General features: G+C 36.7%; 3 protein-coding genes across 3 annotated transcripts; 2 read left to right on the forward strand and 1 right to left on the reverse strand.

Annotated features, from left to right (window-relative positions):
* Positions 1 to 23,664: 23,664 nt before the first annotated feature.
* Positions 23,665 to 25,479, forward strand: LOC133316503 (V-type proton ATPase subunit G-like). Its single transcript, XM_061518261.1, has 4 exons — positions 23,665 to 23,794; positions 24,552 to 24,640; positions 24,952 to 25,052; positions 25,162 to 25,479. Exons 2-4 carry the CDS (start codon positions 24,553 to 24,555, stop codon positions 25,303 to 25,305), a joined length of 333 nt encoding a protein of 110 aa, XP_061374245.1. The 5' UTR covers positions 23,665 to 23,794; position 24,552; the 3' UTR covers positions 25,306 to 25,479.
* An 18,268-nt stretch (positions 25,480 to 43,747) lies between these two features.
* Positions 43,748 to 46,072, forward strand: LOC133316486 (serine/threonine-protein kinase-like protein CCR1). Its single transcript, XM_061518243.1, has one exon. It carries the CDS (start codon positions 43,748 to 43,750, stop codon positions 46,070 to 46,072), a length of 2,325 nt encoding a protein of 774 aa, XP_061374227.1.
* A 2,602-nt stretch (positions 46,073 to 48,674) lies between these two features.
* On the reverse strand, positions 48,675 to 49,076 carry LOC133316487 (cation/H(+) antiporter 4-like). The gene has a single exon (XM_061518244.1). The coding sequence runs from the start codon at positions 49,074 to 49,076 to the stop codon at positions 48,675 to 48,677; it is 402 nt and encodes a 133-aa protein (XP_061374228.1).
* Positions 49,077 to 72,089: the final 23,013 nt, after the last annotated feature.

Genomic DNA, 72,089 nt, shown 5'->3' on the forward strand with positions numbered 1-72,089 from the left:
TGCAACTAGAGCAAATGTTTCTTCATAATCAATGCCATAGGTTTGAGAGTAACCTTTGGCAACTAATCGAGCTTTGTATCTCTCAAGAGTTCCATCAAAATTATATTTCAGGGCATAAACCCATCTGCACCCTACTGTTTTCTTTCCAGTAGGTCTATCAATAACCTCCCATGTTTTATTTTTCTCCAATGCATTCATCTCCTCTTGCATGGCTTGAGCCCAATTCCCATCTTTCAAGGCTTCATGTACTGATTTTGGGATTGCAATAGAGTCTAGTGCTGAAACAAAGCTTTTGTGCTGCACAGACAGATTAGCAGAGGAAACAAAATGGGAGATAGGGTATTGAGTACAAGAGGAAAAAGATTTCTTGGGACATGATCTTTTTCCTTTTCTAAAAGCAATGGGTAAATCATCAGAATCAAGAGTAATGGGTAAGTCATCAGAAGTATCATGATCAGAAATATGAGATTCAGGACTTACCAGTGGTTTAGACGATTGAGATTGTTGCTGAGGCAATGTGGGCTGTGTATCTGTATCAGTCATAGGAGGATCAGTCACAGGAGGATCAGACATAGACACATTGGGAACAGGAACAAGAGGAAGAGACACTGACTCGGGTGAAGGAGTAGACACTGAAGATTCAAATTCAAAGAAGGAAGGTGATGAGTCTTCTAGTGAATTATTCTCCCCCTGAAGATGAGGACCTTGGAAAAAGGACTCAGATTCCTGAAATGTAACATCCATAGAAACAAAAAATTTCCGACTACCAGGGTGATAACACTTGTAGCCCTTCTTATCAGGAGCATATCCAAGGAAGACACATTTAAGAGCCCTAAGATCCAACTTACTGCGATGTTGTTTATGAATATGAACAAAGACAACACACCCAAACACTCGAGGAGGAAGACTTTGCAAAGTTGGAACAGAAGGAAAAAAAGAAGTCATGGAGTGAATAGGACTTACATGATCGAGAACCCGAGTGGGTAGACGGTTGATCAAGAACGCTGCACTAAGAATGACATCTCCCCAATAGCATTTGGGTACATGTGTTTGAAACAGTAAGGCACAAGCAACTTCAAGAAGGTGACAATTTTTTCTTTCAGCAACCCCATTTTGTTGAAGGGTGTCTACACAAGTAAGTTCATGAATCATACCTTGATTTCGTATAAATTGGGAAAAATTGTGATTAACATATTCAGTACCATTATCTGTTCTTAGTCTCTTGATTTTTCTACCAAATTGGGTCTCAACCATTTTATAAAATTGAAAGAACAGATGTGGTACCTCAGACTTTTCATGCATTAAGTAAACCCAAGTTACACGAGTGCAATCATCAATAAAAGAAATAAACCATCTATTTCCAGAAGCATGAGGGACTTTAGAAGGACCCCAAACATCAGAATGAATAAGATCAAAATGTTCGACACTCTTAGTACTACTAGAAGGAAAAGACACACGATGATGCTTAGCAAACTCATAAACATCACAATGAAAAGACTCAACAGGCTTAGATAAAAACAATGACGGGAATAAAGACTTGAGTAAACCAAATGGAGGATGTCCCAAGCGCTTATGATGAAGCCAAATCAAAGAATCAGCAGTTGATTGACCATGAGACATCAAGATGTGATCTGTTACTTTATTTGCGGGAGATTGTGACACCAGATAGTACAACCCACCTTGCTCTTTAGCACTACCAATCGTCTTCCCCGTGGCGAGATCCTGAAAAACACAATGGGTAGGGAAGAAGGTTACAGTACAATTCAGATCTTTTGTAATTTTATGAATAGAAAGAAGATTCGTGGAGAGTTTAGGAACATAAAGAGCATCTTTAAGATGTAAGGACTGCTGTAAGTTTATGTCACCAGAACCCGCAACTGATGTATGTGAGCCATCAGCTATGGCTATAGTATGAGTTCCAATGGTAGGATGATAAGAAGCAAATGAGTCAGCACAACAAACCGTATGATCAGTAGCACCAGAATCAACAACCCAGGAATGTTTAAAATCATTACATGAAGAAAGGAAAGAATGAGTTTTGGGGCTCATACCAGTCAAAGCCAAAGCACTTGTATCAGATGGCTTACTCAGATAATCAAGGATGGTTCGGAGCCGTTCTAACTCATCTAGACGAAATACAGGTTGGGTCTCATTAGGTGCAGGAGTTATTCCAAAGGAAGTAAAATGCGCTTGACCACGCATCCTTGCCATCTTTTCTAAGACAGTTTGCTTTCCATGGAGGCGAAAGCATAAATCCTTGATATGACCTGTTCTTTTACAATAAGAACACCATCGATCATCTCTCTTAGGTTTAGAAGATGCACCATCATAAAACTTTGTAAAGGAACTCATTTGAGAAGAGGCCATACTGCACAAAAAACAGTCAACGAAAAAGGTTCTAAGAAGCCAAAAAATTCGGAAAAAATACCAAACGATGTCCGATCTGAGAAAACAACACAGATCCAGAAAGAGAACAAGGAGACGAGAAGAATGGTGGTGGTCCGGTCCTGAAACACCGCCGGACGCGCCTCCACGCGCCGGAGAAAGCAGCTGCGCGTGGGCTTCACTCTCGGACAAAGAGGCGGCGCGTGAGAGCGCGTGGCAAGGCTTCTCCGGCTGAAATTTTTCCGGTGTGGTCGTCCGGTGAGCACGCACCTGTCTGTGGGTGGTTGCAGTTGAAAAGTCACCGGAAAGGGTTCTAAATGGTGAAGACAGAATTGGTTTTAGGCGGTCGGAGGTGTTTGGGTCGTTTGTGGCGGAGGAACGTTGCATAGAATGATAGAACGAAAAAAAAGAAGGTCAACAGTGGTCCCCTTGGTCCAAAAGGTCTCCGGAAAAAAATTTCCGGTGGCGGCTGATGGCGGCAAGAGGCAAAGAAATTAGGGTTTTGTAAAAAAAGACATTGGGCGCGGAAGCAGAGCCCTCAGGATCGAGAGCTCTGATACCAACTTGAAAAAGGGTTATGAAATATTATTGATTTGTATTTGAATCTGTACATAGGAGTCTCTATTTATAGAGACTTCTTGACCTAATTTTGACCTAATGGGCTTGACCCAATATACAAGTAACGGACTAAATAAGTACAAATAAATGACTACATAATTACTAATAAATGACTACATAATTACTATTTACAACATAATCACAAGTACTTTCGCAACAAACATTGTACAGTGAATTTTGTAAAAATATGTAGTTATATTTTGCTTCTTTCAGGATGATTTTCATCTGTGTATTGCTGCCTTTAGGCAGTAGTTGAATTAAGAAATGGTAACCTGCAGTTTCTCCTATGTGTGGCTCTATATATGTGTGGCTCTAAGGAATTTCAACACAAACATGTTAGCTTTGGTTAATAGTTGCAAGAGATAATTAATTAAAGGGTAATGATTTTCTCCGTCCACACGTTATAATAACTCCTTCCTACATTTACATGGAATTGTGTGTCAAATTTGTTTTTATTTTTCATTTTTTTTCATAAAACAATGGTCCCACCATTTTATTTCAATAGGAGATAAGTTTTTTATTCCTGTATAATAAGAAAAGTTTTCCCCTTAAAAGGTTAAGCTGGTAAGGTAGATTATTAGGATCCACTCCGAGAACCACACGTTGTCTGTGCGAGTAAATCCTTGTCTGTGCGAGTAAATCCTCTGTTCGGGGAAACATAAAACCTCATGGTTTCTTATGTGAAGTACAAAAATAGGATCTGTATAAAAAAAAGTACAAAAATCAGAGATAATTAGAAAGAATAAAAAAAAGAGAGAGTAAAAAACCGGTAAGTTGCGGGGGAATTGTCAAATTGAGAGCTGATTCATTAAAAATAGAGGAATATATAGGTGTTCATCAAGATTCAGTAGTGCACCACAATTACCATATGGAGTCCATAAACTAAGTGTTATATTTATAAATTTTTATAATTAAATCTTAAGTTCTTAAACTTTGATTCCATTAATTTAATGATTATATTTTATTAAAAATTAATAATTAATTAATAAGTATGATCCAATAAATTATAACCCTTAGATTGACAGAAATTAATGATTAAGATTTGGTTATAAGAGTTCATAAATAATTTAGCTTATAAATATAACCCTTCTTATTATTTTAATATTTTAAGTTGAGATCGAATGTGAGATTCACTTGTTATAATTGGGTTGAGCTAGCTGAATCCAAATTTCTCGGTCTTTTCTTGACCCGCTAACAATAGGAAAAAACACTGTACTATGAACATTGTGCAAAATTTTCTCTTGTTCAAAACACATTTGGAAAGTTTTGCCATACTAGAGCAGTCAAACGCGTCACATGACTTGACGCATTTAGTCCATTCAACAATACTGATGCCACTGCTGTCCACATCAGCAAAGTGCAGGAGTTTTATGCCACGTGGCGTGATATAGTTAAGTCCCGTCACATAAGCTGACGGCACCACTCGCGTCAAATTAGTTGACGCCACGTTTCTAATAGTGTCACAAAAAGTGACGGCATTAGTATCATCAACTAAATCGTGTTAGTCACGCCATACACATTGATGGTTCTCTTCTATTATACTTCCCTACAGCAGGTTCCTCCCTATGCATTGGTTTCAATTTTACATTTTGCACTCTTTCTCTCTAAAAACTTCTCTCACTCTCTCTCTGAAATTTTTCTTTTCCGTCTCTCTAAATCCCTCTCCCTTTCCCTCTCTCTAGCCAAGGCTGCTGCTGCCTCTCTTCTCTATGCTTCTACCTCTCGCGTTTGGCTGCCCAGGTATGTAGTGTTTTTTTCTATAAACATGTAGTGTTTTATTTATTTGTTATTTATTTTAGTTATCTTTTTAAATTTTGTTATTTAATTTAGTTAGTTATTACGAATAAAAACCATAGGATAGAAAATCCTTTTATAGAATATAATAAAAACCCTTGGTTATAAAAATATTTAATAAAATCCTAGTGTAAAATGTATTTTAATTAAATAGTAATTATACCCCAAGATAGAAATCATATTATTAAGTAGTAATTAAATTATGAAATAGTAATAATTATAATTAGTATATAATTAATTTTTTAATTAAATATTAAATATAAATTAGGGTACCATAGGATAGAAACCTATTCAGTAAGGTAATTAATTAGTAATGCAATAATTAAATAATAATTATAATTAAAGAAACCCTAGGATACAAAACATATTTAAGAAAATAACGAAGTAGTAATAAAATAATAAAAATAATTATAATTAGTATATAATTAGTATTTTAATTAAATATCAAATATAATTTAGGGTACCCTAGGATAGAAAATTATTTACTAAAATAATTAATTAGTAATGCAATAATTACTTAGTAATTATAATTAGTGTTTTAACTAAATAATAAATATGATTTATGAAAGTTTTTTTTTTGGTAAACTGAATTATGAAACTTTGAATTAGTATAGAAATGATTAAATATTAATTATAATTTAGGGTACACTATGATAGAAATCTATTTAGTAAAATAAATAATTAGTAATGTAATAATTAAATAGTAATTATATTTCGTGTTTTAAGTAAAGAATAATTATAATTAAAGAAAGGCTAGGATAGAAACATGTTTAAAAAAAATTAGTTTTTTCACTACTGTTTTAATATTATTTACTTATTCATTTATTTGTAAATTTGTATTAGTTAAATGGCTGATCAACAACCGCGCATTGACCCTAGTCCAAAGAGTGTACTTGATCACGTTGTGCAGCGGTTACACAGATCGCAAGTCATGTGGAACGAGGGACATTTGAAGTCCTTGAGGGTGAGGCGAGCCTCAGAGGGTCGGGCCAACAGAGATGCGCACAACCTAGATGACATCCCTTTGGATTTGCAGCACCACTTGATGCGTGCAGGTTTTTGGCACGCGACTCGCATGAGACGATTAACGTTGTTTTTTTTACATTCCCTTTAATTGTAGTAATATATTTTGTAATAATACCGATAAAATAGGACCCATATATTTAGCTTAATAATTTATTTGTTTGCTGATTGACCATCGGCTTATTACTGCATTGGTAGAGAGGTGGAGACCGAAGACTCACACCTTCCACATGCCTGTTGGAGAGATGACTATTATTTTACAGGATGTAGAGGTCATTCTGGGTTTGGCCACTGAGGGGGGAGTAGTTACCGACTATACACATGGCAATTGGCGGTATGTAATCCAGCACTACATGGGATTGATGCCACAGGAAGATGATTTGGAGGGCGAGAATCTTAAGATGAGCTGGTTGACCGGTCATTGGGTTGAGCACTCAGCTACTCTAGAGGGGCAGATTATTTACACTCGTGCTTATCTTATGTGTCTATTCGGAGGATTTTTGATGTGTGACAAGTCCAGTTCAGTAGTCCCATATCGATTTATACAATTATTGGGCGGAGACTTTGAGGATTGTCGTACATACAACTGGGGGCCTGCTGTACTCGCCATATTATTTCGCAAGTTATGTTATGCGACGTCATCTTTGGCCAAACATATTGGCGATTGTACTTTGTTGTTACAGAGATGGGTATTAAAATTACACCTAACATGACGAAGGCAAAACATATGGTATGCATTAGGAGGTTGCCAACTGATGACCTCATTGGCGACCGCTGATATAATTCCTTTATGTCGATCCGAAATAAGATATATACCAATCTTATTGGTAACGTACAGTTGGATGGATGCCAAAAAATACTCCCACGCTTCCGTGTTTTCACTTTCAACAATCGCAAAAGCAATTGCTATTGTTGAGTCACGACATCACGATAAAAGAAAAAGAAACAAGGGTTTTCTTCTGCTCCCCCAGAGCAAACTGACTCATCTTCTTGGGGAGGGACTATATCGTAATTATCCAATTTCCCAATGGGAAGGCCGACAACATTATCCGAGCTCATCTCGGAAGTGGTGTTCAAAACCTCGAAGGTCACCCAGGGAAACCAGGATACTAGAGAGGCAGGAGGAGACTCAAAACACGACTCAGCCGAACCCGACTCATCTACAGCTTCTTGGGGGGAAGATGCCATAAATACCTAAAACAAGAAAAAAGCTGAATCAGACGAGAATACCTGAATCAAAAATGCTATCAGATGAATCACTAGAAGATGACGAAGTCGGCATGTCAGAGATCATAATGGGATCATTTGCTTCACCAGATGCCAAAGTAGATTACATAATATCTCCATGTCGGAAACTAGCCAATGTGGACTCGGCCAACGAGTCACATCCTTGCTCGACAAGCTTAGAACTCAGGTAGACACAGGAGTAACAGGGGACACTCCTGGGGATAGGGGACGAATGCGGGAGAGCTCGGATATTGGACAGCGAACTTGGAGGAATCATGGGCTGGCGAGAAAGCTCAGCCTCGGGTTGAGGAAACGGACGCGACGCACATCTGTTTCTAGTGAGACGACCCCTAGCCCGGTTAGATGAAGCTCTACCTCGGGGATGCCCTAACTCCCTATTGGATATCCCGGCCCTTCTCCGAGATCTACCAACACGGCAACCACGAAGCATGGCTTCCCGTTCCTCTTCCTCGGTCCTTGCCATCCCCCAGAGCCAGCAACGGGCACTAAGTGGAATCTTTTTGAAAAACTTAGAATCCTCCTCCTTCTCCCCCTTACAATACAAAGCTGAAGAAGGAGGGTTTTCCCCCCTCATTTGGTCAAAAACTAAAAAATGCGAGGATAGCACAGGGGGGACGAAAAAGACAAAGTGATGAATGTGATAAACACAAGAAAGACAAGAAGTAATGCACAAGCTCTGGCAAGTGCAAACTATGGAGAAACTAACAGAAGTTAAACATATGCGGGACAAACAACTCAAAATTGCAAAGCATGCTACCGAACAAAGGCCAAATGCAGGCACCTCAAAACAGAGGAAATAGAAGGTAGAAGATAAGTGAAATACCTGACAAAAGAGGTGAAGTAGCAGGAGATGGAGAAATGCGGTTGACGCTGACACTCTAAGAAACGCACAGGCACAATGCTCAGAAGGGAAACAAAAGCACGTAATGTGCGATGAAGATTTATATAAGCATGGCTGGTGATCCTGAGGGTTGCGAATGGCAAAGGTCAGGGTCACTAAGGTCTTTGCACGAATAAGTAATAACTGCAACAATCGTGGGATGTAACCGCACGGAAACCACAACACGCAGAAAGCCAAGGGGCAGGGTCAATACTGCCAATTCACTCCAAAAGCAATGATTAGACAATTGAAACGACGCTGCAATAAATGCGCATGAAATGCGAAAACAGCATAGAACGACTGCGACACGGTAAAGCACGCGGGCTGTAGCACGTGGTAAAACGAAATGAGTACAACTCATAAACCAACAAATAAAACAGGATATATACATATGCAACCATTAACCGGGTTCGACACCTGACGCTTGGGGGCAACTCGCCAGCTGAACCATGACTACTAAAGCGCATCTGTTACCCGGTCACTACGCAAACTATCTCGTCGGGTTCATGCAAAACCCGTCGACCAAGTAACCAAAGGCATACAGTCATACTCCATTTAAGGTATGATGCTTGGGGGCAACTGATAAACCTTTGATTTACCATGTTTTTAGACTAAATTATACAAGAGTTATGTAGTAGAATGCATGAAATTCAAGGTTTTACGACATATAAAGCATAAGATAGGAAATTGGGTGGACGTTTTGATAATATTTGCGTTTTGAAGGTAAAACCACAAGAAATGGTGCTAAAAGTGCTAAAGAAATCATGACGAAGAAGTAGCGACTCAATATGGACCAAGGGAAGCCAAAATCTTACAAGTTAAGGATCAGGAAAGCACGCTCAAACGCACAAGAGGATGCTCGAGCGTTTGGAAGCAGGAAAAACAGCCAAACTAGGCACATCAGGACGCTCAAGCGCACACATGCACGCTCAAGCGCCCAAGAATACACAAATCCAGACTCGAGGAGCACGCTCGAGCGCCCAGTAGCACGCTCGAGTGCTCCAAGGCAGACAACAACAGCAATTTCAGCAATTTGACACGCTCAGGCGCACAACAGCACGCTTGAGCGCCCAAACACGTCCCATACAGCAAAGATTCACCAAGATTTGCTGAGATTTAAGAAGATTTGTCCAATTATGATATGGAACTAAAAAGGGAACATATCAAAGCTGATTCCTTAGAAGATTGAAGCAGGATTATAACAAGATTCAAAGTCTTAAATCTGTCACCAATCTACAAGATCTTAAATGCAAAAGGAAACAATTATAAAATCAATTACAAATCTGATACGGGTACGGTGGGAGATGCAATGAAGGATGTGACTTTGAAGATTATAAATAGGGAGCTGGGGGTCAGACCAATACACCAATTCAGAAATTCATTCATCCCCATTCATACTCCAAGGAGGAATCCTGTGCGGAGCGCAGGAACACTGAGGAACCAAGTCAACATCGCACCAATGAAGGCTTAAGGTTCTCTTTTCTTTATTATTTCTTTTCAATTCAGTATGCTAGAGTAGTCTTTTATGTAGTTAAGGGTATATGGAACCCAAATGAATCTTTATGTTTATGAATTAAATTGTCTCTGAATCCTGTTCTTTTTATAATTGAACAAATTATCTGTCTTTAATTCTTTCTATGAGTTTGTTCCTTATAGAATGATTTTGGGGAATTGTATGACAATAGGGATGTTGGTGCATGAACCTTGACTTGATAATTTATCATAATCCTTGTGATCTAGGGATAGACATAAGATAATTGTGCAATCTTGTAATTCTTGATCTTAATGCATGATTTCTTGGGGAATAATCGGGGAACTAGAGTTCTTTCAAGATCACATAGATTTAGGGTAACAAGGAATTGAGCCCTAATTAACTTAGAAAGAATTGATTGGCAGTATATTAAGAAAAGGTTCTTGACTCTTTAATTCATACATAACGAGGATATTGGAGGAAGTCGAAACCTTAACTACGCTTGTTTTAAATTCTTAATCAAACATCATCTTCATTCATTCTTTTAATTCTGAATTTTCATAGTTGCATGATCTTATTTGTTTTTAATTTTAAGTTTTTTTTGAACCACAACTCTCTTCATCTAAATTCTTGATTGTCCAACCAAGACGCAATTAGCGAATTAATGCTTGAAATTCTGATCCTCGTGGGAACGATCTCATACTCCGGTACACTTTATTACTTTCACGATCCGTGCACTTGCCAAGTCGCAACAGCAACCCTCCAGTTGGATTCCAACAACTTAAGCACATCCCTAACCCGGAGTACGAACACGGTTGATGCTCAACCTGCCAATATAAGGAACGAGGAAAAATCGTCCTTGGCATAAGTCACAACTCGGAATACGCATAAATGCTGACATGGAGGGACAACTCGCCAGTTGAATCCCAACTGCTCGAGACTACCCCCAATTCAGAAAAAAGGGATACGGGCAATATATCGCCGGGTTGATGATCAGCCCGTCGAGATAAGGGGCAAGAGTTACCTCACGGAAAAAACTCGAAAAAACGAGAAATATTGCAAAAGTTTGAAAGTAGGAAAAAACATGAACACGTTCAGGAACACGAACCCGAAGAAACATGCACATAAGTTCACCCGGCAACCCGAATATCCAGGTAGTCTGGCTGAGGGGCAACTGTTATGGACCCATATAAGGGGTCCATCAAGTGGTAAGCCCAACAAGGAGCAATCCAAGATATGAATCAATAATAATCATGGATAGATATCCATCAAGGATACTAATCCTAATACGACAGCATAGCAAGCATGCTTGAGCCCTTACCAGAGGCACCAAAGGCCCATCCATACTATCCACAGGCAACCTCTTTAAATACAAGGTAAACCCTAAAGGTACGGTACGCTCTCTCTCTTACTGTTATGCTGTCACTGTGCGTACACACACACCTCATTGGCTAACGCCGTTATAGTATTCTGTGCACAGTGATCTGCTTGACTCAAGGGTATCTTCCCTATAGATACCTTGGAGAGGGCACTAGATCCAAGAGAAACATACCAGCCTATTGGGCTGGACATCTCTGTCCCAAGGACAGAACATAAGGGTCAAGATCATTTTACACCAGTGTAAGTTACACTCTCAATCTTGACCATTGATCTCTCTTATATCTAAGGGCTCCAATTTTTTAGTAATGTGAGCCATTGGATACAAGTGGATCAATACTCAAGATTAAGTGTAAGACTTCTAACTCTTACATTGGTGTAAGAATATCTTACCCTATTATATAATTAGGGTAAAGGATTTCTCCCGTCAATGGAGATAAGTTATCTCTAGTGAACCCAAAACGACGTCGTTTTGGGACGAAAATTAAGGTATTTTTATAATTATAATATATTGCAGGGTTGTATTAATCTTTATCATTATAAATTTTTAAGGGTTCACTTTTTCTACGGTCAATGTAGATAACTTAACTACAGTGAGCTCAAAACGACGTCGTTTTGAGGCGGAAATCAAGATATTTTTGTAATTATAATTTATTTCAGGGTTATAATAGTCTTTTTTATTATAATTTTTTAATTTTTCAACTCAAAACGACGTCGTTTTTAGAGCGAATGTAGATAACTTATCTACATTCACTTTAGAAATATTAAAGCCAATTTTTAATCTTATAACCCCAAAACAACATCGTTTTGAACTTACTGAAGATAACTTTATCTCCGATGACTGAAAAAATATTTTTTTTTATATAATTATATATAATAAATATAATTTATTAAAATTTAACCCGAATCGAAACGGTAGCCAAATTATGTGACTCCGCCACTGCGCTTACCAATCATATATGTCACCTCTCGGAATTTAGGTAGTCTCTTTTAATATATCCATCGGTTCATCTATTAGTCAAATAATATGATTCTCGTTTCCATAACTAAACTTGAGGCCTGTAAGAAAAAAAAAATCCGTTAGCACTTTAACCCGCAGTTATTGGTTAGGTAGAGTTATGCTTGCTTAATTAGATTAATGCCGAAAAAGAAACTCCACTTACTTGGACTGCAATGCTCAAATCTTTAAGCAACCCTTAATAGGTGCACTTGCACTCTTCTTTCCATTTCCACCGTAGATTTCGTCCTCTTCCTCCACTTGCCACGAGAAACATGTTTGGTATTAATATTACTTGACAAAGACTTTATATTAAAAATTGTGATTCATCTTTCTTTACGCGTCGGTGGGGGGTGATGTAATTGACTTGAGTGGTCATCGTTTCCAAGAAGCTGTGCCACATACAAAATAATATCTGAACTAACATTTATTTGCAAGTTTTTAATAATAAATTAAAGATATTATATTTTCTTATGCACATGAGATAAGATATCTCATGTTACACTCACAAACTTAGGTGGATCCCATTGCATAGAAAAAGAGAAAAGAATTTGAAGTGGGTTCCACGTCTTTTTGAGTGTGTAGAAGAGACTTGTTGTCTACTATCACATGAGACTAATATTTTCCTAAATTAAATTATTATTTTTTGAATATCCTTTCTTTATTTTTCTTCGCACTCTTTCTCCAGTATATAGACACGACTTTAGTAGGAGAATCTCCCTAAATCATACGGTCTAATAAAAAAACAATATTTTTCACGTGTGTTTAATTTGCACTTCGCACTTGAGTTTATTATTAGTGGAAACAAGTAATAAAACTGTCTCTTTAAGCCTTATAAAAGGGCAACCCCACTAGCACCCCTCTCATAGCACCTCTAGTGTAGAAAGGGTAACTCAAGTTTCAGTCACACACTTAACTCCAATCATCACCAGACACTTTTCTTAAACTTCATCATTGAAATAAAGGAACTCTACACTCTTGCAGTAGTATTGTTTCAGGATATATACTTGAGTGTTACAGCTAACTTAAGAAGGAGAATAATCTCTATACGTACGTTGGTGCTATGGCAAAGGAAATCAAGTTCTTTGTATCATGTGTTGAGTTTGCACCCCCACCAGTGATTCCCCTCATAAAGGTTTCACAAGCTCCTGTATTAGAAACTATTGCCGAAGAAGAGGGTGAAGAAAACGACGAAGAGTTTGGTCCCCGCTAGCTATTGCTTTCGATATTATATTGTTGTGTTCACTTTCATTTGTTGGGCACAACATGCAATTCGACAATCGACTGAAAGTTTTTGTTGTCAATTTGTGGTATTAAAGTTTTTATTTGTTGATTTGCCTATTTACACGACTATTATTAATTGTGTGATCTAATTTTGGTTACATCTCATCCTCTTCCATGTCAAAACTCTTATAATTCAAACGCGTCAACTGCAGAAATTGATTAATGAATTAAACAAGTTGAAAAAAAGTAGAGTCCCGATTACCGTCTCTTATCTAAATTTAATCTTACGAAATGTTAGTTAAAGGCGGTAAATATAATCTTATAATAAGTATAACCTGCCTCAAAAAGTATATTCAATTTTTTATTTTTCTAAATGAAGGAGGCTAAAATCCCAAGGAAAAAAACAACCAAACAACTCCCCAAAATCAAGGGTCCGGCAAATTCAGAATTACAGATCCATGGTGTAAACTCACTCAATTTGGGCAATTAGTTGATATTTGGATATATTCATACCTATTTATCAATTATCCGATTAGTCCGATTCAAATACTACTTATCAAAACCCAGGGAGAGAGAACTCATAATGGAAAAATATTTTTTGATTAATAGAAACTTAATCAATGAATACAAAAGAGTTAACTGTGAACTTATATACACGTTCACATATAACAAACTCTATAACTGACTAACAAACTAACTAGCTGTGGTTAACTAACTAACTAGTTGTGGTTGATTAACTGACTAACTAAAGATTAGCTAAAGGTTAAGTTAACTGTCAGTGATAACATCCCCCCTCAAGTGGGATGGTGTACATTCACCAGTCCTAACTTGCCAATTAAAGCCTTGAACGGTCCTGGTGACAAATTCTTGGTGAACGGATCTGCCAATTGAGCTGCAGAACTGATTGGAAGCAGATGAATTAATTCCAAGTTGATCTTTCCACAAATTAAATAGCAATCGATCTCTATGTGTTTTATTCTTTCGTGAAAGCTGGGATTATGAGCTAGATGGATTGCTGATCGGTTGTCACAATAGACTGAGATGGGTTTAGTTACTGTAACATGCAAGTCCTGCAAGATGTAACTTAACCATTGTAACTCACAAGTCAGTGTAGCAAGTGCTCTATACTCCGCTCAGAGGAACTCCTTGATACTGTAGTCTGTTTCTTAGACTTCCAGCATACAAGTGAGTCACCTAAGAACACACAATATCCAGTAATTGACCTTCTCGTATCTGAACAAGTTGCCCAATCCGAGTCTGAAAAACCACTTGGTATCAATGTGTTCTTTGATGAATAAAACAAGCCACTGCCAGGAGCATTCTTGAGATATCTAAGGACATGCATAGCTGCCCTCATATGGAGATCAGTGGGGCTCGAAACATACTGGCTGAGCTGCTGAACTGTATGGAAAATGTCAGGCCTAGTGGTTGTCAAATAAAGCACTCTACCTACCAATCTTCTATATTCACCTGGGTCTGCACATGTTTGTTCCAGATTCACGATCCAGTTTTGTTCTAGGCTCCATTGGAGTTGAGCATGGCTTTGGTCCAAGCATGCCTCCATCTGCAATCAAATCGAGTGTGTACTTTCGTTGATTAACAACTAAGCCCTCCGCTGTCCGCAGTATTTCAAGGCCAAGAAAATAGTGTAGTTTGCCCAAGTCCTTGATTCTGAACTCAGCATCAAGGAACTGTTTGACATGAATGATTTCCTCCATACTGTTCCCTGCCAATACTATGTCATCTACATAGATGAGGAGAGCAATGAAAGAAGTGGAAGTAGCCTTGATGAGCAAGGAATGGTCAGCCTCTGATGGCTGATATCCAATCGAAACTAGAGCAGAACTGAGGCAAGAATTCCATTGTCTACTTGCTTGTCTCAGTCCATATAGAGATTTCTGTAACCGGCACACTTGATTCGGCTTAGTAGATTCGAATCCGGGTGGTAAAGACATATAGACTTCTTCATTTAGTTCTCCATGCAAAAATGCGTTGTTAACATCAAGTTGTTCCAAATGCCATCCTCTTGCTGTGGCAACACTGAGTAGGATTCTGATGGTAGCAATTTTTGCAACCGGAGAGAAAGTTTCCAAGAAATTGACACCCTCAAGCTGAGTGTATCCCTTAGCTACAAGGCGAGCTTTGTGACGTTCAATTGATCCATCAACTTTGAGTTTTGTTTTAAAAACCCATTTGCACCCAATTGGGTGTTTCCCTGGAGGTAAGTCAGTGAGGCACCAAGTATTATTTTGCTGTAAAGCATGGAGTTCAGTAGCCATAGCATCAGTCCAACAACTGTGCTTGGATGCTTCAGCATAAGAAGAAGGATCATGAATGGAATTAAGGTTGAGACAAAAAGAGGTATGCTCAGAGGAGCATGAATCATAGGACATAAAAGAGGAAAAGGGGTAAGGGGTGCTGGAAGTAAAGTTGCAGCTGAAATCATGCAGATAAGAAGGCTTTTGGCGTGTCCTTGATGAACGCCTAAGGTTAGGATCAGGTTCAGACTGCTGGTGTGTTCAGTAGTAGAGTTGGTTCAGTAGTCAAAGGTGGTTCAGTAGACACTGTATGGTTAGGTAAATAGGGTAAAGATTGAGAGGTAAACTGAGGTGGACCAACAGGTACAACATGATTCTGATGGAGAGAAATAGGAATTAATGGGGAAAAAATGAGATCATCAAAGTGAGGATCAATGGTAGTTTGTGTAGGTTCAGGGATTTCTTTAATGGTTTCAGATGTAGGATTAGTTGGAAAAGGGAAAATATGTTCATAAAAAACCACATTGCGAGATACAAAAATTTCATGAGATTCAAGGTCCAACAAGACATAACCTTTGGTGCCTAGTTTATAGCCCAGAAATATACATTTTCTTGCTCGAGAGGAAAACTTTGTACGACCAGTAATGAGAGTGCTTGCATAGGAGAGACAACCAAAAACCTTCAAATGAGTGAGCAAAGGAGGTTGACTATAGAGAGCTTCATAAGGATTCTTCCCCAATATACTTGGACTGCTAACCCGATTTATCAGATGAACAACATGTAATATACAATAGGACCATAGTTTCAAAGGGAGCTTTGCTTGAAAAAATAAAGCCCTTGCTACATTCAGAATATGTTGGTGTTTCCTTTCTACTACACCATTTTATTGAGGACTATGGACACGAGGTTTGACGAAGAACACCTTTACTCGAATAGAAATCATGCATCATAAACTCAGCACCATTGTCACTACGAATCACCTTGACAGTAGTCTTAAATTGATTCTCAATCATTAAGAAAAAATTACGCAAATGTGCCCCTGTTTCTCCTTTGTTCTGCATCAAAATTACCCATGTGAACTTGGAAAAATCATCTACAATGGTTAGAAAATATCTATCACCATTAATCGAAGGAATGAAGAATGGTCCCCAGATGTCAGTGTGAATTAGATCAAAGGGTTGCAGTGAGATGCTATTACTGATGGAGTAAGAGAGTTTTCTTTGTTTAGCCAAATGGCAAACATCACAAGGTGTACTTGCTTTATTACATTTCATAAAGGGAAAACGTATACACATATCTATCATTACAGAATCTGAGATATGTCCTAATCAGTAGTGCCAAAGGAGACTTTCTCCTAAGGAACTAGTGTGAGGTTTACAGAAATTAACAACTGTTTCAATGGAAGACGAGCTATTAAAAGCTGCAGTAATCTTCGTGTGTTTGTGACCAATTGCTTCACCACCTTCTAAGACAAACAAGCCATTAATCATCTTAGCAGTGCCAATCACTTGCCTTGAAGGGATCTGCTTTATGTGACAGAAACAATCACGAAAAGTGAGCTCATAATGTGATGACTTTAGCAATTTGGCAACTGATATCAAATTGACATGAAACTCTGGAACAAACAATACATCAAGAAGGTGCAGAGATTCAGATAAAACAAACGTGCCTGAGAAATGTGCAGAAACTTTGTTGCCATTTGGAAGCATAATCATAATAGGAGTAATTTTCTTGATAAAAGAAAATTGAGAAATCATTGATCCTATGTGATCAGTAGCTCCAGTGTCTACTATCCAATGAGTAGAAAACGTACCACTATTGTGAGTGTTGAATGCCATGTCTTGTGTGGTTTGAATCATATGTGCACTATGATTCTCAATATTGTTACTGCAATTTCCAGTATCAACAACCTTTGATTGATGAAATTGATCAATCAGATTTTGATATTCTCCTTGACTAATGGTCACTGTATCAGTCATATTACCAGATTCAGAGTTGGAATCTACTGCATTAGCGGAAGCCATGTTATTCTTTCCTCGAAAGCCTGGTGGATAACCATGTTTGCTGTAGCATGCTTCTACTGTGTGGTTACTTCGCCCACAGTAAGTGCAAATTCTCATACCTCTTCCTCTTCCAGCTTTGAACTTATTTGGAGCAAAAGATCGACTTCGTTGCTGATCAACGACATATGCTTTTGTCTCCATAACAACTTCAGTAACATTTTCAATATTCTTTTGACGTTCTTGCTGAATGACCAGAGAGAAAGCTTTATTTAAGCTTGGTAGTGGCTTGATCAACATGATCTGAGAACGCACATGTGAAAACTGATCATTCAAACCTTTCAAGAACTGTATCACTTGATCTTGCTCACGACACTTCTTCAGTTTATCAGCTGCTCCACAGGTACAACTTGGCAATGGTTGAAGATTCTCCAACTCATCCCAAAGATTTTTTAAATGAGTAAAGAAATCACTCACAGTTTGTTCACCTTGATGAAGACGATGAATATCTTCTAGCAAATCTGCAATTCTAAAGACATCAGTCTGTGAGAACCTTTCATTCAGATCTTTCCATACTTCGTGAGATTTCTCCATCCAGATGATCGATCTCACAATAGAAGCTTCGATTGAATGATGAATCCACCATAACACCATCGTATTGCACCGATCCCATGCATCAAAGGTAGAATCATCCTTTTCTGGAATAACAAAGGTTCCATCAACAATACTCAACTTGTTTTTGGATTTCAGTGACATTTTCATCGATCTCAACCAAGAATGAAAGTTCTTGCCATTGAGGAGAGGAGTAACAAGAATCAGATTCGAATTTTCACCAGGATGTAAATACAGAAGATTAGCTGGGTTGATAAGATGATCGGGGAGGGAGCTTTGGTTTCGATTTTGATCGGCCATAATGGATCAGGATTGAGAGAGGAGAAGAAAAATTCAAAGAAACAAGATACCAGAGCTCCCTCAAAGCTCTGATACCATATCAAAACCCAGGGAGAGAGAACTCATAATGGAAAAATGCTTTCTGATTAATAGAAACTTAATCAATGAATACAAAAGAGTTAACTGTGAACTTATATACACGTTCACAAATAACAAACTCTATAACTGACTAACAAACTAACTAGCTGTGGTTAACTAACTAACTAGCTGTGGTTAATTAACTGACTAACTAAAGATTAGCTAAAGGTTAAGTTAACTGTCAGTGATAACACTACTGGAGCCATTATAGGGGGTTACTATCCAAAAACCATTTATTTTCATTTGAGCTCTAATTAAGGAGAATAAACTCCTTATCACTTGAACCAATGATTGTTAGTAATTAGTTCATATTTGATAAGCGTCGTCAATTCAATCCAAAAGCTTAAATCATATATTGATTTTATATTTCTTTAACATGTCCTCTCACATGAGAGTCCATTAAGCTTGAAGAGTGGATAATGCATCAGGTCTAGTCTAACTATAATAACTCATACTTGTATAATGAAAAAAATGAGCAATTGGGAATTTTGCATGAATTTATGTGATTAATTAATTAAAGTCACTTTTTAGTGAAAAAATACAATTACAATGAATTTTACGGTAAAAATACAATTTTCTAAAATTACCAAAAACTTTGAAATAAATTAGTGAGAGACTAATTTTTGAGATATATGGGTTAAATCACACGTTGATATGTTAATTAAGTGATGGCTAGTTAGTTTATAAGCTAAAAACAAAGAAAAGGAAGCAAATGATAGATTGGTAAGGTGCCAATATTGCTTTATTGACTTTTGGTCAAAATGATTAAGTGAGTGAGATTAAGACCAAAACATCATCTCCTTCGGTCTTTATTTTCCCAACCCGAATAGTGAGCCAACTTGCATGGCTAATTAGCTTCAAAACTTTACTTTCTTAATACTCCATGAAATTAATTGTGGTTGGAAGCAAAAACACTAAGAATTTCTTTGTGAGCAAAACTAACCATTATACTTGAAAATCTTTGGTGAGACATTTGGCGGAAATCATCGGTTAAGGTTTGGTGTTAAATTTTTTTGTTTGACATCGGTGTTAAAGAATTTTGTTTATATGGTGTCAAATTTAAAATTTGAAACCTCATTTGAGAGCCATTAAATCAAAAAAGATCAACGACTCTGCTTTGTAAACATGTGACACCATTGATCTTTTTTGATCTAATGGCTCTCAAATGAGAAGGTGTCAAACTTTAAATTTGACACAATCCTACCTCATATATATATATATATATATATATATATATATATATATATATAAGCAATCTTGATAATTTGGTGCTTGTAATGCTTAATCTAAAGGGTTGGGATACTAAAAAATTGAATTTTAATTAATTGTGTTGAATTTATTGAAAATATTAAAAGGAGAATCGATTGAGAATTGAATTAAGCTATACAAATAAAAATTGAGCGAAATCGAAACTCTAACTATTTTGATCAGTACAACTTCTTTGTGTTCATTGTTATTTTCTTATTTTGTTTGTTATATTGGGTTTTGTCTTGGTTTTATTATTTATTTATTTTTTTGGCATCTTGATTCCTTATCGTGCTCCCAACAAGATCAAGATCAAGCACCTTAAAGAAATTTGACAATTATACTCTATCTTCTACACTATTCTTTTACGGGGAAGGATATTGTGACAATCAAGTTGTGTTACTACCAAGTGACTACCAATCAATCTTATCGTTAGATCGATTATATTGATCCAACGGTTATATTTATTTCCATCTTTGAATAGTCATGATTCTCCAAATTTAATACTTTATATTTATTTTCACCTTTGTCTGGTTATGATTTCCCATATTTAATGCTTTCACTTTAAATATGGGGAATCATGACCATACAAAGATGAAAATAAATATAACCGTTGGATCAACATAATCGATCTAACGGTGAGATTGATTGGTAGTCACTTGGTAGTAATACAACTTGGTTGTCACAATATCCTTCCCCTTCTTTTATTAGTTATATCTTTTGAATTTCATGTGTGCTTTAATGTTTATATGAGTCTAAATCTGTTTCTCTTAGAATTTGGTGTAACTCTTCTACTCCTTTACGATGAATGCTTGATTTTTTTTTACTAATATGAATTATTATTTCTTAATTCATTTTTTATGTTCTTAATGCTTAGGAAATGTTGCTAATCATATTTTCAAAGTCTTAGGTATTCATAAATCGAGAAATCTAGAGATAAATTGAATCTTTTAGGTAATAAAAATACCAAAAAACTTAATGACTTTCAATACGAGAGTTGAAATTATTTTAACTCCAACTCGCTTTTTAACTGAGCTATAATAGCATAGACCCATCTTCAAGAATATAATAGAACATTGATAAAAAAAAAAAAAATAGTTTATGGTTATGATTAGTGAACCGGTCATGCATCTGATATGTTTATGATTCATATCAGATGCATCAAGTACCAGTGAAAAAACCGGTATATTATTAAACGGACAAAAAAGGTCGTTTATGATTCAAACTGATTTTCTTCCTTTTTTGTTTTTTGTTTTTAAATGAACTGTTGAGCTAACTAAAGATCTAATGCAAGTTACAAAGGTTTATGTATAAACATGTTAATATGCAAGATGGGGTGGGTCAGCAACAGGCTCAACAGATTGAACATGAGGCCCAAAAAGAGGAATAGGACATAGTTCAAGACCAAATGGAGCAACTAGTGGGTTTACATAACAGTCCAAAGACAAGATGGTCCAAAAGGAACAAAACTCAAGCCAAGTGGATGAGTGATTTTCTGATATGAGCAGTAAGCGTGAGTTGTGAGTACAAGGTGGTTTGTTGGGAGGTTATGCCTCTTGGTTATTAGATTCTGTTAGTAGTTTTGGTGTGTGTCGCTTGGATACATTTTCTTTTTTTGTTATTGTGTTTCTTTCTTTATGTTATTGCTAGAATTAGTGTATAAAAACTCTGATATGAATGTTAATGAAAAAAAGAATATTTTGGCTAACTTAGAGTTAGAGGAGGGCCCTCTTAAAGAGAAGAACTGTAAACCCAAAATCTATCAAAGCAAGATATAGACGACTTATTCCCCTCTTACCTTTTATTTATGTTATATGCTTACATATTTTACGTACGTGAAATTTTTAATTATGATTTTTTTTCATGTTTGATTAAAGGATTTTGATTAATGTAAGATTTTTGGATTAACGGTCTTTATGAAGAGACAACTACATGTGGTGCTAGATAATATATGCATGAAGTAAAAAATGTAATGTGTGCACAAGGACAACAAAAAAGATTATTAGGCAAGGTACATTTTATGATTAATTACCTATGATGCTTAACCTTTTATGACAATGGATAAGGCAATGTTTTAAAACTCTGTCCTGCCTCAGGGTCGATCCCATCGGGACACTGACCCCCTTTTTCTGAGGGTTGGATTTAGCAGTTAGATCTTGCATGCACGTTGACTCCTCTGACTCTTAAAACTCCTCAGTTGAACTCGTAACTCCCAGATTAGAAGGGTCAGAGGAGGTCACTGTAATTTTTTTTTTTTTTTTTTTAAATTTCACACGAAAAGATGTTGTTTGGTGTGTAAACAAAAAACTCGTTGCTGCCTAGATCTGAAATCTGACTCGTTCATCTTCTTCTTCTCTTCCAATTTTCTCTCCCAGACCCAGATCCAGTATCCCTTATCCGTTGATCTCTTCCGCCGTGGTGGTTCCTCCTATCCTCTTCGGTATTCTCTCTCTCCTCTGTCGTGCAGTTCTTCTCTTCCCACTGTTGATTCGCCACGCTGCCGCCTCTCCTCAGTCGTTCTCTCAAAGATAAGGGATCTCCTTTCACATGCTATTGTAGGTACGTGAGAAAGACAATGAGGGTCGTTTGGTTCAGGAGAAATTTTTTGAATACTAGAAAAATGTAATTGATAAGGAAATGATTGGAAAGTGAGTTTGGAAGGAAAATGTAAAAAAAGTTGTTTGGTTGACCAAAGTTTTACTAGGAAAATTGAGTTAAATTTTCTGAGTCTTTGTTTGGTTGAAGATAAAATAAAGATAGAGAAGTGGGTTGAAATGACAAAATTAACTCTTACACTTTATGGAATTTTTTGGTCTAGTGTACGAAATTTTTTCTTTCACACTTTAGATTAGGGGTATTTTAGTTCAATGCATGTTGTCCTTTTTTTCATTTACCCATCTAATTACAAATACCACCGTCCAAGTGGTCTTTCTAAATAGTGATTTATTCCCTATTTTACACACATGCTTGAAATGCTAGGGAAATGTGTTAGATGAGGAAGTATTTCAAAAACTTTTGCCAAACATGGACATCCAAATTTACCAAAATGAGATGCATGGGGAAATAAAAATATAACTTGAACCAAACACCCCCTGAGGGGTTTGAGTTTGATAATATAACTTTTCATTAATTCCATCGGAATATGTGTTATATTCATTGATACTTTGATTAGCTTGTGTCATATTGACTTGTGGATGTAATTAGATGAATTATTTTAAGTATATTTTGAATCTTTGATGATTGATGATTTGATTTTTTTGAATTTCTAAGCATATATATTTATATTTTTTTAATGTATAAAACTAAGTCAGCGAAGCGACCCGTAACCCCCTGATTGAACTCGTGACTCCTGATCTCAGCCGAGTCAATCATCGAATCGAATTTTTAAATAATGGGATAGGGTACATTTCTCTAAAAGTTTGTTGGGCTATTATGTGGATTTATAACACTTTTTATCTATATTAAATGCTTGATTATTTCACTCATAAAATATAATTTTTTCCTTTACTTTACATTACATTTATTAGATAATTATCATTTATCCTTTTATTTTCATTATTATTATCTTGAAAGACATATAACATGGTCTTTCACTGTTAATCAAAATTTTGTTTAACATATGATTTTCTGTTAATTTATTATTTAACATGTTACATAATATTAAAAAAAAAACGTATATCTCATTATCACAATTCAACCACGGTTAAACTAGTAAATCGTAAAAAAAGATCTTCATTTATTTAATGATTGTTTGTGTTCAAATTAACTTTTTTCAAAAAAAAAAATTCTTCCAAACAGCCACTCTAGTTTTAAAAAGATCGATTACTAATTAATTAATAAATGTGACTCAATAAATATTGTTAATTTTTTAATAAATTATAACCGTTAGATTGACGAAAATCAATAATGATTAAGTTGATTGTAAGAATGATAAATTTTTTTGGTAATAAGTGAATCTATTACCTTTTTTAAAAATGTAATCCATATTGTTTAACAAAAAAAAATAAAATAAAAATTGTAATCCATAAGCGGTGAATAAAAACAAAATATAAAATGAAATTACTCCCGTGTCCTCCGTCCTGCGAAAAATACCTGGCCAGTCCCCATTGGGCTAAACACTCTAACAGAAAGACCCAAAACGAATGAGAAAAATCGCTGCTACAGTTTATGCTTGAAAGGAGCGAACTAGTTCCGTTGATCTTTCTGTCTCTCCTTTTTCCTCTGAATCTAATTACCTTCCGATAGGTACGTTCCTTCCGATCTCTCCGTTACGCTTTTCTCTTTCCCCCCCTGCACCCGATTCAGATCTACGAATCTGCGTCCCCTTTGACTTCTTTCTCTGTTTATTCCCATCAATTTTTTCATTAATTTAGCCAATTATTTTTTTCTCACTCACTACCATTTTTTTCTTTCTGTTTGGTTTTCCGCAAATAAAAAAAATGATGAACTGGACCGTAGTTAGATTTAGATCTCTCGACCGTCGATTTTTGTTTCTCAATTTTCATAGAAAGGGTTATCTTATCGCGATTTTTGAGAAATTATTGTATACTCATGGTATGGTGGATTGTTCCTATAAGTTTTTGTTTTTATTTTATTTTAATAATATTATAAATTGATGATCCTTCTTTTCCATTAATTTCAATTTTAATAGTGTATTGTTTTCATCATTGCAAGTCGAAGATTAATATTCTATATTTTCTATATCATGTTGTTCTGCGTAATTTGTGTAATGAATTTTCTCACACTTTGTTTGGAGGGAGAAGAGTACCAAGTTGGTTATATAGTTTGTTTAGTTCAAAATTTTGGTTTTAAATTGTAAAATTGTTTTCTTGTTACTACTGTTGCATTTTTTTTGTTCTATTTCGTAGTAATAATCAAGGTGGGATTTGTTTGCGCAGTTGCTGAAGGATTTGCCTTGATTTATGATTATTATCTTGTAGTTTCATTTAGCCAATTAAATTAACCAATATTTTAATAGTTACGTATTTTGTGTTCATCACAGAATGGCATCCAGTAGGAGTCAAGGTGGAATTCAGCAGTTGTTGGCTGCTGAACAAGAAGCCCAACGGATTGTCAATGCTGCGAAAAATGGTATTTTTTTTGCCATATTTTCATCCAATTTTTGGTCTAATTATGTGTCTTCATTAAATTTTTCTGTCTTACTAAGTCATTTTTACCTGGAAGAATGAGTTCTTGGTTTTATGGTGGGCATGGGTTTGTTGGTCTCTTCATATACATGATAGAGCAATTTCTCAGATGGGAAATTATTACTATGATATACTAGTGCTACCCTTCACCTATTCCCTCTGCTTCCTTTTTTTTTATTGATTTTTTTGTATATTTAACACAACTCTTTTGTTTGTACACTAATCAATGCCATCCTCTTCGTATCTACTGTTTAGAAAAATTGGCTAGGTTGAAACAAGCCAAAGAAGAGGCCGAAAAGGAGATTGCTGAATACCGTGCTCAGCTAGAGTATGAGTTTCAAAAGAAGGTGTCAGATGTAAGTCTCTGATTATATTTGATAAATGCCACTGTTAGACTATCCTTTTATCTTATTCTAGGTTATGATGTATTCTCCAACTTGTGTGCATACTTTCCTATGAATACAGACTAGTGGAGATTCTGGAGCTAATGTCAAGCGGCTTGAGCAAGAGACTGAAGCAAAAATCCATCACCTGAAAAAGGATTCTGCAAGAATATCAGATGATGTTGTAACCATGCTCCTCAAGTATGTAACTAGTGTGAAAAATTAGGACCCTTTGATGATCTATTTGGTGCTGCGGACTCCTAAATTATGTTGATTATCATCCCGATTTTAATTGACTCTAGATATGTATAAGATTATTGTTTTGGTTACAGTACTTAGCACCTTGCTACGATATATTCAAAGAAATAATTTTATGTTTGCTAAAGTAAGCAGTTCAGAATTCAAAGACATGTCTATTTGTGTTACCGTTTTAACAGGTGTATGAGGACTAGTTCCGTCCTTGTATATCAAAGTGAAGCCTAAATGCATGGTTTATTCTTTCATAAACACCCCGCTCTCTGCTTATTTCTGAATTTGCTTCAGAGCACACTGAGTATCAACTTCAGTAATCACCTTTCTTAACCCTATATTCTAGTTCAAATCCAAAACCTCTGCTTGAACAGAAGCGTCAATGTCCATATTATGAAGAAAACCTCTTAATTCAAACACCAAAAACATTATACATCATTCATCCCTTTGGACGCTCCATTGACATTCATTTTGATCCAATCCTTTGGCAAGAACACCCAATCCACAGGCTGCTTCTATCGAGGTCTGCTAGAATTCTACAAAACTGTACATATCATGGCTGAATCAATGATTTCGCTAACCCTTGACCAAATAATAATCTTGACTTCTATGTCTTATATCCAACCCACATCTCAGCCTATTGAATATTTTGCATTGCTGGGAATGTGGTCTTTACATGGGAACAATTGCAACTTTTCGAGAATGGCTCATTTCTGACAGCCACGTGTTTGTAATAAGGGTAAGGAGAAGAGGGAAATTTTGAATTTTCACTATTATAAATTGATGATATGATGTTCATAAAAGAGACGTAAATAGGGAGTCCTGTATGTGAAGTAACTTAATGCCATATATGATGTTAAAACGTCCCCATCATGCAAATGTTTGGTGTCATTTTGTTTCACCCATTCTTCAACATCTATGCTACTTTTAGCAACTTTATTCAACTGATAATTAGGAATTACAACCGTGACTTCAATGTCTGAAATAGAATAGGCACTCACGGTCCAAGAATCTGCATCGCAAAGTTGGTTCTTTTCGCCTTCAACATATCAACCACAATGTTAGGATCCAAAGGGTGGGATGCTAGTGAACCCCAAATGACACCAAGACCTGGTATAGACTCAGCCCCTTGGGCACCTTGTATTTGGCAACGAGCTACGACCAATACCAACATAAACCCCCCACATGCATATCTCAGCTCGAGCCATGGTTTGAGCCGTTTGTGAAAGCTAAGCATGGTACCAAAGGTAAGAATGAAATGCAAGATGTTTGTAAACACAATATATATTTTTTAGACGGGTTGATTTTAAATGGATAAACCCGCCTCAAAACAGGGTATATTGGTGTTTCCAACTCAATTATAAATGATAGATCAATCCACTCCGTCTCATTTTTGGTGGATCAGGACGAATAGACCCATTCATCTCTAAGTAAGAATATTATCAAGTTTTTAACACAGCTACATTTCCAAGACTTGAATTTAAGACAATTGATTAAATTTATTAATCCCATATTAATTAATCCATGTATTTTGTGGTGAATATTAGTAGCTTTTGCATTACTTTCTTATACTTTTCTTCATTGGCCATTTGTAACCCAAAAAATCTTCTCTAATTGTTAGACCAAGGCGGTGAATATCCTCAAATCAAAGAAGTCGAACACAAAAAAATATGGGAATGAATTATCTTATGTCTTGTTTTAATATAATCATGTGAAAGATTTTAATCATTTGTTCATAGATTAAGGATTGCAATTTTAATAATGAAGTTTGTTAAATGAAAAATTGAAAATTATCACTTTAACTGGTAACCGTTGATTTATAAATAAATTATCAAGATCTATTTTATGACATCATCATATTAATTAAAATAAGACATGAAAATATTCATTCACCATAAAGTACAAATACATCTGCGGATATATGATAGCACTGGCGAGTCAAGGGTTCCAATATTATATTGGGTAGTATATTTCGTAAAATAGGCCGGACTTGCACCTTGAAAAAGCTTGTTTAATAAATAGGCCTTAGGTCGACTTTCACAATGCCTAGCCTATAAGCCTATAAGTCTACAGGCCGGCCTAATAAATAAAATAAAATAAGTATACCTTGAAAAAAAATAAAAGATATAAATTTAATCAATTGCAATTATTTATAACTCAATTATATTGATTATATTTTAATAGAAATATGACTTTATTTCTGATGTAGAAGGAACCAATATCTCAACATGTTAGATTGTGTATATAAATATAGGGAAAACATTTTCTCCTTTAAAAGGAGAAATTTTTTCTCATGTTAGTGACTCATAATATATGTGGGGCCCACAAAATAGTGGAGAGAGAGAAAAAATTTCAAGGTGGGACCCACTTATGTTATAAGTCACTAACATGGGAAAAATTTTCTCCTTTAAAAGGAGAAAATATTTTCCCATAAATATATTAAAAGCTTCTTGGGAGAGGTTATACTTACTACAAGCATCATGATGTGTTTGTTGAATTCATATAATTATTTTAATTTAATAATATGGATTTGTTTGTTGGAGCTGATGAAATATATGTTATTTAGTTTAAGCATTTTGCTTTTGAAAGTAACTTAAATGTAGAAGATTGTGATGAGTTTTGTTGTGATTCATGATTCTGTTTGGACGTTAAAATTGTGATTTATGGTTTAGTAACAAAATTTAAGTATTTTGTGAAATTGATTCTGGTTCTGTTGAAAGATAAAAATTAACAGGCTAATGGGCTAGGTCAGGCTCTTTATTTTTTTTTATAAACGGGTCAAGTCAGGCAAACAGTTAGACTCGTATGAGGCTTGAGCCAGGCTAAATTGAAATTTTTTGGCATAGGCTTGGGCTTTTCAGGGCAAAGCTTGGCCCAACCCAGCCCACTTTCACCCCTTGTAATTTGTAAGAGTTTGTGAATAAAAGTTTATAAATATAACTCTACTCAAATTTTAAAAATATGAAAAAAAATCATTGACCATAAATTATAACGAAGAAATTGAATATCTATTTTTTTCATTTATAATTATTTTTGGGTATGACCATCATTTTTTTCTGTGATAGTGGGCTTGTTTAAAATAATATAAAAACTGAAACGTGTGAAAAGGTTATTTAACATTTATTTTTGGTTCATTTTTTCTAAAATTATTTTAAATAACTTTGTCTAATGTTCATTGAAATGATGCCGTTTTCTGATGAAAAAATATGGTATATTTATAATTTTAATTTATTTCAGAATTATAATAGCTTTTATCATTCTAATTTTTTAATTTTTCAACCAAAATAACATCAGTTCAGTAAACATTAAATAAAATAGTCTAAAGTAACATTAAATACTTTTTCCCTTTTATTTTTACTCATTGTTACCTTGCAAATGGTGGACTTTCAACTCATTTTTGGTATCATAAAAACAAAGTTAAATGCTGTGACAGAATTTGTAGACTTGTTTTCTACTGTCCTACATTTTTTGTGTGTGGTAATACTGTCCTTCATTTTTATTATAAACAGACGAGTGCTAAATACTTTTTATTCTAATTTTGTCCCCAGTTCTCTACTTTTTAAAACATGAACATTGATTCTTTATTTCAACGTGTGTGTCTATATATATATATATATATATATATATATATATATATATATATATAGGTAGGATCATTTGACACCGATGTCAAATTTCAAATTTGATACCTCATCTAAGAGCCGTTAGATAAAAAAAGATCAACGACTCTGATTTGTAAGCATATGACATCATTGATCTTTTTTTATCTAACAGCTCTCAGGATGAGGTGTCAAATTTTGACACCGGTGTCAAAGGATCCTACCTCATATATATATATATATATATATATATATATATATATATATATATATATATATATATATATATATATGAGGTAGGATCCTTTGTCATCGGTGTCAAATTCAAAATTTGATACCTTATCTGAGAGCCATTAGATCAAAAAAGATCAACAACTCTGATTTGTAAGCATGCGACACCATTGATCTTTTTTGATCTAAGGGCTCTCAGATGAGGTGTCAAATTTCAAATTTGACATTGGTGTCAAATTTCAAATTTGACATTGGTGTCAAATTTCAAATTTGACATTGGTGTCAAATTTCAAATTTGACATTGGTGTCAAATGATCCTACCTATATATATATATATATATATATATATATATATATATATATATATGAGAAATCATTTTCATCAGTTGCAGGGGAGAAGCTATGTTTCCTGCCGAGACATTAACAAGTGGGAGCCATCATTTAAAATAAAAAAAATTCAAAAGAAAAGCTGGTACAAAATTCTATGTATGTGTAGGAAGGAAGAATAGTGTTACTGCCTATGCAGCACCGATACGACACGAGACACGTAACACGATACGACACGACACTCCGACACGTTAATTCTAAAAAATGTTAGATTTCGACATGTTAGGACACATTTTGATATTAAATATTATTTTTAATTTATATAGTGTATATTATATTTAATATTCAATAATTTAACAAAAAATAAATCTAAACTTATAATATTCATAAATTTTTCAAAGAAACATAAGATATCCCAAATATTTATATTAAACTCAATAAAATAGTAATCGTAATTCAATGAATCAAATAGTTGGAACTAAAAATTCAATGCAACGCAACCTTTAAACTTTTTTTTGAATTTCTATAATGCATGTTGGAGTGTCGGGGAGTGTCGGAGTGTCCGAGAGTGTCGGACACGACACGTCAGGGTTTTTGAAGTGTCGGTGCTTCATAGGTTATTGCAACATAAGAAAACAAAATCCACACACTCACACACACACACATATATATATGAGGTAGGATTCTTTGACACCAGTGTTAAATTTGAAATTTGACACCTCATCTGAGAATCGTTAGATCAATGGTGTCACATGCTTGCAAATCAGAGTCGTTGATCTTTTTTGATCTAACGACTCTCAGATGAGGTGTCAAATTTCAAATATTTGACACTGGTGTCAAAGGATCCTACCTATATATATATATATATAAAACATGCACATTCTTAACTTCAAGTTGTGTGCAACTCGTTCATTTTCATTACACTTACTTTTGTTTCTTTTATATTAAAAGAAAAAAATAAAAGCGTATATTATTATATTTTAATAAAAGTTTTAGTCTGGAATAATATATAAGACCCACATTAAAGCCTTCACCGTGAATAAAGCATATGGCTTTCACTCAATAAAAGCTGCCTGGTGTTTCATGTTATTTATGCAACTTCTCTACAAACTGATCTCAAGCCACTTACACAACGACCAATATTGAAATACTTTGCTGCCTCAACACTTAGGCAATTTGCAATGACATCCCCCAATCCTCTTTATTATAAATACAAGTGTGTTAAACATAAAGTATCTTTTTCTATATGAATTAATAAATCTGTCTGCACAAAATCTGACTTGAGAATTAATGTATCTTTCAGGTACACCTAACTTATTCAAGTGAAAATCTATGGGTTAAAGATACATCAAATCACTTGTAGAGGAAGATTATTATGGTCAGCACAGGTAAAATTGGTTCTTATCAGGTTTAAATTAATTATTAGTAATGATATGTAATTATGAATTCATTTAGATTTGACCTAGGCAAAATGAGATGAAAGGTCCCCGGTCCATTTTAAGGAAAGATTTAATTCGTAAAGAAGTATGTCTGTAATGTGTAATTAAAGTAGTACACGTAATCCCGTCAAGAAACAACTAAGTTCCTAGCAGCACAGAACTGGTGAACCCGCAACGTAGCCAATGACCGAATGACAGACACAAGATTCCAATTAAGCCTAAGGCATAATAGCCCACAAAGAGGTATCCCGCAGGAAAGGTAGGCTGACAAATCTCCAAGAATTAGCCAATCTATCAGAGACATATTAATCGTGCCATTATACTAAGTCGGCATAATAAATCAAGCAGGTCATGCTGCTACTATAAAAGAAAGCTTAGGAATGATCATCTTCTTCGAATATATTCAAGCTCATAAATTAAATATCGATTTAAGCGACGGAGTGCTTTTTAGGTACCCACCCGCTCCCATTTCAACCAAATCACACCTCAACGCTATTGTAAATCTCATCCCACACAATAAAGGAGGTTCTGTCACTTCAACTCATCAAATCATCTATTTAGATCAAACTCAACCGTGTGTGATTAGAATCAATTCCTTACGATGATATCAAGTGTTCAAATACTCTCCTGAAGGTTTTGGTTCGCATTTCACTACTGAAATACATTCGTAAAAAATTTAATTTAAGACTGTGTGCATAAATATTTTTCACCAATTGAAGTATATTTTTCAGTCGTCAAGACTCTCCACCAACCATGGCTAAAAGAGGAAAGCCAAAATTCTAGTACCAAGACACCATCACATGCACGCTAGCTAGCTCTCTATCTTACTCTAGTGCCTTGGCAATTAAAGCATGGCAATAAACAACCAAGAGAAGGTGTTGAGCGAGTTAATTAGCCTTGGCACTTTTTGCATATCACATGTGGACCGTAAAATCACCTTGCCGTTCCTTTTCATTTCTCAGCCCTTTCATTCTGTGATAAAGAATACAGTGTTGCTATTATTATCTTATTTTTCTCTTTACAAGAATGTCATGTAATGAGTGGCAGAGCTTATAAAAACATTTGAGTGCCAGTGACTTAACTTCCACAATTATCGTAGAGCTAAATGTGGATAGATTGATAGAAAAAAGTTCCTAATAATAAGAGAAGAAATTAAACTTGGTTATAATTATTTTTATTATTTGCATAACACAGGGAGGGCAATTCATTTAAATAAAAGTAGTGTATATGTGCCCTTTTTTCAACGAGGATGAGCAATTATTATGTATTAATAAAATTGTAGCTACACTTACAAATTGAACAAGAAATTTTATGGGCAAAATTAGGTGCAAAAACATTATAAAAGCTGGAGTTAGAAGAGAAAGACAAAAATCAGAGAAATCTCAGGAGAAAACGAAGATTATAAAAAGATGAAAAAGAAAAGAAAGATAGAAATAAGCCAGGTTTTATTTTTACGGTCCTTTTTTTTTTTGGGCGAAAGAAAAATATGTCCTTTTGAAAACGACAGAAATTGCATGTAAGAAAAAGAAAAGAAGAACTGAAATTCCAAAACATACTATAGTACTACGACCAATGGATAATGTTGAATGAATCACGAAGGCGCAATTTCCTTACGTGGTGTTTGGTTGGAGGTATTTTTGAGGATGTCTATGTAAGTGAAAGTGGGAAAGCAAAATAGTCATGTTTGGTTCACGGTTTCCTTCAATTTCTCCATCTAAGTGATTTGCATAGATTTCAGCATTTTGTGGTAGATAGCTAGGAAAATCTACTGTTAGGAAAGCCAATTTGTATGTGGTTTTTCAAAGATAGCTAGGAAAATGAAGCAAAACACCCAGTAAAGTTTTTCCCCACCAAACAATTTTTTTTAACATTTTCCTATCTATCTCACTTTATCTAACTTTCTTACTATTTCCCTATCAATTTTATTTTCCTAGTATTTAAAAAATTTATCCTCAACCAAACGCCCGTACGGTTTCAATATGGGAAATGAAATTCTCTTTCTGAGATACTCATTTGCCCTTCACTTCCTACCCTACATGTCCCCAACAACTGCTAGCTTAATGCCACAACCCCCAATTATTGTCTTTGGTTAAAAAACCAATTGAATAACAGATAATATGAAAGAGAAGAACGGAGAAGGAAATCTAAGGCATAAGTTCAATTCATCACGGAAACAAGACATGTGCAAGATGAGTTACTAACCCTACATCAATTCCCATGAATTAACATATCGCAAAAAAAATATGGGCACTGCTTTCTCATGTTTGGCAGGGAAGGGAAGCTCGTGGATATGAGAATTATTATCAATGAATTAAATAATTTATCATAATCAATGAACGCGATATTACATCTCGATTCAAAATTTTAAGGTGCTAATTTAATTTATGGATATTTTTACTTATATAATCCTTATCTAATTCACTTTTAATCACACTTAAATCTCCTACAAATTAGACAATGTGCATGATTAAATATATACAAAAGTGGTCGAGTAGTGATGCATGACATGAGTATCGGATATTGATCAGATTCAAGGTCGGTGGCAGTGCATGCATGATGATTTCATTTTACATTGGCAATCAGGTAGAGACAAAGCAAATGAAGCAATGAGATGTGTCCCATTTATCCCCATTCCCTAATACTCTCCCACAACTTAAATACATTACATCACAAAAATATAATATATATTTTTTGACAATTTGAGTTAAATAAAAAAAAGAATTTAACATTGGACTTCAATTCAAAAAAATAAAACAATTTTACCATATAATAAGAATAACCACTAAATGTAAACCAAAAGATTTTAGGGGTGTTTGATAGAGGAATTTTATTTTATTTTATCAGGGAATTATAATTATTGGGAATATGATGGGAAAGTAAGTTTTCTAGGAAAGTTAAAAAAAATTGTTTGGTACGCCGAAATATTATTGAGAAAATTGGTTTAAGCTTCCTGAGTCTATGTTTGGTTGAAGGTAAAATATTGTTGAAAAAATTGGATGAAATTATGAAAGCAACCCTTGACTAAATAATATTGCATAGTACACGAATAAGGTTAGAAGATGGTCATTTTTGTCATCTACTTCACGCTCATTTTTCTATTTTACCTGTAACATCCCGGGCGCTGACGAGGGCGGGGAGTGATCACCGGTGCGAAAGGGCATGGACAAGGAGCAGCTCCTGACAGGCTTCCAGCGACGGAGGTGCATGAATGAATCGAATCAACACTCGAAAGAGAGGGATTCCAGAGACTATGCTGGCATAGGACGGTACAATTGAGAATAACTTATAAGAATTAATTGGTACTACCTATTCTAACAAGATGTATCTACTTTTTGGTAGTCCAGAACGGAAGAACTCCATAGTTAAACGTGCTTGACTTGGGGCAATTCTGGGATGAGTAACCTCCTAGAAAGTTTTTCCGGGAAATGTGCGAGTGAGGAAAAAGCAAGCTGAAAGTCTTGTGTTAGTGTGTGGGGACAGTCGTTGATCGTTGCAAGTTGCCAGGCGTTACAAGTGGTATCAGAGCATAGCCTCTCTTCCAGTACGGTGTGGTTCGAGGACGAACCAGGCGGAAACTGGTGGGCATGTAACATTCCGGGCGCTGACGAGGGCGGGGAGTGATCGCCGGTGCAAAATGACATGGACAAGGAGAGACTCCTGGCAGCTTCCAGCGACGGGGGTGCATGAATGAATCGAATCAACACCCGAAAGAGAGAAATTTCAGAGACTCATACAATAGAGAACGAAGAGAAGAAGTGCTAAGCGGAATTTCATACTTGAGATATTCGAAAATAGAATGAATACTGAAAAATACTCAAGTGTTCTATTGAGAAGAAACATATCAGTATATATACAAACACTGGTATGTAAAACAGAAAATGAAGAGTCTAACTAACTTCATGACACGTAAGAAATGTAACTAACTGAACCTCACTAATTACATGACACATTGTACTAATATTGACACGTCATAAATAGCAAACTAACTAAGTCTCAACACCCCCCCTCAAGTTGGGAGGTGAATGTCATGAAGCCCCAGCTTGACCAGAAAATCATGAAAAGGAGCAGGGTGTAATGCTTTGGTGAAGACATCGGCTAACTGTTGTGTGGTCGAGACAGGGAGGAGATGAATCAAGCCAGCTGCAATCTTCTCCCTTGTAACATGACAATCCAATTCGATATGCTTGCTGCGCTCATGGAAAGAAGGATTGTGTGCTAAGTGGATGGCTGCCTGGTTGTCACAATAAACCATGGAAGGTTGTGCAACTGAAATGTGTAAGTCACGAGGTAAATACATGACCCATTGGATTTCACATGTAACAGCAGCAAGAGCTCGATATTCGAATTCAGCAGATGAACGACTCACAGTTGTTTGTTTCTTGGATTTCCAGGACACAAGGGAAGATCCAATAAACACACAGAAACCGGTGATGGACCTTCTAGTATCAGGGCAGGTTGCCCAATCTGCATCAGAGAATGCAGACACAACCAATGAATTATCAGAAGAGAAGAACAATCTTTTACCGGGTGCTCCTTTCAAGTATTTGAGTACTCGATAGGCTGCATCAAGGTGTGTTTGCATGGGATTTGCCACAAACTGGCTTAATTGCTGAACAGCAAAAGCAATATCGGGTCGTGTATTAGTTAGGTAGAGAAGTCTCCCCACAAGCCTCCTATATCTTGCTGGCTCAGAACTAACTGGACCTTGATTTTGACATAATCGAAAACCAGGTTGCATGGGAGTGGAAACTGGCTTTGTGCCAAGAAGTCCACTGTCTTGCAATAATCCGAGGACATATTTGCGTTGATTCAGAACTATACCTTTACTGGAACGAGCTATTTCAAGGCCAAGAAAAAACTTTAATGGGCCAAGATCTTTGATCTGGAACAGATGATGCAAATGACTCTTAACCATCTTTATTTCATCTAAGTCATTACCTCCCAGAACCATATCGTCAACATAGACCAGAATAGTAGTGAATGACTCACCATTGGCTTTAGTAAAAAGAGAGTGATCAGATGAAGACTGTGAGTACCCAAGAGAGCAGAGTTCCATTGTTAGGCGAGCATTCCATTGCCTACTGGCTTGTTTAAGCCCATATAGGGACTTTCTCAGCCTGCAAACTTTTTGTTGGCCATCTACTGTGACACCTTGTGGAATAGACATATACACTTCCTCAGTTAGATCCCCATGCAAGAAGGCATTGTTTATGTCAAGTTGTTCTAAATGCCACTGTTTGGCTACAGCTATGGAGAGGAGCAACCGAATTGTAGTAAGCTTTGCAACGGGTGAGAAAGTCTCGAAGTAGTCCACTCCTTCCATTTGGTTGTATCCTTTAGCAACTAGGCGTGCTTTATATCTGGCAATGGTTCCATCTTGGTTATGTTTTATTTTGTAAACCCATTTGGATCCAATCGGATGCTTCCCTCTTGGTAAATCAACTATCTCCCAAGTTTGGTTGCGATTTAGTGCCTCTAACTCATCATTCATGGCAGTGATCCACTCAGGGAATTGAGCTGCCTGTTTATATGTTGTTGGTTCAACAAATGAGCTAATGTTGTGACAGAAGGAAGAGTACTCCATTGAACATTTTGCATAGGAAACAATAGAGGAGAGAGGATGATTAGTAGAGGAGAGACTAGGTAGCACACTAGCAGATGAATAGTTGCAATGAAAATCAGAAAAACGTTTGGGTAGACATCTTACCCGTGTGGAACGTCTAAGATTGGAATCATCTGCTACATGAGTATTTGTAACACCCTCAGCATTTCTAATATTGGAATTATTTGTAATTGCAGCATCCTCAGCATGTGGGCAAACTAACTGAGTCTCATCATTGGAATCTGCTGAATGATCATCAATTGAAGCTGTAGTCGTGGTCGTGTCTAATCCTTGTTCAGTAATAGAAGGCTGCATAAGAGGAAACTCAGAAAAGGGAGATGCACATTGGTCAGTAGGCCATGGAGCAGTAGTCTCTGATGTTGTGTTATCCATGAAAGGAAAGTGCTCTTCATAAAAAATTACATTTCGAGATACAAAAAGCTGTTTAGAAAAGAGATCATACAAAATGTATCCCTTGGTTCCATCCTTGTGACCAATATAAACACACTTGCGTGACCTGGGATCAAACTTTAAACGTCCTGCTAGTAGTGTGGATGCAAAAGCAAGACAGCCAAAAGCCTTAAGATGGATTAAGACTGGTGGAGTATTGTGCAACAGCTCATATGGGGACTTATTGTTCAGCTTTGGGGTACTAATTCGATTGATCAAGTGTATAGCATGACTAATACAGTAACACCATAAGCTGATAGGGAGATTTCCTTGAAAAAGAAGAGCCCTAGCAGTGTTAAGCAAGTGTTGATGTTTTCTCTCAACAATTCCATTTTGTTGTGGTGTCTCTATGCAAGAAGTTTAATGAACAATACCCTTTTGTCTAAAAAATTCTGTCATCAGAAATTCCTTCCCATTGTCACTACGAAAAGCTTTAACCCTTTTATGAAATTGATTTTCAATTAGACTAACAAAAGAGGAAATATGATGTCTCACTTCAGACTTAGACTTCATGAGGATGCCCCATGTGTATCTTGTGCAATCATCAACAATGGTTAGAATAAAACGATGACCATGAATAGAGGGTACAGAATAAGGCCCCCAAATATCTATGTGTACAAGATCAAAAGCATTTTGGGAAACAGTATTGCTTAAAGGGAAAGGAAGTTTCCTTTGTTTAGCTATGTGGCAAACATCACAAGGGGTATCTGTATGTTTACAAGTAATGAATGGATATTGTAACATCATGGCCTTTATTACAGTTTTGGAGCAATGGCCCAAACGTAAGTGCCAAACATCATTGACATGAGATTGAAAATTAAAGCTACTACTATCAGAAAAATTCAAATGTCTTGTTGTGTCAGCATTCTCCACAGCATGTCTTGATTTGTCTTGGTGTATCACATACAATCCTCTCACCAGATTAGCTGAACCAATCATCTCCATGGATTGCTGATGTTGGATGAGGCAATTTTGAGGCTGAAATGTCACATGACAACCGGTTACAAGAATCAGCTTATGCACTGATATCAAGTTTACCCCAAATTCTCTTACATACAGAACATCTGTCAATGTAAGTGTCTTAGAAATATTTACTGTACCAGATATATGAGAATAGACTCTTGTCCCATTAGGCAAGGATATGGCAATTGGCTCAATATGCTTGATAGAGGATAAAGTTGCAAAGTTAAAAGTAATATGATCAGTGGCTCCTGTATCCAGGATCCACTGATTTGCTAACTTACTTGCTTCAGAGGTATAGCCATCAGCACTTAATGCATTGGTATGAACCATATTTCTGACATGAGAAGTGGGAGGCAAGGTATGTTGCACTTGCATTGTCTGCTGTATCATCTCCATAATGGTCTGATATTGATTCTTAGTAAAACTTTCCTTTGTGTCAACTGCATTGGCACCCTCATGCATAGCTGCATTGACACCCTCATGCACAGCTGCATTGATGCTATGTGCAGGGTTTCTTTGCTTAAAACCAGGAGGGTATCCATGCTTCTCGAAACATGTCTCCACCGTATGACTAGTCTTTCCACAATAGGTGCAGAGTCTAGAGCCTCTTCCACGTCCTGTATTGAATCCTCTTCCTCTTCCACGAAACTGTCCACGTCCTCTATCTTGAATTTGTTCAGCAGAATTAAAGAAAATTCTCGAAGAATCTTGAGTAATTGGACCAGAACTTTCAATCTGCAATTGCCTTTCCTGTTGTGCAACTAATGAAAAAATTCGGTTAACAGTGGGAAGTGGATCCATTAGCATAATTTGGGACCGTACATGAGAAAACTGATCACTGAGTCCCTTGAGAAAACGAATGGAATAATCTCTTTCCTTACTGTTCTTAACCTCCACTGCAATAGAACAACATGGATGAATACACTTGCAGGTGGGAGTTGGCTGCAGTGCTACCAATTCATCCCAAAATTTTTTGAGTTTAGTAAAATAATCGGAGATGGAACTATCTCCTTGATGTAGACGATAGATATGATCCTGTAAATCTGAAATTCTGAAAATATCAGATTGAGAAAACCTCTCCTTGAGGTCTATCCACACATCATATGCTTTATCCATCCACAAAATGGATTGAGATATAGAACTTGTAATCGAACGATGCAGCCACGAAAGGACCATAGTATTGCATCTTTCCCAAACTGGAAAACGTGGATCTGTAGTGTCCGGTGGTAAAATTGTACCATTTACAAATGATACCTTGTTCTTTGAAATCAAAGCCATAGTCATTGCCCTGGCCCAGCCATGGTAGTTCTTCCCGTTCATCAGATTAGACACAAGAACAAGCGATGGATTTTCACTTGGATGGAGGAAATAAGGACTACCTGGATCTAGCAAATCAAGAAGACTAGTGTTCACAGGATTACCTTCCCTATGTGAAGGAGTCCTTTCTGCTTCTTTCTCCATTGTAGATGCAGAACTCTGATTCACCTTCTTGTTTTCAAAAGAAAAATTAACAGATCTATCAGCATCAGAATTAAAACGATTTGCATGTGCAGAAAAATGCAAAAATCAAATAGATCTAACAGCAACAAGATCAAATCGATATGCATGCAGGAGTAGATGTATTAGGAATCGAAGGTGCATATCAGAGCTCTGCGTAGTGCTCTGATACCATCATACAATAGAGAACGAAGAGAAGAAGTGCTAAGCGGAATTTCATACTTGAGATATTCGAAAATAGAATGAATACTGAAAAATACTCAAGTGTTCTATTGAGAAGAAACATATCAGTATATATACAAACACTGGTATGTAAAACAGAAAATGAAGAGTCTAACTAACTTCATGACACGTAAGAAATGTAACTAACTGAACCTCACTAATTACATGACACATTGTATTAATATTGACACGTCATAAATAGCAAACTAACTAAGTCTCAACAGAGACTGTGCTGGTATGAGACGATACAGTTGGGAATAACTTATAAGAATTAATTGGTACTTCCTATACTAACAAGATGCATCTACTTTTTGGTAGCCCAGAACGGAAGAACTCTATAGTTAAGCGTACTTGACTTGGGGCAATTCTGGAATGAGTGACTTTCTGAGAAATTTTTCCGGGAAGTGTGCGAATGAGGACAAAGCACACTGAAAAGTCTCGTATTAATGTGTGGGGACAGTCGTTGATCCTTGCAAGTTGCCAGACATTATATTACTGGTAATCTCAAAATACCACATTCGAAATGGTATTCTTAAATAGTCTTTTTAATCAAAATTTTCAAACAAATGACAAATCTTGAACAAATCATTTTACTGGATGAATTTTTTTGAAACATGTACCAAATATGGACAACTTAAAATATCATTCTCACTTATTTGGGTATCTCCACAAAAAAAGCTTTTACCAAAAGCCCCGATGCATATTTTTTAGAATCTTTTAAATCTCTCAAATCACAAAAAAATGTAAAATAAGTAAAATAAATCTTAATCAGTGTAAATCACTAAATCAGCCAGTTTTCCTTCGTACACCAGATTATTGTTTATCGTCCTGGCTAGTTACAGTTCAAGATCTTTGTACGGGGTCCACAAAAATTTGTACAATTAGGACCAATTGGACTCGTTGTTTTGGTGCACAGGGGACAGGGACCCCTCTTATCAGGGTTTGACCAAGATGGAGCTTATAGTGGATGGGGGTGCACATGCTGTAACAGCAGAAGCAGGAATAGTAACCCAATTGCGTAAGGGTGGCTGTACGCCTGTACCCCCACAGACACCAAGGGACCAACCAAGTTTCAAGTTCAAACATGTCTATTTTTTATTTTTTTTTGAAAGATACAATCAAACATGTCTATTTGACCTCATTCTACTACTATTATTATTATTTTTTATTGTTTAACGAACAATAGAAGGAGAGGCCAGATAGCTCTGTCTGGGGTATCCACGTGATCCAATCAGCGGTTTAGAACTTCTAGGTCATCTAACAACTGTACCAGCTCCCACATCTCACCAAGAGAAATTCCTAGGGCGAAGTTATATTTCTTACTCTAGATCTATGAATGCAAGAAATGCAAGATACGTGATGATAGATTTGATTTGATATCATTTCTAAGATTATTTTGCATTGATATTATTTAAGAAGAAAAAACTATAAATATAGTAAGAGTTATTGTGTTGTGGATATAAATTTTTTTTATTGTAACATATCTCTCTCTTTCTCTCACATACATACACATATATACATATAAGGAATAACATCTATCATTTTAAAGGATATAAACTTATATTCTTTTAGATCCTAACCGTTGATTTCCGTCCATCAACAGTTATAATTTATTGGATTAAAATTATTAATTAATTAATAATAAATTTGGCCCATTAAGTTTGGCCCAATAGATTATAACCGTTGATGGACGGAAATCAACGGTTAGAATCTAAAAGGATATAAACTTATATCATTTAAAAAGATAGATGTTTTTCCCATATATATATATATATTATTTATATTATACATCTCTAACAAAATATATATAGTGTTGAAAGATAAATATAATGATATAATTACAGTAATATAACTTTTTAGATATAAGATGTTATATGTATATTATTGCTCTTACTTTTACATGTTTGTTTTGTATTTAATGTTTGAGATTAATATTTTCTATATTATAAGAAATAATTTTATCTCTTATATATATATATGTGTGTGTGAAACCCTGTAGGATCATATAAAGAGGGAAAAAAAGAGAAATATGAGCTATATATATTTTTATATATGTGTAAAAAATAAAATTATTCCTTATAATATAAAAGAAAAAAGTGTTAATCTTTTTAATTGACACAACTTATATCATTTCACTCTCACAAAGAGGTGAGACCCACACATTTATTTTTTTTTATCAACTTTCTCTCTTTCTTTATCTATCTCTTTCTCTTTCTTAAAATGACACAACTCTATATCTTTTAAAATGACACACATTTTTTCCAATATAAAAACAATAATCATTTATGTTTCAGCATAAAAAGTTTCATTTTCGCTTAAAGTAAACAAGGTTTTGTACAGTTAACTTCGCACGGGACAAAGTACTTTACAAATTCATGAGAAACCAAAACAAGATTCAAAGAAAGAAGCCAAATTGAGAGACTGAGGATATGCATGGTGCTTTTCATCTTATCACCAATTGGCTAAAACCAAATGAAATGAATCTGCACGATGCCATTGGTTTAACTTTTAACTTTACACGCAAGCTCGAAGTGGAGTGGTGAACAATAAGAATCTCCCTTTAGATTTTAAATACTATAATCGACCCTTTTATTTATTAATATTATAGAAAAAATATTTGTTTATGTTATTGAAGAAAATATTCTCCCTCCTATATAAATAAAAAAATGGATTCCTTTAACATTTTTTTACAAACAGTAGACCCCATATATTGTGTCTCTATGACAGATAAATTATTCCCTTTAACATGATATTAATAACCAACAATATTATATCACAAAAACTTGTTAAGCTTTCAGATGTTATTACTTAGTTTGAATAATGATAAATTTTTACCAATATTTAATAATTCCCCTAAAAAATTATATAATGTTGTTAAACTTTACTATTTGTCAAACTTAATATCAAATAAAGTAAGTAGTCACTTTATTTATACTAAAAAGATACCGCACTTAGAGTGTTTGAATGTAATAATAAGAAAACCATAAAAAGATATTGATATATGACTATATCTTAATTCAAGTTGTTGCAATTTCTGCTACGTTGATTGCCCAAAACGCATTGAAGTGGAGAATTACATGTAAAAGTGGCACATAATTCACTTACATAAGAAGTCACAAAGAAGGGATCCCTTTGTCCTTTTAGAAAGTTTACAGAACCCACACACACTCACCGATCACCAATCTATTGCAATGGATTTGGAAGTTGGCTGTCCTGTTCATTCCGTAGTCGACATTCACACTCAGCCACACTACTTTTCATCACTTGTTACTGGACACAACAGGACCCATCTCCTGCATACTGATAAAATCTCTTTGAGATACTTGACCCACCACCCAAACCTCTTCATTCTGACAAAAACAATATTTTAACTTTCAGCTTTTTAGTTGGCCAATGATTAAATAAACTAGTAGCAAACCAATTAAAGAACAATCAATAAGTTGCATATTGGTACTTTTCTAACAGTGTAATGTGTAAACACAATCCAGGGTTAAAACTGAATAAATTACAAAAGGGTATATTAAGGTGCATAAGGATTCTCGAATTGTAAGAATAAGAGTGATGGTCAATTGAAAACAACTTTAAGTAATTATATATAACTTTATCCTTATATTCTTGTAAAGATGCTATTATTTCGTTTTAATTAATTGTTTTAAGTTTGAGTCATTCCTGTGTTAAAAACATGATAAAAGAGAGTTTTGTTGCCTGACTCGAATCAAATTAGTGGGATAATTCATAAATGGATGAAGAAATCCAAGAAAAAAAAATTTATTCATGGTTAAAGTTTTTCTTCTTCGAACAGAGATATTAATATCAGATTACGGACAAAAAAGAGTGGCACGGGTAAGACTTAAAAGGACAATTACAGTAAAAAGAAAGATGACAGTAACTAAAGTAGTTAGTTCGGTACATTCAGGTTGTTACGGTTAGAATGTGAAGTGTAAAACATGCGACACCCACGTTGTTTCATCGTCATAAGCATCATCACACTCGCTTCTTACTTCATCGGCAAACAGTATCAGAAGCAACTTGTGATTGTTGCGTCCATGACACTACAGGAACAGTTCTGTCTCAAACCTCAACTGAATCATGCGAAGTTTGTGTAGACTTTCTCACTCTTCCATTTTTCTTCTTCTGTTTTTCTTCTGTTATCATGGCACACATGGGTTTGGCACCATGGGACCAATCTCTGCTTCGTTCGGAGAAGACGAGTTGTTCTGTGCAATCGACGCGAGTGGGAAGCAAGATGTGATTTGTTGGGGAAAGAACACAACCTCGCCACCACTTTCATCACAATATTCTTCTTCTTCTTCCTACTTCAGCAACATCCCTGCCATGTCAGCAATTTCCGGCGGCGAAGGGTTTCTCTGTGGCATTTTAGCGAACACCTCCCAAGCATACTGTTGGGGCGCAACCGCGAGGCCCACCGTAGATCTCGTTCTCGTTCCTCCGGCGTACCGGAACATCGCTTACTCCCACATCGCCGCCGGCAAGAACCACGTCTGCGCCGTCAGAGGATCCTACTTCGCCGATCGCGATTCCGGAACCGTGGATTGCTGGGAAATCTCGAGAACCGCGAATGACACGTTGTTGGCCAAGCTGAACGACTCGTTCAACGACCAATCCGCCGGAAATCTAGAGCTGAACCAGATCGTCGCCGGCGAGGGGTTCACCTGCGGCGAGGTCAGAGACGGAGGAGGGCTAGTTTGTTGGGGACCCACTTCGGCGAGCTTGGGCGTTTGGAACGTGTCGGAGAGTTTCACGGTTTTTGCGTCGGGGAGAGGCTCCGTTTGCGGCGTTTCCAACGTTTCCGGCGATTTGAAGTGTTGGGGCGATTCGGGTTCGTATTCGGATCCACCACCCGTTGAGGTTCGGTTGGTGTCTCTCTCTGCTGGGGCTAACCATTTCTGTGGTGTTAGAAAGGATAATCACTTGGTGGAGTGTTGGGGCAGTTTCAATTCCTCTGTGGTTCCTAAAGGTTATGGCTTTATGGCTATTGCTTCTTCGGATTACACCACTTGTGGTATTAGGGAAGATGATCTTCTTTTGGATTGTTGGTTGGTGAATGCTTCAAAGCCTGATTTTGATCCTCCTATGGAGCTTTCTAGTCCTGGTCTTTGCAGGGCTAGTTCTTGTGGTGTTGAAGAATTTGCTTTCAATGTAAGTGTTCTCAATGAGCCAGATTTGACAAGCCTGTGTGTTAGACAGGATTTGAGGATTTGTTCACCTTGTGGGTCAAATTGTTCTCAAGGTTTCTTCTTGTCTAGCCCTTGTACTCGAAACGAGGATAGAGTTTGCACTGCTTGTTCTCTTTGCCAAAACAGTTCTTGCTGGGGTGTTTGTGGTCTTCATTCTTCTGTAGAGATGCATTGGCATCATTTCCGTAGATGGATGATCATAATTGGTTCCTCTGTGTTGGGTTTCTTGCTGATTTTGACTTGTGGGTGTCTTTTGCCACGTTTGACTGCTTGTGGAAAAGCACAAAGGCAGGGGACAAAGAAGCAATCCAAGTCTTGCATTGGTAAACCTGAGCAAGAGGATGATATGAATGTTGGTCTTCACTCTTCTCCTTCTGTTGCTTCATGTCCTGGGCTGCCTCAGGTTTTCAGGCTTTCGGAGTTGAAAGATGCTACAAATGGGTTCAAGGAGTTTAATGAACTTGGTAGGGGAAGTTATGGGTTTGTTTACAAAGCTGCATTGGCAGATGGGAGAGTGGTTGCTGTGAAGAGAGCAAATGCTGCCACAATAATACACACAAATAACCGTGACTTTGAAATGGAGCTTGATGTCCTCTGCAAAATCCGTCATTATAATATTGTAAACTTGTTGGGTTATTGTGCTGAGATGGGGGAGAGGCTGCTTGTTTATGAGTATATGCCTCATGGGACACTTTATGATCACCTCCATGGTGGTCTTTCTCCCCTTAATTGGAGCCTCAGGCTGAAGATAGCTATGCAGGCTGCAAAGGGCATTGAGTACCTTCACAAGGAACTATTGCCTCCAATTGTTCATAAGGATCTCAAAAGTTCAAACATTCTTTTGGATTCAGAGTGGGGGGCTAGAATTTCAGACTTTGGACTTCTTACTTCAAGTGACAAAGATCTTATCGGGGACTTGGAAAGTGATGTTTACAACTTTGGGATTGTATTACTAGAGATTCTAAGTGGAAGGAAGGCTTATGACAGAGATTTTACACTCCCAAACGTTGTTGAGTGGGCAGTGCCTTTGATCAAACAAGGGAAAGCAGCTGCCATAATTGATAGGTCTGTGGCTCTTCCAAGAAATGTTGAGCCTTTGCTTAAGCTTGCTGATATAGCAGAGCTTTCTGTCAGAGAGAATCCAAAGGAGCGTCCACCTATGTCAGAAATAGCATCTTGGTTGGAGCAAATTGTGAAGGACGGGTTGATCTTATAGCACTGGTGATTGTCCTGTGAGAAACTTGTTTTGATCCATCCATAATATCCTTTACATAAAATTCTGTGAGTAATGCTCCTCTGGCATTGTAAATTGTTTTAAATTTGTTGTAGATTGCTTATCCTTTTATATTTCTTTGGGTTTTATTTTTCCTAATCTTCACAAAGTGAAGGACATGGCATTGTTGCACCATACAAAATTGTTTACCTGTACATGCTGATCTGAAATTTTTTTCCTCTCGTATAAGTCTGAAGACCATCTCAAGGATACAGATACAGTCATTTACATGTATAACAGTGACAAAATGATGGTCAAGACATGAATTCCTTTGGTTAGGCATTAGCGATTCAATAAATCTGCAACCTTGTTCTTGCTTAAAACCACTAGCCTGGTCATGTAACAATTGAGGATTGTAATTGCCTTACACTTCCGGCAGTACCAAGTTTATTATTTACCTTGTTGAATTTATTGTGCTTGGTCAAACAATCAATAAACTCACATCAGCTAAGAAATGCTAATATTGCGCATTTCATTAGACAAAAAATGAGATGTAGTGGCGGTGACAGTGGCAACATTAGCAATGACGATAAGGAATACTTTAGTTACTTTTAGAAAATAAATATGCTACAGTGGTAATAAAACTTTTGATTCTAAAAAAATAGATGACAATTTCTCTTGATTTGGACGAATAGTATTATCTCATATGTTATCTCAATGATATTTTTTATAACCGCTTTATTTGTACAATAAACATTTTGACAATGGTTATCACTTTCTCACTGAGTTCAAAACGTCTTCAAAATTCATGCCGTAAATTAAGCCCAAATTATCCCGGATTGAAAGTGATATTGAGTATGCCCGAAAAGACAAAGACTGATTGTCTGTAAATTCTCTAATCTAAAACCATATTTATTTTTGAAGTTTGATTTTTAGTTTGATTAAATTGGGAAAGTATAATTACCAAAAATTTTGTTTTTTTTTTTGGGGGAAAGTATATATTAGAGTTTAAAAATATTCAAGTTTGAATTTTAGATTAGCTCAAAGATAGATCCTAAGAGTGGCAAAAATAATATTGGGAGAATAATTCTTATATAGATTCGACCATGTTTGAACCAAATTTGTCAATTAATTTATGAATCATTTAAAATATTTAAAAAAAGATAATGATATTTTTAAGTTCAACAAATAATTCCTAAAATTTATTAGGGGGAGAAGTTAGCATTTTAACCTTTATATACGTACAGTATTGATTTTTCAATTTAAGAGAAAAGTCATCAAAATATAATTAATACCGAGTTAAAATATTAACAATAAAATTGTAAAATAAAACAATCGACTAAATAAAATTATGCAGACTTTTCATGTCATAAAAATTCATATAACACATCAAAATAAATTAAAATAATCCTGTTGTATTCTATTTACATAGCATAAGTTTAAGTATAATATTTTATATATAAAATTAGAGTTTTATAAGAGTTATGATGTAGGAAAAATGATTGTGTAATGTTATAGAGATTCGTTTTGCGTGCCGTAATTTTTTTTTGTGTGCTTCAAAAAATGTAGATCCCAAAAAATGTTGTGTGTGTAGAAAACGTTTTTGTGTTATTTAACTTATATTAAGAGTGCACAGAAAACGCTGTCACAAAATCAAGTCATCAAGCCAATGAAGGTTGACTCAATATTGATCTGATCGAATGGCAACGACAAAAAAAGGTGTTAGATTCAAATCACGGTTGTCGTCCTTTACGGGTAGAATGTGTATGTTCTGGATGATATATCCAGCTTTGGGCCCCATTAAGTATTGGGTTCAATAAATAAGGGGAAAATTCTAACAGTTTTTCGGGGACTCTTGACAATCACCATATAAAAGAGGGTCTTCAAGGGGAGAAACACACAATCAAGTAAATATTCTATCTTGCACATTATACCTATGGTTAATATTGACAAAAGTGTCAAAGTGTTTGCACACCCTTTTTTTTGCCAGCAAAGGACACAGAGGAGCGCGTTGTCGTCACCACTAGAACTACTCTATAAACACTCAAGCACAACAACACTCTATGATCATGTAGACAGTTTATTCAATCTATATGAATGACATTATAAGCCATCAGTCGTTACGGTTTATGACATACCATACCTATAAGTATAACCTTATGATAGATATATATCTCATAAACTTATTAAATTTTGATTGTAATTTGTACTATTATACTCCAGAGAAATAGAAATATATTGGATTAGTTTATTTTATTTAAAGAAGCATTTTTATTTAAGTGTCGTATTTGAACTATTTTTATTATTAGCTTTCATGAAAGCAGATATATGTTAATTCAATTATGCATTAGATATCTGTCCATTAGATTAGTAAAACTCATTATTAATAATATCAAGCTTAAAATAAACCATGTACCACATGGATAAAGAAAAGTCGAGTTTAAGGATAACTAAGTTTATGAAAAATATACATATATGGTAAGTTCAGGTCTTACATGATTTAAGAGGGAATAGTTTTCATAGCTGTCAACTCTAGAAACGTGTTAGTTGAACGAAGTTGCAGTATGAAAAAATCAAACATTTCTAGACTTAGTGAAGTCCATGTTCAGTTATTCATCCTTACCAATGTTATTCTGGGGAGTTGCCTAGGAGAAGGCAATGGCGGACCCAGGTGGATGTCATTGTCTGCACTTGCAGACATGAAGTTGAGGGAAAAGTCATGCCATCTCCCAACTATGAAAAAGTCATGTTCATTTACTATATCATGTAGAATATTAGATGTATCTGGTCCATCATTTACTGTCACTCTTCTATAACTCACACTTTCCAAGCCATACTCTGGTTTCTTAATACCTTCTAACATCTCATTATCCCTTATGCACTCCAAGTCTATATTGTATTCTTTAGGAGCAAGGTGGTACACAACCAACTTGATCCTGGGGTCCCTCATTGCTCGTTTGGCTAAGCACAAAGCCTCTCTGTCATCTCTTCCACCCAAGAATGTCATGGCTAACCAAATGTATGAGTAACTTTCCTAACTATGAATATCATGGCTAACCGAATGTATGAGTAACTTTTTCATAGCTAAGGGTGCAGACATAAAGAAAATTTCCTAGGTCCGCCACTGGGAGAAGGCATTGTACCTTCTTAACTTCATTCCATCTAAGTCTGTTATAGATACACCTATGGGGCGTTTGGTTCGGGTTTTTTATTGGGATCCCCATCCTTCTGACTTTGGCAATCTATGTTCTCTTTGTTTGGTAGAAGAGTTACTATGGAAGACGTTTGCCCAGCTTTCGTTGTTCCTATGCAAAAAACGAATGAAAACACTGTTTAGCTTTGCCACTTGCAATATGGTATTCCTGAAAACCGGCTAAATGGATTCAAGTTGACATAAAATGTGACAAAATTACCCTCCCACTTACTACATCTGCTTTACCAAAATTGAGCGGGTTACAGAGGACATGGCCAAAAGCGACAGGAAGCACATAGACAAATTGTATACTGACTTTCATCTTCCATAACCACTATTTCCAATGTCGTTGCTCCTATGATTTAGTATGACAAAGTTAATTAAATGGCCAAATTGATGTGTGGTTATTCTTCAAGATATCCTGTATGGCTCAGTGTTATACCCTGGCTTGAGTGGATGCTATCCCATACACTTTTACGATCTGTTGAGAGCCCTCAACAGGGTCTTGATAATTTCTAGGTTGAACAAGGTGGAACACTTTTGCTGAGTCTAATGCAGAGTTCTCAAGAGGATGTTCAGGAGAGGGCAGCCACAGGTCTTGCAACTTTTGTTGTAATTGATGATGAAAATGCTAGCATAGATTGAGGAAGGGCTGAAGCAGTCATGCGAGATGGTGGCATACACTTCCTTCTTGGCCTGGCAAAATCTTGGAGGGAAGGACTTTTGTCTAAGGCAGCTAAGGTAGTTGGTAATACCTGTATAATCTATATCAGTTATCAAATTCTTTGAAAGTGTTCATTAGGTTGATAATACCTGCCAATTGAAGATTGGAACTTGTGGTAGTTGTTTTAATATGCTATTATAATATGTTCACAATTGATAATTTTTAATTCCTTTTATAAGGGTTATTTTCATCTTTTCAACCCATTATCCTATCATTATTTTACGTTCAACCAAACAAAGACTCACAAAATTTAACCCAATTTACCTGGTAAAATTTTATCCAACCAAACAACTTTTTTTAAACTTTCCTACCAAACTCACTTCTCTATCATATTCCTAATAATTGTATTTACCTGGTAAAAAAATCTCCTGAACCAAATGCCACCTTAAAGAATTATGGAAAGGGTGCAAACCTATTTCAAACCATATTCGAATTTAGGGTGCTCCAACACACGTCCTACAACAATGGTCAAATAAGATAAAATATTGTACAGAAGTGTGCATGTCTTTTGGCTACTCTAAGAGAACCGAGGATTGGAACTTATTTAGTCCAAAGGATAAGATGATCTTAGTGAACACTCATGTGACTTTCTTAAAGGAGGAGTATATGGAAACTTATAAGCCCATGAGTAAGGTTATTCTTGATGAGACTTGTCTCAGATTAAGAATTTCCAAAATCTATAGAAGCTCCATCCTTTGTTCCCTTGATTGTTCAAAGAGGAGAAATATATACCTCTAGGTGAACAAACACGGGAACCATAATTGAAATTCCAACATGATAATATACAAATGGAACTAGTAAAAATATTAGTATCACATGTGAAAGAACAATATCAAGGATTTGTTAAACACGTAACATGCGGAGTATCAAGAAATTAAAGATCCATCACCTGACCCAGAACTTGGATCTACCTGTAGATACACAAGGTCTAGTGTGGTACATTCATAGTAGGAGAGAACTTTGTTAATCTTTAAGTTATCTCTTGTTGAGTGACATTGATTCCACTAGTTACGATAATGCACTAAAAAATGTTGTTGATCAAGTGTTGCTCAAGCTATTAAACATCAGGTGGAATATTTGTATTTCAACTCTATTTGATCCATAATATAGGCACCAAGAGGGGTAATACCTACTAGGTGCATGTGGACCTAAGAGAGGATAGACAGGAAGGTGAAAATCTTCAAAACTAGTTTGGTGGCAAATGTTTGCCAGACGCCACGCTTGAATCTATCAAGATTCTTTTAGTTGCTTCTATAAATCTCAATTATGAGATTTTATTGAGTTTTAGGAGTTGGATGTCAGGATATCTACATGCAACAATAAAAAAAAGGTTTATAGCTAATGGGAAGGAACACTCAGTATGCAAGTTATAAAAATCCATCTATGGACTTAAGCAAGCATCCAGGTCATGGAACATCAAGTTTGTATTTGTATTTGTATGTAAAGGATCCAATAAGAGGTAATAGCTTTTCTGGTACTTTATGTAGATGATATGCTCCTTATTGGAAACAACGTGGAGGTAATATCAAGAATAAAAAGTTGGCTGAGTAAGCGTTTTGATATGAAAGTCCTAAGGAAGCCAATTATATTTTTGGTATAAAACTCTTATGAGACCGAAAGAATAAGTTATTGGCATCACCTTAGGCTACTTACATTGACAAAACTCTTGCCAAAATTCAACATAGGGAATTCTAAGAATAAGTTATTGGCATCACCTTAGTGGCATGACTGTATTCAGCTGTCGTTTATCTTATCAACTGCACTCTATCTCCCCTCCTCTCTCACAAAACACCTTTTAAGTTGTTGTCCCACAAAGTCTCATCCTGCTCACACCTCAGAGTCTTTGGTTGTCTTTTCTACCCCTCCACCCTACTTCGTGGTCATCACAAATTCTCTCCTCGGGATCTTCTGGCAGTGTTTCTTGGTTATCCTACTAGTTAAAAAGGTTACAAGTTACTTGACCTCTCTACTAATCATATAATTATGCTCAGGGATGTCGTTTGCCATGAATCTATTTTTCTTTTTGCTTCTGGTTCCCCATTACACACCTCACTTCCTCCTTTTCCCTCTACACCTACCACTGAAGCTTCTGCACCTCCTTCTTCCCATCACTCTCGCTCAGAGAACTCCCTCCTCATCTCTTGTATTATGTTTGTTCATCAACTTCCTACCACATCTCTAATTTTCTCTCTTACATAAATCTTTCCCCTTCTCATCATGCTTTTGTTAATGCCCTCTCTTCCCATTTTGAGCTCTCTACCTTCTCTGAAGCATCCCAACTTCTCGAATGGTGTGCAACCATGGATGCTGAGATTTATGCTTTGGAGCAAAACAACACTCCGAGGATCGTCTCTCTACCACTTGTAAATGGTCTATTGGCTGCAAATGGGTGAACAGGGTCAAATATAAATCTGAAGGCAGCCTCAAAAGATACAAAGCCCGTTTGTTTGCCAAAGGTTTTTCTCAGCAGAAGGGTGTTGATTTTTTGGAGAACTTTTCTCCTATGGCAAAAATCACTATTTTCTGTGTTCTTCTTTCCCTTGCTGCCATTCACAATTAGCATTTAATTCAACTTGATGTTAGTAACACTTTTTTGTGTGGTGATCTTGTAGAAGATGTGTACATGTCTTTACCTCCGGGTTGCTCTGTACAGGGGGAGTCTACTCCTCTCAATGTTGTTTGTCATCTTCAAAAATCTCTCTATGGACTCAAGCAAGCTTCTAGCCAATGGTTTGCTAAATTTTCCAGCACCTTACTCTCAATTGGTTTTACTCAATCATCCTCTGATCATTCATTGTTTACTCAATTTACTGCTACTTACTTCATTGTTGTTTTAGTTTACGTTGACGATATAATTCTTGCCTCTAATGACACTGTTGCGCTGTATCATCTTACTTCCTCATTGAACAAGAAATTTCGGTTAAAAATCAGGGTGCTCTCAAGTATTTTTTGGGCCTTAAGGTGGCCAGATCCCATCGCGGAATTTATTTGAGCCAACGTTAGTTTGCCTTAAACATTTTACAAGATTCTGGTTCTCTTGGTTGCAAGCCTCAAGCCACCCTAATGGAAGCCAATTTTGAAACTGTCTTCTGACTCCAGAGATCTTCTTCTTGATCCCACCCCTTACGGACGCCTCAATGGCAGACTTCTTTATTTAACTATCACCCGGCCTGACCTTTCTTTTGCTATTAACAGGCTTAGTCAATTCGTGGCTTCTCCTTTGATTCCATGTGCTACGCATCCTTGCATACTTAAAATGCACCATTGTTCAAGGTCTTTTGTTCTCTGCTACTTTCACTGTTCAACTCAATTCTTTCTCTAACTCTAATTGGGCCACATGCTCTGACAGCGGAAGATCTGTTACTGGCTATTGCATCTTTCTTGGTGAGGCTGAATACCGATCTATGGTTAATGTCACTTGCACGATTCTTTGGTTATTTTCCTTACTCAAGGATCTGCATATTGCCCATCTTTCCCCTGCTCATTTATTATGTGATAATCAGGCTGCTCTGGACATTGCGGCTAATTTGGCGTTTCATGAACATACGAAGCACATTGAAATTGATTGCCATATTGTCCGCGAACAAGTCCCCAAAGGTAAACTTCAGACCTTTGTTGTTCCTTCTGCACAACAACTTACTGATATCCTCACCAAAGCACTTCCTCCTGATCGTTTCTTTTCACTTCTCTCCATGATGAGAGTTCTCAATATACACTCTCTATCTTGGGGGGAGTTTTAAAGTATATTTTTATTCACATTTTATTATTTCTTCTTTTATTTGTTTTACCACCTCATCAATAGTTGTAACTGTCTAGCATTATTCACGAGTCTAATGTGTGGATTCTTTTATAGGATACTAATATATTTTGGTCATTGCATATTTGTAAGAGTTTAGTTTTTCATGATACAGAAAATGCTTCTTCTTCCCAATTTTCTTTGGGCTATGATATCCAATAAAAGCCCATCAATGTTTTTTATATTATACCTCTCTAGAATGTTCTAAATGAAATCGCCAATGTTAGGAGCTTGGCTCCAAGATCATAAAAAAGGGTAAAGAACTGAAAGAAGGAACTTTTTATTACTTTTGTTATGATTTTACAAACTCTCTATCGCTTTATATACATGTTATCATTACACACAAACTTCATGCAACTTTACATATTAGCCCACGTGACTCAAAGGAAAATATTTTCGGTGCTCCAGGAGCATAGAGTACTTGGTACTCCTTTTACCAAATATAATTAAAAGTAACACTTTTACATTATCCTTGCCTTTATATTTATTCCACCCATATCCCATATTTTTTCATTTTTGGGCAAGGAGTATGTGCTCCTGAAGCACATAAAATGAGCTCGACTCAAAGATCCTTTGTAACCTAGAGATTCCAACTTTAGGTAATGTTAAATCCATGAAAGCTCTTTCCTAATTGATTGTCGAAGTATAATAAATTTGAACCCCTTGTAAATAAATAAATAAACAATGTAACATGATTTTGGTAAGTTATTAAAAAAGTCATTTGAATTTTTTTATAGATACCAACTGGTGACTGATGCCCTAATATGGGCTCAACTAATCCGATTTTGGGTTTGAACCACTTCTTCTTTCTCTGGAGTTGTGATTCTCAGGAATCAAACCTGCTACCTTTTGGACAAGTCAATCTTGAGGTTTAGCTGATTCGTTACTTGATCAACAACTCTTGCAATAAGTCATGTGAATTATTTAGATTTGGCTACATTCAAAGCCTTGGTCAAATTGATGGCTTCTAGCCCTCTCTACAATGTTATAAAAATCGACCTATCCCGGCCGGTTTGACTAGTTGTAAATCAGACCTGCAACCAGTCCGATTCAGGTATTTGGCCGATTATGTATTTGATTAGGTATGAAACCGGTGAACCGGTCTTGAACCGAATTCAACTAGTAATATATCGATACCAATTTTTTTAAACAAAAAATGATTTTGTGAATTTTGGACAAAATACTTGAAAAATATCACTAATACGATTCAAACTTAGACTATACGGATTATAACTTATGGCACTTATCACAAAACTAACTCTAATTATTAGCTAAAATGCTTCTAATTTTGTATTTATATTTTGTTCTGTCGTGGCGACAGAGATGTCAAGCCCAATGGACTGGTATGTTAATCTTGGATCTAGTGCCCTCTCTTAGGTATTTATGAAAGAGATACCCTTGAGTCAAGCAGATCACTATGCACAACGAACTAATAACGGCGTTAGCCAAAGAGGTGTGTGTGTGAGCACAGTGACAGCATAACAGTAAGAGAGAAAGCGTAATGTACATTTAGGGTTTACCTTGTATTTATAGAGGTTACCTGTGGGTAGTATGGTGTGGGCCTTTGGTGCCTCTGATAAAGGCCCAAGCCTGTTCGTTATGCTGTCGTATTAGGATTATTATCCTTGATGGATACTATCCGTAATTATAATTGATTCAGATCTTGGATTTCCCATTATTGGGTCTGCCATTCAATGGGCTTCCGGGTTGCCAGGGTGAATTTCCTTGTGCTTTACTTCAAGCTTCTTGCTGGGCTGAGAGCATTTGAATTTTTGTAAACTCTCTGCCTACGTGTTCCTTGATCTGAGTGTTTTTCAATCGGGGCCCTCATTGCCCCTTATCTCGGTGGGTTGAGCATGAACCCGGAAAAATATTTCACGTATTCCTATACCGAGTTTGGGATGTGCTTGAGTAGTTGGGATCCAACTGGCGAGTTTCCCCCCAAGCATCATACCTTACGCACACGTCCTGAGTTTGTCGCTTTCTTTTGGAATCGGGAGTGATTTTCCATAGTTAGTTATATGGTTGGGTTATGCATGAGCCCGACAAGATACTCTGCATATGCAACCGGGTAGCGAATATGCTTGAGTAGTTGGGATCCAACTGACGAGTTACCCCCAAGCACATTCCTAAAACCCGGCTAAGAGTTTTGTCATATACACGTGTCTTAAGTCTAGCGTACCGACTTATGAGTAATACTCATTTCCTTCTGACACGTGCTGTTGGCCGCGTGCTTTAGCGTGCTGCAGCCGTTTTATGCCGTTTTCGCATTTCGTGCGCATTTATTAACAACGTCATTTCAGGTGTGTAATCATTGCTTTTGAAGTGCAATGACACTGGTGACCCTGATCCTTGCCATCCACGACTGTTGCAGTTACCACTTAAGAGTGGAATGGCATTAGTACCCCTGACCCTTACTATTCGTAACCGCAGTAGTTTCCCTCGTGCCTATATAACTTCGAACTTTTCCCTCTTGTCATTTTTTACCTTGCTTATTCTCGAGAAGCTTCTTTGCCATAAATCCTTTGAGCGTTAGCATCTGCAAGTGGTCTTCTGCATTTTCTGCGCCAGTTCATCTTCTCTGTTTTCCTTACTCAGGTATTTACCACTTCCTTTCACACTTTCCTTATCTGTTTTCTGCATGATACGCATTTGGCTGTATGCATTTTAGACATTTGCCATTTTATTGTGGATTTGTTCTGCTTCGAACCTTATTCTGGCAACTTTACTTGCTGGATGGTTTCTTCCTTGTTGTCCAAAGTGTAGCATATTGCTTTACTTCTGTGATTTTAGTGTGCATTATTCAGCAAGATGAGCGGGAAAAACCCTGCCTCTTCAGCTCTGCAATGTGAGGGGAAGAAGGAGGAAGATTTTATTTTTTGAAAAAGATTTCTCCTGGTGCTCGTTTTTGGTTGTGGGGCATTCCAAGGACTGAAGAAGAAGAATGCGAAGCCATGCTTCATGGTTATCGCGGTAGTAGACCCCAGAAGAGATCCGGGTTGTCTGAAAGAGGATTAGGGCAGAGACGGGATAGAGGTTCATCCATCCGGGGTAGGAGTCGTCTATCTGTAAGCCGACGTATTGTCCCGCATTTTCCCCAAACTAGTTCTAATCCTCCCAGTAGTTTACTATTAACACATCAGGGTCCTGCTTCAGTCCCCAGTGATATCTCTCAGTCTTCCCCTACTCAGAAAACCGTTCCTTGTTGTTCTTGTGTTTATCTGAGTTACAAGCTTATTGAGGAAGGATGTGACTCTCTGGCTGGGTCTACTTTGGCTAGCTGCCGTCATGGACATTTTCAGGGTTCTGCCTCTGCGTCTGGTGAGGCAGATGACCCCATCACCATCTCAGAGAAGTCAACTTCTTCGTCGTCTAGTGATTCCTCATCTAGTAGCATTTTTGATTTAGGTATGCCCATTCTCTTCTTCTGATCAAGTTATTTTCTTTGTTTTAGGTTTTATGGCATCTCTCCCCCGGAGGTTGTAGAAGAGTCGGGTTCTACTGAATCATTCCCCGCATGTCCTCCCGCCTCTCTAGTATCCCAGTTCTCCTGTGTAGCTTACGAGGTTTTAACCACCACTTCTGAGATGGGTCCGGATGATGTGGTGGGTCTCCCCGTTGGGAACTTAGAGAACTATGATATTGTCCCCCCACGAGAAGACGAACCAGTTTGCTCTGGGGGAAGTTTAGAAGAGCCTTGTTTCTTTTTCTTCTACCGGGACGTCGTAACTCAACTTGGAATCCAGTTTCCTCTGACCGAGTTCCAAATGGACCTTATGAATCATCTTCAAATAGCTCCCATCCAACTCCACCCCAACGACTGGGGTTTCATTAAGGCTTTTGAGCGTTTTTGTGCATACCTTATTCTTTCTTCTTTTGTTTGTGTTTTTTTTTTCTTTTTTCAAATCTTTACCCCTCGAACTGGCCGTGAACCCGCAGAACGAAAATGTTGGGTTACTATCTGAGGTATCCCTGGTCGCAAACTCTTTCGAGTTTATACCGACTCTTTCAAGAACTTTACAGACAAGTTCTTTAAAGTTTCTTCTCATCCTGGTAAGCATGTATGGTTCCTTGATAACTGTTGTACCAAGGATGTAGAGGGAAAATTTCCCTTGTATTTGTCATATGACCATTATCAACTCCCTCCTTCAAGCTACCGTTTCAAAGAGACTGAGTTGAACCCTACGGATGTCGATAGTGCAATTGCTATTGGTACATATCTCCAATCGTATAAGCATGCTAGCGTTGCATCCCTTCTTCTCGAATCCCAAGAGGAACTTGATGCTGAACTAAGTATGGCTTATTTTTACAGTTTGCATGTATACTCGTTATATTGCATCTAATAACCTCGTTTTATTGTTTGTACTTTGCAGTTCCCAGCATGGAGAACCAGCAGAATGAGCCCCCAAGTTGGCTGGCAGTTTTGACTCAATCTAAGGAAACTTCTGCCGAGTTGCCGAAAAAGAGGAAAGTGTTCGAGCTTCATAAGAAAGTTATTACTGACAAACCTAAATGCATCCCGGCTGATAAAAGTCATGCCATTTCTGGCAGAACGAAGAATAAGGGGGCCCTGTTGATACTAGTGCCACTGCCTCTTCTCAACGAGTGATGAAGACTCTTCCCCCTCCTCCATCTCCCGAGCTGGTCAAACATGTTGTGTGGCAATCCGGGATGAACGGTGTCCTCCAGGATGCAATTTGTGCTCCGGCAACCTTTTACTACTCCTCTTCTCTTACCGCAGTCCAGATTAAAGAACTGGAGGAGATGGAACTTTGTTATGTGAAGATGGCCAGATTGGCAAGGCCTTTGCTTTCTCTTAAGCAAAATTATCTTCGCTCTCTAGATGAGACAACTGCATCCCAGGAAGAGAGAGCCAAGACATATGCCAAGTTTCTGAAGGTGAAGGAGGAGTTCTCCTCTCTAAAAGAGGAGCATGGCCAAACTGTTGCCAACTTAGCCAAAACAAAGGAGGGCTTCACTACTCTTCAGCGGGATAACACTCAACTTCGAAACCTGAATGCCGCCGAAGGCCTGAGGATGAAGGACTTTCGGATAAGGTATGAGAAGTTGGAGGAGAAGTTGAAGGAAGCTAAGGCTAGTGCCTAGCTTTACCGGGATGAACTTGAAAAATCCATCACCGATTCCTTCTATAATGCGTTAAGCCAACTTTAAGTCCTTAATCTCGATCTACCTTTGAAAGTGGCCGGCTTGAATGCTCGTGCATATGTCAGCAATGGTCAAATCATTCCACCTTTTTCTGCATCTCCAGCGGGTGACTCAGTCACTCATACTAAGGGGGGAGGGATTGTCGTTGAAGAGGGTGAGGAGGCAGGCAATCAGTCTACTGGGGTTCCTGTAACATCAGGAGAGATCTCGGGGATTCAGCCCACTGAGGTTCTTTCGGCGCAAGAACAGACCCCTGCCTCCTTTACTGAATGAAGGTCCTGGATGCTGGTTATCCTTGTAATTTTTGTTTAAGAGCCCCTTTTTAATTTTCCCTGAACATTGGCGTGGTGCTTCCCGGTTTTAATTTTTTGACTTCTCTCAAGTATTTTATCTTTCTTCGTAATCTGCCTTCGCATTTTTATGCTTTGAATTGCATATCCCTTTAATAACTTAGACGCATCTGCCTAATTATTTAAGGTTCATCTAAGGACTTATCTTTTTGCTCACGAACTTGCATGCTTGTTTTCTAAGTTTGTAACTTAGGCAAATAAAGACATCAACCTTATCCGAGTTGCTACTTATACAGGCTGAGTTATTTTTGCAACTCGGATAGATTCTATTTTCTTAACTCGTGCATTTTACGAGTTTCATATTAGGCTTTATTGGAGTTTTTCCCTATCCGTGACAGGTTAACTTTACAACTCAAATAAATTTTATTTCTCAACTCGTGCATTTTACGAGTTTCATTTTATTGACCTGGCCGAGGTCAAAGCATTGTACGAATTTTGCTTTCTGTCATTTTCCATGACACGTGTTTATTTTGACTTGCCATTGTTGCAAGTTTGCATTGATGATAGTTATAGCCTTTGCTGACTTAATCCTTCATCATTTTCTGGGTTTGTAACCCGGATTTATCTAAGGCAAAGGCAATATTGTCATATGTCCCCCTTAGGCGTTCGACCCAAGTGAGGAGCATTTCGACTTGATCAGAGTCAGCATGACAAATTGCAATTGTACCTCGGAGTTTGTATTGATGCATAAAAAATTATTAAGGATAAATCTCAAAAGAACAATTCCTTATTTATTGATATCAAATTGTTAACTAAATGAATTTGCCGGCATATTCGACTTTAGACAAGTCCATAAAAAGGGAAAATAGTTTGCCTAAATTTTTTTCAAATAAATCGAAAAACTTCAAGTCTTTAGAAGATGGATCTCGAATTTAACAGTAATATATTTTCAGCTAATCCGCGTTCCAGGTTCTTTTAATTTCTTTTCCTTCTGTTGTTTCCAAGATATAAGCTCCTCTTCCAAGCTTTTCTTTAACACAGTATGGGCCTTCCCAGTTGACAGCTAGTTTTCCATCTCTGGCATTCTTATTGCCAACGTCTGCTCTTCTGAGTACCAAGTCATTTTTCTCAAACACTCTTGGTCTCACTTTTTTGTTGTATCTGGCTGCTATTAGTTGTTTTGTCATCATATCCCGGCAATGAGCTGTGACTTTAGCTTCATCAATGAGATCTAACTCAGCAGTAAACAGTTTACTGTTTTCTTGTTCATTCTGCTTAATAGCATTCATTCTCCTCCAAGAGGGTTCTCCAATTTCCACCGGAATCATAGCTTCACATTCATATGTCAATCTGAAGGGGGTTTCCCCCGTTGCTGTCTGGGTACTCATTCGCTACGCCCACAAAACAAAATATAATTGGTGGACCCAGCTTTCTTTGGCATCCATCATTCGTTTCTTAATCCCGTAAATAATTACCTTGTTTGCGGTTTCAGCTTGCCCATTTGACTGTGGGTCCCTGTCCCCTGTGCACCTAAACAACGAGTCCAATTGGTCCTAATTGTACAAATTTTTGTTGACCCCGTACAAAGATCTTAAACAGTAACTAGCCAGGACGATAAACAATAATCTGGTGTACAGAGGAAAACTGGCTGATTTACAACGATTACGATTGATTTTATTTATTTTACATTTTTTTTGTGATTTGAGAGGTTTAAAAGATTCTAAAAAATATGCATTAGCTTGACATTTAGTAGTTATTCTTATATGATAAAATTGTTTTTTTTTGAATTGATGTCCAATGTTAAATTCTTCTACTATCGCATATTGCGTTGCATCTCGGACCAGCTTCCTGGTCTCCAGTGGGTCCTCAGGCAATGTCCCTTTCTCAAGATACGCCACTATTGGTTGCCTCTAGTCATTTGCTGAGGTAATTATCATCATGCAACTCGGCTCCGTTCTGCTTTGTTGTACCACGGTTCTGTGGTTTCCTGGATTTTTGGTACTTGCCAATTTGGACAAGATGTTAGCTCAGCTATTTTCCCCTCGAGGAATATGAGTGACTTTTACCTCATCAAACTCGGCCATCATTTCTTGAACTTTGTTCAAGTATTACATCAATAGAGGGCCTTTGACCTGATATTTTCCTTCTATCTGAGAAGTCACCAGCTGGGAGTCACTGAAAATTTTAACATTTTTAGCTCCGTGTTCTTTAGCCTGCATCAATCCGGCTATTAGAGCTTCATACTCTGCTTGATTGTTTTAAGTTGGGAAACCCAGGTTCAAGGAGTATTTTATTGCCTCTCTTTCTGGACTTTCATGTATTATCCCAGCTCCACTTCCTTTATCATTGGAGGATCCATCTACATATGCTCTCCAAGTATCCTCAGCTTCTCCCCCTTCTGGGCTTGCCAGGGTGAGCTCCATTATGAAGTCGGCTAAAGCTTGTGATTTGATAGCCTTCCGACTTTCATACGCTATGTCGTATTCAGAAAGTTCAATTGCTCAATTAGTCATTCTTCCTGCCAAATATAGCTTATGCAACACCTGTCGTATAGGCTGATTGGTTCAGACTATTATCTAGTGTCCTTGGAAATATGTTGCAATCTTCTTGCCATAGTCAACAAGGAAAAAGCCATTTTTTCTAGCTTCTGGTACCTCAACTCGGGCCCTTGCAAGGCCCTACTGACGAAGAAATTGGCTCCTGACCTTTGCTGATTTCCTTGATCAGAAGAACACTTATTTCCTCTTCCCCCACAGCCAGGTACAAGATCAAAGTATCTCCTGATTTTGGCTTAGACAACACTGGTGGGGTTGTCAAGCATTTCTTGACCTTGTCAAACGCGGATTGACATTCTGGGTTCCTGCCTTGCATAGCTTCTTTCTTTAGTAGTTTGAAAAATGGGAGGGCATTTTCAGCAGACATAGGTAAGAACTGGGTTAGAGCTGCTAGCCTACCAGTCAATCGCTGAACCTCCTTATTCTGGGGTACTTTCATATCAAGCACTGTTTTGCACTTATCAGGATTCGCTTCAATTCCCCTATGGGTTAACATGAAACCCAGGAACTTTCCTGCTGGAACTCCGAACGCACATTTTACTGAGTTCAGTCGAATACGGTATTTCCGCAGCTTTTGGAATATCTGCTCCAGTCCCGGACATGGTTGGCAATGTCAAACGACTTGACGATTATATCATCAATGTAGACTTCTACATTCTTGCCCAGTTGGTCCTCAAATACTTTATTATCATTCTCTGGTATGTAGCCCTAGAGTTTTTGAGCCCAAACGGCATCACGTTGTAGCAGTAATTGGCCTTTTCAGCAATAAAGGTTGTTTTTTCTTGGTCTTCAGGATACATCGGGATCTAGTTATAACCCGAATATGCATCCATGAAAGATAGCAATTGGAATCCTGCCGAGTTATCCACTAGCTGGTCTATGTTAGGCATAGGGTAAGAATCCTTGGGGAATACCTTATTTAGATCTGTGTAATCAATACAGACCCTCCATTTCCCGTTAGGTTTTTTCACTATAACAACATTCGCAAGTCAGGTTGTATATTGTATATCACGGATGAACCCGACATCTAGAAATTCCTTTACATGTTCCTCCAGAACTTGTCTTCTTTCTGGCTCCAGCTTCCTTTTCTTCTGACAAACTGGTTGCGATCCCCGGTAAACTGCCAGCTTGTCGCAGTAAAAAGTTGGATCTATGACAGGAATCTCTGATGACTTCCATGCAAATACATCTGTGTTTCTTTTAAGAAACCTGGCTAACTGTTCCTTGATTTGGGGATCTATGGTCTTACCAATTCGGGTAAATTGACCAGGTTCTTTTCCCAGCAGAAGATCCTCCAATTCCCCATCAGGCTCTGGCCTAGGAATCACTTCTTCTCTCATGTCCAGTTCAACCACATTGACAGGTTTTCCTGAATGATGAGGAGTCACCTTTTTACCGGTTTTATCCCTTGGACGTATCCGAGGTGGGCTCAAGTGTCCTCTTTCATTTCCTTTGATTGTTTCAAAATAGCATTTCCTGGATTCTTTTTTATCACCATTTATGGTAATGATCTCGTTCTTGCTGCTTACCATCTTTATCTTTTGATGCTTTGTGGAGACCAGCATGTTCCATTTGTGTATGGTTGGCCTCCCCAGAATGATATTGTATTCCGACAAGAAGTCAGTCACTATGAATCTTACTCGTTCTGATTTGAACGCTTCTTTTGTTCCCAGGGTTAACTTGAGATCTATATAGCCTTTAGGAGGTGTATTTTCTCCATTAAAAGCTATCAAGGTTGTTTTGCAGGGTTTAAGGTCCTCCTCATCAAGGTTCATCTTTTTGAAGGCACCCCACAGTATAATATCGACACTGCTTCTTGCATCTATGAAGACTTTCTTAACTCGGCAGTTTACCAGAGTTCTAGTAACGACTAGTCGCTCTACATGCCCTAGCAAAACACCTTGCATGTCGTCTTTCGTGAAATAGAGCAGAGGAAGGTCTGGTTTGCTAGGGTCCTCCTTAAATTTAGGACGATCTCGGATTGAGAGTGCTTCCTTTAAGTACTATCGTCTAACACTTACAGTGTCTCCTCCTCCTCCAAGGGCTCCACTAATCACGTTACGGTCGAACTCTGCTTCTGGGAACTCGTTATTATTGGAATCATCTTTCTGGTTTCTTTCTTCTTTCTTTTTCTTCTCAGGTACCAGACTCTTACTCCTTTTTCGATTTCCAGACTTTCTTTTGTTCTTGGAACCTTGAGTTTTGATCACATACTGGCATAATTTGCCTTCTCTAACAAATTTTTTCACAGCATCTCGGAGATCCCAGCATTGATCAGTGTTATGGCCTGGTCCATCGTCGAAGGAACAATATTTGGATTTGTCCAACCCTCCTTTGTCAAATATAGGCTTGGGTCTATCCACTTTTTTCATTTCTGTCATAGCCACTTCCCTCCAAATTTGAGAGCGTGAAGCATTCAGCAACGTGTATTTCTCATACCTTCCAACCTGGTCTCTATCATCCAAGTTTCTGCCTCTAGAGTCTTTCTTTTTACTACCAGTTCGTTCTTTTTCTCTTGGGATCGGGCTCCTCCTCCTTGGGCTCGCCTTTCTACCTTCCTCAAACTGAGGATTTGTTATCTCCATTTGTTCGAGCTCTAGGTATTTCTTCGAACGAGTTCTGAATTCCTCCAATATTCTTACTGGGTCTTTATAGACCGACTTGGCTAGTCTAGATGCACCATCTAAGCCAGCCACAATAAGATGTACGTGGACATTTTCCAGTATACCCGGCATTTGTAAGGCCGCGTCCTTAAACCGGTTAAGATACCTCTGGAGGGTTTCTCTGGGTTGTTGTCGTATCTTTCCCAGGGCGAACTCGAACTTTGGATGTTTTTTGCTAGTTGCAAAATTCAGAAGGAATTTTTGTCCAAATTCCTCAAACGATCCAATGGAATTGGCAGGGAGGGTTGAAAATCATGCCTGCGCTGCTCCAGTCAAAGTTATGGCAAATATCCGAGACATGAGGGGCTCATCTATCCCTCGGATATATATGTCCCTATCAAAAGCATAGATGTGGACCTGTGGGTCCTGGCTTCCATCGTATTTGGACAAGCGTGCCGAATCAAAATCCTCCAGGAAAAGAGAATTTAGTATTTCACCAGTGAAGGGACTATTATTATACTGCCCCCTACTGTATTTCCTCCTGTAGCCACCGGGTTCCACACGTCCTCTAGTAGCTTGAGCATTTTGGTCAGGGTGTGTACCATCTCGGTTTACCTGGCCATTTATTCCTGCTGAAGCATTCTAGGTAAAGATTTGAGCGGCCGCATTCTGACCTTCAATTGCCATAGGATTCAGGTTCATATTGCCCCTACCCTGGTTCGCTACCTCAGTAACTCGGTTCCGATGGTTCTTTATTTCCCTTCACGGCCATTACCATCTTGACATTGGACCTCTCTCACCCCAAGTCTTGTGCTTTCCATTAAACGTTGTTCCAGATCCTGCATTCTCCTCGTATTCTCTTCCTGTATCCTCTGGAAGTCTTGTCGTCGCTGGAGGTTATTACAATTCTCTGTCTCCTCCATTCGTCGTAAAATTGCAGCGAACGCATTTTGTGCAAGCCAGGAATCAGGATTTGCAGATTGAGCTACATGCGCAGCAAAATCCCCAAGATGCTGGGGAGGATTGTTCATAGTTGGAGCCACAACCCGATCATGATGTGTTTGAGTGGAAGCTGTGTCTGACACATCCTCACTGACATGAACATAATCGTAATCTATCTCATTCTCAGGCTGGTTTTGAGGTTGATTAACCTCTTCCAAAACTAGATCCAGCGGCTGATTCTGAGTGGGTGGCTGTTGGCTATTACTTCTTGTACGAACTGCCATCTTTCAGTTAGAATGGTGGGAAATTCAAATTCAGAAAATGAATTTCCCGCAGACGGCGCCAATGTTCTGTCGTGACGACAGAGATGTCCAGCCCAATGGACTGGTATGTTAATCTTGGATCTAGTGCCCTCTCCAAGGTATCTATGAAAGAGATACCCTTGAGTCAAGCAGATCACTGTGCACAACGAACTAATAACGGCGTTAGCCAAAGAGGTGTGTGTGTGCGCACAGTGACAATATAACAGTAAGAGAGAGAGCATAACGTACCTTTAGGGTTTACCTTGTATTTATAGATGTTACCTGTTGGTAGTATGGTGTGGACCTTTGGTGCCTCTGATAAGGGCCTAAGCCTGTTCGCTATGGTGTCGTATTAGGATTAGTATCCTTGATGAATACTATCCGTAAGTATAATTGATTCAGATCTTGGATTGCCCATTGTTGGGCCTGCCATTCAATGGGCCCCTTATGCGGGTCCATAACATATTTTATTTATGCGGTTGAACCGGTGACCCGTTAATCCAATAACCCATTCGAATTTAATAACACTGTCTCTCTGTATGATGGCTCAACATTTTATTTCGCTTAATATCAACATTTTTTAGTTTAGATTATCAATCACCGATCTGATTCTGCTTTCATGATGAAAATAAAAGAAAACCGGTGATACTCTTTCGTTTTGGGTAGTTTTATAGCTGTATATAGTTGTCAACAAGATTGAGTTTAAATTGTTGTTTAATGCATTTAAATATCAATTTTAACATAAATTTTATAATTTAAAAAAGTTTAATTTTTTAACATATTGAGCTGTATAGTATATCCCCACCGACCCTTTTGATATGCATAACTCAAAAAAAAAAAAAAAAAGGAAAATATCGCGGTAATCAATGTATTTCCCAAATTTATTTTATTGCGTTAACTGTGTATTGTATTCCACCCATCATGCCATTATATGGAAATTCATAATTTCTCCATTTATGGAAAGAATTGGGGCAAATGAATGTGCACATAAAAAATGTGTTGATCTTTCAAAAAAAAAAAAAAAGTGTTGAATACCTACCAACTGGAGCTAATTTGAACGTTCTGCGCTTGGAAATTTTGGGCGTGATATCTTTGTGTCCATGATATAAAGGTGCTGACTAATGGAAAAATTTATTTCATTTTAGAGGCTTGGAAGACATGGCTAGGCATTTCTTGAATCCTTGACCTTTTTTCTTTTGATTACTGAAAGGTATGGTGAGAGCAACGTGGTCTTTCAATTACCCCAGTTGAATGCATGTGCAAAAGACCTGCTACACAAAAAAAGAGCACAAGAGAAGCATAGAATCTTCAGTGGAAAGGGTAATAAGGTTAGTCCAAACACACAGACAGTGCCAAATATTTTAGTCCTCATGAAAAAGGAAAAAAGATGACAAATTGGAGTTCCTTGCAATCATGCGCAAACGATTACGGTTTATAAATAATTATATACGTAGTTGACTGTTCTTCAAATTGTATGGTTGTGGCTTTGTTTTGTTTCAGGAATTGTTCTGGTCCTACTTAGACAACCTATGTCACCTGAAGGGAGCCCTATATTCAACCACTCTGCTTATGTATGTGCCTTTGCCCGTGACTTTTATTGATTCAGCAATTTCTGTGATATTTGTGATGTTCGTACGTATATGGCTTGAAGTTTGTGATTATTTTTACAAAAAAAATTTGTTATTAACAACGGAAAAATTCCATTACTAAGATATATAAAAATTGTCATTAAGTAAATTAGTGATGAAATATTTTATGTGAAAAAGTGCGGTGAATAAAGTATTAGTGATAGAAAAATAATTCGATTATAGAAACATTATGTTATTGTTTGGTCTCTTGTATCTGAGAGTTAACTGTGTCTGTGAAAAAATTAATTGTAGATGGTGACAGATCACTATACACTATGAGAAGATTGGAAGCCAACATGTCAGGTTAAACCTTCTTTTTACTTGCGAGTGAACTAGGCCCAATTCATCTAGCCAGTCGTGAGATGGCTGATTGACCATCTTGCCTCCATTTTAATAAAAAAAATATCACTTTAGCCATTTTTAAAACTATATATCAATTTGTCAATCTTCTCAAATTAGATATCGATCTGCCCTTATTTGTCTAAAGTTTGATCAATACTTATCCAGATAAATGAGTCATTTACCCGAGTAAATGACTTATCAAAGACTAGGGTTTAGTTACACTTTGTTCAAATAGGGACATAATGGTATATAATAATATGATAAGAGCGATAGATTGATATATAATTTTAGAAAATGAACTATGTAATAAATTAATTTTAAAAGAGGAGTAAATTGATCAATGAGCCGTCCTGATTGTAACAGTCACGAACTTTTCTTTTCTTTTTTGCATACAAAAAAAAAACTTTCTTTTTTGTCCAAGATAATGTTAGAAAGGACAGATTTTTTCACTTGTTTGTAACGGACATATTTCATCATTAATTAACGATGGACGAATTTCATTATTAATTAGTAATGGAATGTTTTGTTAATAGCTACGAAATGTATTACATGGTAAGATATATCATTTTTATTTTTGGGATTGAATAAAGTTATTTGCTTTCCGTTTCAAATTTCAATGCCATTTTAGAGTCCATTACTCCATGCATGTGTCATGTGTGGATTGCTCAGAAATTTGAAAGCACTCACAAATTCAATGTATATCAGTGTAGTTACGCAGATGTTTGGTATGAAGAATTCTCCTTGAAGGCAAATTCCAAAGAAATGGACAGATAAGTGTAAATTCTAAACTTTTTCACACTTTTCATTGAATATTTTAATTTTATAAAAAATATTGTGTCATGTTCTGAGTTTGTGTCACGTGTTCCAGAATAAAGAGAATATATATATATAGTTAAGCCATAATAAGACCCTTATATTAATATTTATATATTTGTGACCCCAACAATTGATTTGAAATGCCCATGCAGAAAATTGTTCAAATTAAAAGAAGGTACAGAAAGGAAGTAAAACAAAGAAGAGGAACAAGTACCAAAGTTCTCCCTAATGTACCTCCCTTGTTATAAAGACTCAGATGTATTCATACATCACGTGTACCAAATGAGAAAAGAAAGAAAAAAAAAAATTGAAACAACACAAAGTATAAATGAAAAGGACAAGGGAGAGAAAATCTCGCTATTTGAAGATGTTTAATTGTGGGGTGATAAGAATCTAAAGTGATCCAAGCACTCGCAGACAAATTTGTTACAGAAGATAAAAAAGAATTGCCTTTTATGTGTAATGGAAAAAGAAATTGAACACTGAAGCGTCCCTAGAGTCATCGTAGCATCCAGCAAACAGGAAAAGGCTCTAATAGTTATCCACCTTCATCTCTTTCTTACCCTTTTAAAACCCTATATATGTGACCCCTAATCTCTTCAAAGTCATCCTAACCTTCAGGGAGTTTAAAAAGGTAAGAAAAAGACATGGTCGTTCAGGTAGAGTATTTTCAAAGCTAGCTTTACTTAGAAGCTGCTTGGTTTTTCCAAGTAGAAACAGTAGCCTATGGAACTTAAGAGGACCCCTTTTTTTGTTTTTTAGGTGGAGAACTTAAGGGAGGAAAGGGTTTTCTTCTCTCTTGTTGTATATATGCTACTCAAAATGCTTCTTGCTACACTACTTTCAGAGGAACACTACAGATTTTGGCATTTGAGGATTAGCATACTTTGTGTGCCTGGCTCCCTGTATGCCATTTGCTGACCCCATCAGCATGGTGATGGCTTCAATGAATGGCGTGCGAGGAGCCATGCATGCTGTGTGTGTCGTTCTCCAAAGGAAAACTTAAGGGGATGAATTTAATTTCTAACTTCTACAAAATCAGGTTCAGTACATTCTCTTAATTCAGCTTCAGTCTTTGCTCTATTCTTTGTTTATTTCTCCTTTCTTTTGTTGTCTAATTAATTATTAATCTGTTTATTATGCTCAAGTCATTTAGAGCAGCTTGTTGAGTTGAGCTTCCTAGCCCAAAATGTCATTAACTTGGTAAAGTAGTATATAGGTAGGTTTTACTAGGAATAGGAAATAAAGAAATTTTATATTTTATTATAGGGTAATTGACTTCTGCTGTGATCCTCCATAGAGTAAGGAGCATTATTGCCTTCAAGTGGATGTAGTCGCCAATAGTTTTCGTGGTTGTGTTGTCATTTTTGTTTTAATTGAGTTGTTAACGTCTTGGCGTCATTCATATTTGTTTATATTCAACACAATCAATTCAAAAGAGCCGCCTCGCATAAAATTATACACTTTTAGGATTCATTGAAACTGAGTCTTGAATAATATCCATCAATATTCATGGATTTAATTAGTAAACATTGAACTAATATATATATATATATATATATATATATATATATATAAGGCTTATCATTTCTCAAGCTGCTTGAGATAATTTTATCTCCAGCTACTAAATCATAACCGTACAAAGATCGATCAATGGTGATAAAGGAAGAGAGAGAAAAAGGAAATCATAACCATTCAAAGGTGAATCAATTAATATAAGAAAATAAATAAATAAAACGACATAGTTTTTGGGTAGCCGGAGATAAACTTATCTCAAGCTGCTTGAGAAATGTTTTTCCCATATATATATATATGTATATATTTATTGAGTAAAAGGGGCAAAAATCAATTTTCTTCTTTTGCTGCTAAGTTATGTTGTTTAACACCATTAGTATTAGTCTTTTCCAGCTTTTGTTATCACCTCGCCCCTTTCGGACTCATACAGGCCCTGATTTAAGTTCTTGAATATCGGATTGATGCCATTTACGCCCCTTTTCACACTCGAATCTAAACTTGCTAAATCTTCCACACACACAAAAAAAAAAATCTAAACTTGCTAAGCTTTTTTGATATATATATATATATATATATATATATATATATATATATATATATATATATATATGGGGAAGGATCCGTTTATAATTTTTTTTTACAAATTACACTATGTTCTCCCGGAAGAGCATAGTGTAGTTTGTAAACAAAAAAGTTTGTAAATATAACCTGTCCCTATATATATATATATATATATATATATATATATATATATTTGATATATTTCAATATGTCCATCGCTTCGCGATTAGTTCGAATTGGGGCGAGTCTTGCGATTAAGGCTTTAAACCTCTCTCAAATACAGTATTTGGGAGGACCGAACACATGCTCTCACCCCACCTGTTTGGAATTTTTTTTAATACTACGGGTGTACAGAACTCAATACATCCGTTCACTAAAATGGGTAAAAAAAATTTTCATTTTAACCCTTGCTTTTTTTTATATTTCCCTCCACGTCCCAAAAACTTTCCTCATTTAGTCAGAGTGTCGGTACACCTGTTGTACTGAAAGTTTGCTCCACCTGCTCAGCTGGCGCCAACTGAGCTACCATCATTTGGTTTGAAAATATATATTTTTTCTTCAAAAACCCCCTTACTGAGATTTTAACTATAAACTATGGGGTTTGCGTTGATCCTGCGACAAGAAAAAAGAGAACTTGTTGGAAAAGTGGCTTCAATACTCAAAGGGGGTGAATTGAGTTTTATAAAATCTTTTCGCAAAGTGCCTCTTTTGATATTTTAAAAAGTGTTTCTTCAATAAAATGATTTAACAAGGAAAAATCTAAGTGTAGGAGCAAGTGTGTGATCAATAAAGTAAGTAAGCGAATAAATAAACACAATCTAAAAATACAATTTCAAGACAAAAGTAAGGAGTTTAAGGGTAGAGAAATTGCAAACTAGATGTATCATGCTTCGGTCACCACCACCGTGACTTACATCTAGACTGAAGACGCTCGATCAAACTTTTTTACTAGCTATCAAGCTTGAGGGTGCTTGACAAACCACTACAACCTTTCAAGGCTTCTGGCTCTTGATGCCTTACAATATTTCACTTTAAATTTTCTTAGAAATTTGGTGACCTCTCAATTGTAAAGGGTTCACTCCTTTAACTATTCAAAAAATCAAATGGAGGTGTTTAACAAAAGCTAAGCACTCTTAAAGTATAGATTATACAAGTTGAAGAACTATGGGTGTTGACACTTTCACAAGAATAAAGTTCAAAGAGTGTTTATGATCAAGATGAATGGGAATAAACAAGTAATATGATTTAAATGAAGAATAATGATCAAGAAGAAGTGTCAAATCAATGAAACAGTGATACCTATTTATAGAGCCCCCATGAGTGGTTAATTCTCGCAAAATTAGCTGTTTATAGCTGTTATTTTCGTCCTCTGGTGCATTAGGGAATCGATTCCCTTGCTGTGGGAATTGAATCTGATTCCCAACTTTTCCAGATGGTGGGAATCAATTCCCATTGAAGTGAGAATTGATTCCCAGCTTGTTGGAAAGGTTGAAAATTTGTCCGTAAGCATTTTTCTTTATTTTAAATCCCTTTCAAACATGTTCAATTAGTTGATAAAAACTTGAAAGCATATATTTATAAGTGTGG

Source organism: Gastrolobium bilobum, unplaced genomic scaffold (assembly GCF_033153095.1).
Source record: "Gastrolobium bilobum isolate Gb01-03AN ecotype WA unplaced genomic scaffold, APGP_CSIRO_Gbil_v1 utg8685, whole genome shotgun sequence".
NCBI classification, from domain to species: Eukaryota; Viridiplantae; Streptophyta; class Magnoliopsida; order Fabales; family Fabaceae; genus Gastrolobium; species Gastrolobium bilobum.

Coding starts and splice junctions, on each gene's coding strand:
- LOC133316487 (XM_061518244.1), bottom strand. CDS start 49,076: ATGACATTCTTGGGTGGAAGAGATGACAGAGAGGCTTTGTGCTTAGCC.
- LOC133316503 (XM_061518261.1), top strand. CDS start 24,553: ATGGCATCCAGTAGGAGTCAAGGTGGAATTCAGCAGTTGTTGGCTGCT. Junction 24,641..24,951: donor TGTCAATGCTGCGAAAAATG/GTATTTTTTTTG, acceptor TCTACTGTTTAG/AAAAATTGGCTAGGTTGAAA. Junction 25,053..25,161: donor TTCAAAAGAAGGTGTCAGAT/GTAAGTCTCTGA, acceptor CTATGAATACAG/ACTAGTGGAGATTCTGGAGC.
- LOC133316486 (XM_061518243.1), top strand. CDS start 43,748: ATGCGAAGTTTGTGTAGACTTTCTCACTCTTCCATTTTTCTTCTTCTG.